Raw genomic sequence first — 72,089 nt, forward strand, 5'->3', positions numbered from 1 at the left:
AAAGAAATATGATGATCTTCTTCTGTGTACATTATTAGTAGGTGACAGAAGGTATAGCATACTTAATTTTGAAAAGGCCTATACATGGCCTATAGAGTGGAGATGTTTTTCGGCTACAATCTCATGACTGGGTTGTTCAGTAATATGTGCCTGCTGTTTAATAAGGCTTGGGTGTTTTATATAGTTTTTATGGATGTTTTGGACTGTCTGGAGCCCATGCATGGCTGCCACTTGCCAGATGTTCCTATCAATGGGTACCTGAGGCAGCCAGGAGATCTGGTGATTGGAGCAACTTTCCCAGTTCATGTGGACAGAAGCTACACTGAAAACACATTTACTAGTAAGCCAGAGGACATCAAATGCAAGCTGTAAGTCTATGTAAATTTTATAACTAAAACAATTATTGCTGTGTGAAAAAAAAATGCAATAAATATGAAGCCACTAGTGGGACATGTTTCTACTTTTAGTTGAATGTATCCGCTTATGATTGGCCAAGTACATTTACAGCATTCTGACGGGATAGCTCAGGTGGGCTTGGACTATGATCCAAACATGCCTGAGCTCATCTCTAGAAGCAACATAAGAAAACACAGCTCATGTTTGTTATATCCTGCCTATCTTTAGTGTTAAAGGGTTAGCTCAACATTAAAATTATATTTAAAGTAGCACCCAGAGCGATCCATGCCATCCTGCATATAAGCCAGAATCCAAACCTTATTCCTAATTCTGCACATGTGCAGATTTGTGGACGAGAGGAAGGGCTCATTTCATTCTCCTTTCTGTGATGATGGAGATGTGCTTAACATACCGTCCATCCTAGCTTATAGGAAGAACAGCTAAAATGACTCGGGATACAACTTTTTGTATCCAGGATTTGCAGATGGTACACTTGGCCTTGTTGTTATTCAGTCGTTTAGTCGTTTCCGACTCTTTGTGACCTCATGGACCATAGCACGTCAGGTTTTCTGTCCTCCACTGCCTCCTGGTGCTTGCTTAACTTCATGGTCCTTGTTTCGATGATGTAATCTATCCATCTTGTTTTCTGCCATCCTCTTTTCTTTTTTACTTCCATGTTGGCCAGCATCAGGGTCTTTTCCAATAAATCCTCTGTTTGCATTAGGTGGCCAAAGTATTTGAGTTTCAGCTTCAGGATCTGCCCTTCCAGTGAATAGTCAGGGTTGATTTCCTTCAAGATTGACTGGTTTGATGTTATTGTCATTCAAGGGATTTTCAGGAGTCTTCTTCAACACCATAGTTCAAAAGAATCCATTCTCCCGCTTTCACAGCCATAGGTTGCTACTGGGAATATCATTGCTTTGACAATAAGGGACTTTGTCGGTAGGGTGATGTCTCTGCTTTTTATTATGTTGTCTAGGTTTTCCATTGCTTCCTCCCTCCAAGTATCTCTTGATTTCATGGCTACAGTCACCGTCTGTCATAATCTTATAGGAAGATAAAAATCTGTCACTATTTCCATTTCTTCTCCATCTATATGCCAAGGAGGGATGTGACCTTTTGCCATGATCTTAATTTTCTTTATGTTCAATTTCAGGACAGCTTTTGCGCTCTCCTCTTCCACCTCTATTAAGAGACTCTTTAGTTCTTCTTCACTTTCTGCCATTAGTGTGGTATCATCTGAATATCTCAGATTGCTTACTATTTCTCCCGACGATCTTAATTCGGGTTTGTGATTCGTCGATCCTGGCATTTCACATGTACTCTGCATATAAGTTAAGTAGGGTGACAATATGCATCCTTGCTGCACTCCTTGCTCAATTTTAAACCAGTCAGTTGTTCCATGTCCTGTTCTAACTAATGCTTCTTGACTTGCTTACAGGTTTTCCAGAAGACAGTTGAGGTGGTCTGGTATTCACATTTCTTCCAGTATTTGTCACATTTTGTTGTGATCCACACAGTAGAAGGCTTTACTGTAGTCAATAATGCAGAATTAGACATTATTCTCTAAACTCCCTTGCTTTCTCCATGATCCAGTAAATGTTGGCAATTTGATCTATAGTTCCTCTGCCTCTACAAAATCCAGCTTGTACTTGTGGTAGCTCTCGGTTGATATGCCGCTAAAGCCTGGCTTGTAGAATTTTCAGCATAACCTTGCTAGCGTGTGAGATAAGTGCGATCATACGGTAGTTTGAACATTCTTTGGCGCTGCCCTTCTTTGGTATCAGAATGTAAACAGACCTCTTCCTGTCCTGTAGCCATTTTTGAGTTTTCCAAATGTGTTGGCATATTGAGTGCAGCACTTTAACAGCATCATCTTGGCCTATAGGTATGTAATCTAAACAAAGTTAATCTTTACTGCACCATGATTTTTAACCTACTGGGGATACTTGACTGTGCTGTAAATTTTATTTTAACGGTGAACTACCCTTTGAAAACAATTAGTCACTGTAAAACATTTATTATGTACAGTATCTACCCTCACATTTTTGTAAATACAGTGCCTTGCAAAAGTATTCACCCACTTGGCATTTTTGTGTTTTGTTGCCTCACAACCTGGAATTAACATGGCTTATTTGAGGATTTGCATCATTAAATTTACAGAACATGCTCACAACTTTGAAGTTTTTTTTTGTTTTTTTTTTTATTGTGAATCAAACAACAAATAGGACAAAATAACAGAAAAAGGCAATGTGCATAACTATTCACCCCCTAAAGTCAATACTTTGTAGAGCCACCTTGTGTGGCTATCACAGCTCCACATCACTTTGTATAAGTCTCTATGAGCTTGCCAAATCTTACCACTGGGCTTTTTGCCCATTCCTTCTTGCAAAACTGCTCCAGCTCCTTCAAGTTGGATGGTTTGCCCTTGTGAACAGCAATCTTTAAGTCTGACCACAGATTTTCTATTGGATTGAGGTCTGGGCTTTAACTAGGCCATTCCATCACATTTACATGTTTCCCCTTAAACCACTCAAGTGTTGCTTTTGCAGTGTGTTTAGGGTCGTTGTCCTGCTGGAAGGTGAACCTCCATCCTAGACACAAATCACACACAGAGTGGTACAGGTTTTGCTCTGTATCCCTGTATTTAGCACCATCCATCTTTCCCTCAACTCTGACCAGTTTCCCAGTCCTGACTGTTGAAAAACATCCCCACTGCATGATGGATGGTGTTCTTTGGGTGATGTTATGTGTTGGGTTTGTGCCAGACATAGTGTTTTCTTTGATGGCCAAAAAGTTCAATTTTAGTCTCATCAGACCAGAGAACCTTCCTCCATACATTATGGGAGTCTCCCACATGCCTTTTCGCAAACTCAAAATGTACCATTTTGTTTTTTGCTGAAAGTAATGGCTTTCTCCTGGCAACTCTGCCATAAAGCCCAACTCTATGGTGCGTACGGCTTATTGTCGTCCTATATACAGATACTCCAGTCTCTTCTGTGGAACTCTGCAGCTCCTCCTGGGTTACCTTAGGTTTCTGTGCTGCCTCTCTGATTAATGCCCTCCTTGCCCGGTCTTTTGGTGTGCAGCCGTCTCTTGGCAGGTTTGCTTTTGTGCCATGTTCTTTCCATTTGGTTATGATAGATTTGATGGTGCTCCTAGGGATCATCAAAGATTTGGATATTTTTTTATAACCTAACCCTGACTTGTACTCAACAACATTGTCCCTTACTTGTTTGGAGAGTTTCTTGGTCTTCATGGCAGTGTTTGGTTAGTGATGCCTCTTGCTTAGGTGTTGCAGCCTCTGGGGCCTTTCAAAAAGGTGTGTATATGTAATGACAGATCATGTGGCACCTATATTGCACACAAGTGGACATCATTTCAGTAATTATGTGACTTCTGAAAGGAATTGGTTGCACCAGATCTTTTTATGGGCTTCATTGGAAATGGGTTGAATACATATGCACATGCCAATTATTCGTTTTTTATTTCTGAAAAATAGTTGTATATATATTTTTTTCTAATTTTACTTCACCAACTTAGACTATTTTATTCTGATCCATTCAGATTAAAAAAAACATTGAACTAAAGGCTGTAATGTAACAAAATAGGTAAACAGCTAAGGGGGTGAATAATTTTGCAAGGCACTATATTTTATTATATCTTTTCATGTGACAATAATGAAGAAATTACACTTTGTTACAATGTAAAGTAGTTAGTGTACAGCTTGTATAACAGTGTAAATTTGCTTTCCCCTCAAAATAATTCAACACACAGCCATTAAAGTCTAAACCACTGGCAACAAAAGTGAGTACACCCCTAAAGGAAAATGTCTAAATTGGGCACAAAGTTTCAATATTTTGTGTGGCCACCAATTGTTTTCCAGCACTGCTTTAACCCTCTTGGGCATGGAGTTCACCAGAGCTTCACAGGTTGCCACTAGAGTCCTCTTCCACTCCTCCATGACGACATCACAGAGCTGGTAGATGTTAGAGAGCTTGCACTCCTCCACCTTCCATTTGAGGATGCCCTACAGATGCTCAGTAGGGTTTAGGTCTGGAGACATGCTTGGCGATTCCATCACCTTTACCCTCAGCTTATTTAGCAAGGCAGTGGTCATCTTGGAGGTGTGTTTGGGGTCGTTATCATGTTGGAATACTGCCCTGTGGCCCAGTATTTGCAGGGAGGGGATCATGCTCAGCTTCAGTATGTCACAGTACATGATGGCATTCATGGTTCCCTCAATGAACTGTAGCTCCCCAGTGCCGGTAGCACTCATGCAGCCCCAGACCATGACACTCCCACCAACATGCTTGACTGTAGGCAAGACACACTTGTCTTTGTACTCCTCACCTGGTTGCTGCAACACACGCCTGACACTAGCTGAACAAAATAAGTTTATCTTGGTCTCATCAGACCACAGGACATGATTCCAGCAATCCATGTCCTTAGTCTGCTTGTCTTCAGCAAACTGTTTGCAGGCTTTCTTATCCATCATCTTTTGAAGAGTCTTCTATCTGGGACGACAGCCATGCAGACCAATTTGATGCAGTGTGTCCATCGTATGGTCTGAGCACTGACAGACTGACCCTCCACCTCTTCAACATCTGCAACAATGCTGGCAGCACTTAAACGTCTATTTCCCAAAGACAACCTCTGGATATGACGCTGAGCATGTGCACTTAACTTTTTTGGTCGACCATGGCGAGGCCTGTTCTGAGTGGAACCTGTCCCATTAAACTGCAATATGGTCTTAGCCATGATGCAGCTCGGTTTCAGGGTCTTGGCAATCTTCTTATAGCCTAGGCCATCTTTATGTATAGCAACATTTCTTTTTTCAGATCCTCAGAGAGTTCTTTGCCATGAGGTGCCATGTTGAACTTCCAGTGACCAGTATGAGAGAGTGAGAGCGATAACACCAAATTTAACACACGCGCTCGCCATTCACACCTGAGACCTGGTAACATTTTCACTTAGGGGGGAATTCTCTTTTGTTGAGAGTGATTTAGACATTAATGGCTGTGTGTTGAGATATTTTGAGGGGACAGCAAATTTGCACTGATATATAAGCTGTACACTCACTACTTTACATTGTAGAAAAGTGTCATTTCTTCTGTGTTGCCACATGAAAAGATAGAATAAAATATTTACAAAAATGTGAGGGGTGTACTCACTTTTGTGAGATACTGTAAGTGCATCTCGTTCAAGGATTGGAAGAACCTATTTTCCTAAGCACATAAAATTCTATGCATCCTATAAAATAAGTAATCTATTAGCAAAAACTCCCAGTGTCCCATGTGTTATATATGATAGTCACATTTTTCAGAAATGGTACATTGAAATCATGAATGGGCATAGGTTAGAGCAGTTTTTCTCAATCCCAGTCCTCAAGGCGTACAAACAGGTCATGTTTTTAGGATTTCCCACAGATGAAATAGCTGTGGTAATTACTTATGCCCCGTACACACGGTCACACAAAAGTTCTCTGTACTTTCGACCGTCAAGAACGCAATGTCGTACAACACTACAATGAGCAGAGAAAATGAAGTTCAATGCTTCCAAGCATACGTCAAATTGTTTCCAAGCATGCGTAGGAATTTTGCGTGTCAAAACTTGTAAAGACAATTGGAATTTCCAATCTGAAATTTTTCCAACTGAAAAAATGAGAACATGCTCTCAATCTAATGCTAACCGAAATTTCGCCAACAAAAGTCCGATGGAGCATAGACACGATTGCATTTTCCAACCAAAAGCTCTCATCTGAATTTTGCTGCCGGAATTTCCGATCGTGTGTATGGGGCATAAGGCACTGAAACTGATCAAATCACCTGTGCAAAATAATGGAAAACCTGAAAACATGACCTGTTGGTGCGCATTGAGGACTGAAATTGAGAAACACTGGATTAGAGGAAGCTGAACATTGACTAACTAACCCTTTTTGTTGCATGCTTTATGAAATATATAAAGAGCATCATTTGTTTTTCAATTCACTAGCTTTGAACGTGATCAATACCAGTGCATGCAAGCCATGATTTACGCCATAGAGGAGATTAACAAGAATCCAGACCTTCTTCCCAATATCACTCTGGGCTACCAGATCTTCGACACTTGTACTGTACTCAGACGGACAATAGAAGGAACTTTGTGGATGTTATCTGGCGGAAAAGAAATTATTCCAAATTATCGTTGTGAACCAACAGTCACTTTTGCTGGTATAGTTGGTGACTCTGCGTCTATACGCTCCACTCAAATGGCACATATTTTGGGTCTTTATAGATATCCACAGGTAAAAAATAATACTTTTTTTTAAAACATTCAAATCCCAGGGACAATGGTTACCAGGACATATAGAAAGAGAAAATCTTTCAAACGGTAACATAGAGAGCAATAACAAGATAATACAAATTCGAATCTCTCGTCATTCTTTCCCAGACTAACAAACAGCTTTACCATTGGATACATTTTAATATGTGTTTTTGTTTAAAGGCTAATTCCCCCTTTGTACAGAATAGCCTATGCAGTCAAAAGGCCCTAGCAGATATTAAAAAGCTGTGCAGCTTTGTAAAATGTGCATTATTTTTGTAATAATACCTGTAGACCATTTGGACCCCCCAGAAGCCTAGCCAAAAAAAATTCACAATTACCAACCCTCACATTCCATCTTGTTACTAGTATAGGAAAACCATCGGATGCTCACCTGAATAGCAAGAGTGAAAAATAATTGTTTTGATGTCCTAAAAACAAAGCAGGATGTAGGGTTTGCTAACTGAGTTTTTTGGCCATTCACCTGGGGGGGGGGGGGGGGGCTGCACATGGCCTACAGGTATTATAAGAAAATGAATGAAATAGAACTAGACGAGGGTGCTCTTCCCTACGTGCCAAAAGGCAATTTATCTAAAAAGTAACCTTTAATAAAAATCATAAAAGGTATGTAAATGACCATAACAGGTATCCCTATAGAGTGAAATCATTGCCAACATATGGGAACCAAAGTTCTATCTCTATGTGATAATATTTGCACCTACCAAGTTAATTGGTGAAACTTCTCTTGATATAAACATATAGACAATATGGGGGTTATTAGAGTATATCCTCTTACATTCAATGTAAAGGCTCCAGGCTACTTAGAGGATAAGTAAGGTCTACTCACCAACACCATCCGGTATGAAGAGATGGGGGTACACGTGCCTCTCCTCCCATCTGTTAGCCACATATAAAAATGAGATAAACAAGAAAATGAAAAATTATAATAGTACATATTGTCTTATTGAAGATATGTGGGAAACATTCAATAGTGGTGGTTTGTGTCCAGTCTATTTGTAGGAAAAAAAGGACATCAATTTTGTTTGGGAGCCACATCGCACGGCCACGCAATTGTCAGTTAAAACGACGCAGTGCCAAATCGCAAAAAGTGGTCTGGTCTTAAGCCAGCAAAATGGTCCGGTCTGAAAGTGGTTAATACTTTTTACTGGGTATTCAAGAAACATGATCCTCTTTAACGTACATTACATCCTATACATACAGTATCTCACAAAAGTGAGTACACACCTCACATTTTTGTAAATATTTTATTATATCTTTTCATGTGACAACACTGAAGAAACGACACTTTGCTACAATGTAAAGTAGTGAGTGTACAGCTTATATAACAGTGTAAATTTGCTGCCCCCTCAAAATAACTCAACTCACAGCCAATAATGTTTAAACTACTGGCAACAAAAGTGAGTACACCCCTAAGTAAAAATGTCCAAATTGGGCCCAAAGTGTCAATATTTTGTGTGACCACCATTATTTTCCAGCACTGCCTTAACCCTCTTGGGCATGGAGTTCACCAGAGCTTTACAAGTTCCCACTGGAGTACTTTTCCACTCCTGCATGACAACATCAAGGATCTGGTGGATGTTAGAGACCTTGCGCTCCTCCATGTTCCGTTTGCCCCACAGATGCTCAATATGGTTTAGGTATAAAGACATGCTTGGACAGTCCATCAGTGGTCGTCTTGGAGGTGTGCTTGGGGACGTTATGTGCCATTTCTTCAGTGTTGTCACATGAAAAGATATAATAAAATATTTACAAAAATGTGAGGGGTGTACTCACTTTTGTGAGATACTGTACATATGAGCAGTAGGTAGAAACAAATTACCACAGATGAAAGTTTCCTTGTTTATCCAATATGTCTAATATGATTCCTGTCATTTTTTTAATCCACAGATAAGCTACTTCTCAACCAGCCCAACTCTCAGCAACAGAAAAATATTTCCTTCATTCTTTCGTACCATACCTAGTGATGTATTTCAGTCCCGAGGTCTTGCTAACTTAATCCTGTATTTTGGTTGGTCATGGGTTGGCTTTCTAGCTAACGATAATGACTATGGTCAACTAAGTCTCCAAGTGATCAAGCAGGAATTAATCAATGCCGGTGCATGTGTAGCTTTCATAGAAACAATTATGACCAGCCAGGCCAACAGGAATGCTCCGCACATTGTCAAAGTTATCAAGGGGTCAACAGCCAAAGTTGTGGTAGTGTTAGCCTCCAACCCAGACTTAATACCAGTTGTAGAAGAGTTAGCAAGACAGAATGTGACTGATAGAATCTGGATAGCCAGTGAAGCATGGTCAACCTCTAATATTCTTTTTAAAGAAAAGTATCAGCATGTCTTGGTGGGCACTCTTGGGTTTGCTGTCCGTGGAGGACAGTTGCCAGGATTTGCGCAGTATATTTACAGCTTATACCCATCAAAAGCTCCAAATAATTCTTTTATAATAGAGCTTTGGGAGGAAATGTTTTCTTGCAAATGGACAAACCACCTTAATTCGGATGACAGGACAAGTAACACAACAGCACATGACTGCACTGGAGAAGAAACTCTCGGGAAGTCAAAGCTGAAAGTTGATTTTGGAATAACCTTCAATGTCTACACTGCAGTTTATGCATTTGCATGGGCCTTAGAGAGTCTACTTCACTGCCAGCCAGGAAAAGGCCCGTTTCATAATGGATGTGCAAACATTTTGTCATTTGACCCTTGGCAAGTACGTTACTTGTATTTTTCACAAAGTTGATTAATTATATGTTTCGGGGTTTTTTTGCTTTAAATTCCTATCTTCCTAATGTTCTTTTCCAGCTTCTCCATTATATTAAAAGAACAAGCTTTCAGACTAAAGACAAGACGAACATATTTTTTGATGACAATGGTGATCCTCCTGCCTTTTATGATATTGTGAACTGGCAGATAAGTTCTACTGGGTCTTTGGAGCAAGTTATAGTAGGAAGATATGACTCCAGCTCCACAGATGGGAACACCATGAGTCTAAACCATGCTGGCATTGTATGGGTTAATAACAAAACAATGGTACGATTGCACCAGATTTAAAAAAAAAACTCATGCTATGTAGATGCATCTTCTTTAGGAGGATTATCATTTATTGTTTCTCTGTCTATATAGTTTAATAAATACAAATAACCCTTTGTATCCCTGCCCTCGACTGACTGTAATATGCTGGCACCACCACAGACAGGCAATTTTGATCAAATACCAGCTCATGTTCTTGTGTGATTTCTGCCTGTTCCTGTGCAATTTAGCAGACCATTCACAATGCAAAGAAAGTAGTGTATGCACTACTGCACCAAAGCGCATGGTACTGCAGTAGCATGTAATTTGGTGCCTGCAATCACACTGCATTTACTATCTGCATTTGGGGTACCATTAGCCTTACATTGGCACCCACAGCAGATTACAAAGGCAATGTGTTTTGAGTGTGGAGCGGGAAACTCTCACAGAATGTGACAGCCAGACTGTGCAAGATTGTGGACATTGTGTTTGTGTTACCTTGGTCACCATGTGTCACCTTTTTCCACATATACATGATAAAGAGTACACCAAAGAATTGAGACTAAAAAGCAGATAGGTCCTATTACAATGGAAAGACATCCGGGGGAGGTATGATTCAACACTGGAAACCTTGCCACATTGGTTAATGACAGTCTGGTGGGCCTTGCCAAGCTTGGCACAGACCACATGGGTGTGCTTTGTATACATGGCAATGCGAAAGACTACTCTACTGGAGTGCTGTCAGTGGAAACACCTTGTGGAGTTAAGAATGTGTTACATGGTATAATACCATATTGTGATTTTGCTTTCTTTTGGTAACTGTGGAAAGAAGGAAAAACAGGTAAGAAGTGCTGAAAATGTGTATGAAGAAATGTGAAAATGTGTATGAAGTAAATGGTATTACGAAGTGCCAAAAATAAAAGATATACGGCTGGCCAGGTAAGATTTTGGGACTACCGAGTTGCTAATAATCAGGGTTCTTTCCCTTTCTTTCTTTCTTTCTTTCTTTCTTTTTTCTTTCTTTCTTTTTCTTTCTTTCTTCTCTTCTCTCTCCCTGTCTCTCTTGCTTTCTCTTGCTTTCTCTTCTATGGAAGCCTGCTGTTGAGTGGCAGAACACACCACATAAAACTGTGGGGGGGGGGACTAAAAATTGGAACCACTAAATCATACCACTGAAGAAAACAAAATAAGTATATATAAATATGGACTAAAATACAAGTGTAATGCAGTGTGCAATGATACCTTTTTATTGTACTAACCTAACACACAAAGTTTTCTAGAGTTTTCCTTTCTTCAGACCCGAGAGACATCCCCATATAGCAAGGAGACAGCCCAATCCAGCAAAGAGACATATGTAAATATACAGCAAGGAGACTGAGGGATAATTGGGGGGATATTGTACTGTGGGCTAACTGGTCTGGAGACAGGTCTGACCTGGGGGGATGATTGCACTGGGGGTCCACCAGTACACCTCCTGAGATCAGTTAGCTTCCAATGTATACCCCCAGATCAGTTAGCTCCCAGTACAATATCCCCCAAATCAGTAAGCTCCCAGTACAATATACTCTAGGTCCATTTGCACAATATTCCCCTCCTGAGCCATGGGAGCTCATTTTTATTCCATGTAGGTGGCATACAGGAAACAGAGAACTGCACACCAATGGCATCTCCTTGGAAACCTTTGTGCCAAAAGTTGATGCGCTTTAAAACTTCCTTTTCATGTCCCTGTGTACAGTCCTTATGGACCTGTTAGTTTGGGGCAGAGAATTAGCCACTGTGTAATTAATATTATAGTATAATTGCCTTAATTATTGTAATGTCACAATAACCAGTGTGTCTATCTTCTGCCAGAAATGAACACTGTTGGCACAATTGGCGGCATGTGATGGCACTAGCTTCTCAATACATTCATAAAGGGATACATGCATGGAGTCTTGAATGTTCTAGTATAGGAAAATGTCACTGTAGACACACAACACAAGCAACTTTCCAGCAGCACTATTCCTTCAGATTACTACTCATACGGCAATCAAATGACCACCCAGTGCTTTTTAGAGTCTGAGCCTCCTGTGAGGTCTTTGGGACAGGTAGTAAAAGTAAACATAAACAATAATGAGGACAGAAACAGCAAACTTAACACCACATCCCTAAATAAGTAGACAGCAGAGAAAGGGGCAATGGGGTAAAAAATCCCCGGGACTTTTAGGTGTTCAACACATGGATAAGTAGGTATGAAACAAAATATCCATAAAACACAGATTTTTATTTAAATTACAATGAGATACAAAGATAGCAAAAAGTATTTTAAAATTATCATCAAGATAATTCATAGAAGCCGAGGATACCAATCAGAGTATACCACTCAACATGTTTTGCTCATCTGAGCTTCCTCAGGAGTTTTAGGTACACTGTGTTAAACCAATAATGCCGATTGTTAATTAGATAAAATTTGACGGAGATAAACGTAAAAGCCATCAGAAATGCATGGTCATCAGTAGAGTTTTAAGCCCCATATGCTCAGGTCAAAATGGCCACAGGAGGACAGAAGGTGTATATAATCTAATAAATGATTGGGTAATAGAATCAGTAACATTCTATTATCGGAGGGATAATCCTCATATATAAAATTAAGGACTCTGTATAGCTGTGAGAAAAGATGTCATAGCTCACAGGGAAGATTTCAAACTGATCCACAGAGACTTGTATCTGATGATATCCAAAAACAGCTGTGGCAGACGACAGACGGGAGGTAAAAAAAACTCCTAGGTAATGAACTGCCTGTCATCTGTATAGGACATCTCAACTGAAAGCTTATACATTTGCTGCTGTGGAGGCCTATTTTAGGTGAACCTGTTGCTATTCCCTGCATTGGCAAAATATAGGTTTACCTAAACAATAAATAAAATAAAGTCTGGCCGTTGACCTGAACAGAATACACTTTGGAAGTTGCCAACAAAGCTGGATCCCACCTAGATGGCTACACATAGCACACTAACCTTCATATTGGAACACCAATATCAACTCTATGTTGTTCTTTGGTCATTCTTTCCTACTAAAATTACCATCTAATCTTAGTGTTCCTAAGATGCATGAAAGTAAAAAAACATTCAGTCTTTAGAACTTGGTTAATTATGTTGCATAGGGCAAGGTGTACCCACATGTTAGCAGTCAAATTCTGCTGCATTTTGTAGGATCTGTTTTCTGATTTCTTTATGCATTATCTGTTTATTTTCATTAAGGTTCCACCATCAAAGTGCAGTTCTAGTTGTTCTCCAGGATTTATGAAGGTGGCTATTGCTGGAAAGCCCGTCTGCTGTTTCCAGTGCGTACCGTGCCCTCAGGGACAAATCTCGAATGAAACAGGTGCTTTATAAGATTATGTTTGATTGTGTTAGGTTTATACACACAAACTGTGCTTTTTACAATACTGACACTAGCTTTCTTCTCTAGATGCTGTCAATTGCCTCCCTTGCCCCTGGGATATGTGGCCCAATCTCCATCAAGGTGCATGTTTGCCAAGGCCCATTGACTTCCTCTCCTACAGTGAAACAATTGGTATTAGCTTGGCTATCATTGCCATATTTTCCTCTGTTGTCCCACTTGGAATTTTGGGATTGTTCATCCATTATAGGACCACACCAATAGTGCGAGCCAACAACTGGTCTTTAAGCTGTCTTCTACTCATATCTTTGTGCCTCTGCTTTCTTTGCTCATTGGCGTTTATTGGATACCCACATCTAGATAAGTGCCTTCTCCGCCAGGTTACATTTGGTTTGGCCTTTTCATTGTGTATCTCTTGTGTTCTAGCCAAAACTATTATAGTCGTCGTTGCCTTCAAAGCCACCAAGCCAGGAAGTCAGTTAAGAAAGTTTACTGGTGTACGAGTATCCTACACACTCATTGTCCTTTGTTTACTAATCCAAGTATCCATCTGTGTGACTTGGCTTACTTCTTCACCTCCTTTTCCAGAGTTTGACTCTAACACTCAGTCAAAGGTGATTATTTTGAGCTGCAATGAAGGTTCACCTATAGCATTCTGGTTCATGTTAGGATACCTTGGTCTACTAGCCACCATCAGTTTTATTGTTGCATTCTTGGCAAGAAGATTACCTGACAGCTTCAATGAGGCAAAGTTTATTACCTTTAGCATGTTGGCTTTCCTCAGTGTTTGGATATCCTACATCCCAGCCTCTCTCAGCTCGCAAGGGAAGTATACTGTGGCCACAGAGATCTTTGCCATCTTATCTTCTGCCTGGGCTCTTGTGATTTGTATTTTCCTGCCAAAATGTTTCATCATATTGTTTCGACCAGATATGAACGCTAAAGGACTATTGATGAAGAAAACCTGTGGCTGAAAACCAAAAATGTAGGCATGTGTCTTATGCAGGACTACAGTTATGTAATAATAGAACTGTTTATGTTTAGCAAAGTATTTTGTAGTTTCATAACGTTCTGAAGGAATTGTTATTTGTTTCACCATGTTCTTTCTCATACTGATTTTGGAATGGAAAGCTCTGCCTTCATTACAACAACCTAAGCAAGGGGTGTCAAACCTTCTGACCTTCCTGGGCCATATTGGAAGAAGAGGAATAGCTGATGAGCAGAAAAAGTCAGGCAGATCACAAGTTAACAATCACTAATAAAGATAATGGATCTGAGTAATAATTTTCCTTGAACAACCTTCCTTCATTCGCAACTTTTCCTTTTTTGGGGTTCTGTTTTCTTTTGTAATGTGAAGTCATGCTATAATAAAAAAATATATATATATAAGGGGATTGGATTTCAACTATATATGTTCTGTGTTGGGAGGTAGAGAAGAGGTCGTGGGCAGGGGGCTATGGATGGTGCAACTGAAATGTGGCAGCACACCCCTACGTACATTGATGTGCCAGTTACTTGTCTGGTGCTATTAGGCGTCCCTGCCTTCGCTGTTGCTCCTGCTGGTGATATTACAAGCGTGGAAGCCCTGGCATCCCTCCAGAGATGCCTGTGCCTTAACTCTCATTGTCGGAAGCCGTGGCTACTATGTTTACACGGCAACCCCGGCATCTCTCGATAGGTGCATAGACCTAGCTTGTCCCTTTTGACTGTGGTTATTTTTATGCTTGCATGGTGTACCTACAGACATGCCCGGGCCACATGCTGAACTCTCTTGGGCCACATGTGGCCTGCGGGCCACAGAAAGGACACCTAAGTAATCTCTATGTTGTAATGGAAAAACCCACAGTGTCTGCATCCCTTTAGAAGTGGAAGAGTCTTATAGAGTAACTCACCAAATAAGAATCTTATCACAGGGGATGTCTAAAAAATGTTATTTGCATCGAACTAGGGTTGACTTCTATGAAAAGCAGGGAGCCAATCACACAAGTAGTAGGATAAGATTTTAGCAGGAAGTTCAGCATATTCAGTTTATACAGAAGGAGTTCCTACATTGCATGGAAATTAATTTTTTTTGCAAAATTTAAAAAAATGTAAGTGCATGTGCAGCCTAAAAGGGAATTTGGATCATATGCAAATTGTAACACCCACCAACCATCAGGTTTCCCATTTTTATTTTTATTTGGTACTACTATGGGGATGATACAAAATGAAAGTATGATGTGACCATAGATTTCCTTTAACATTTTTGACAATGGCTTTCCATTCCTTATTTGACAGTAGTTTGCCTATAAGCCCTAACAGTGGCCAGAATCTAGTGAGTTTGGGTTTCACAAATTTCAAACTGGATTTGCTAAACTCCCCCGTGACTCCATCTCTAAGTGTAGCCTCCGAGAGAAGCAAAAAGCACTTTCTGGTGTATAACACGCACCCCAAGTTTAGGAGGGAAGTTTAAGGAAAAAAACTTTTAGGAGGGAAGTTTAAAGAAAAAAACTCATTTTAGATTCCCATCAATGCAGCCCTATCAGTGTCCATCTTTAGCCTTGCCCATTGTCCATCTTTAGCCTTGCCCAAGTGTCCATCTGCAGCCTTGCCCAAGTATCCATCTGCAGCCTTGCCCAAGTGTCCATCTGCAGCCTTGCCCAGTGTCCATCTGCAGCCTTGCCCAAAATTGCAGCATGAACTTTTAAATTATTGCGCCGCCAAGATAGACAGAGCCGGATGTCTTGTGTATTTGGCTCCTCTCGGCTCGTCTCGCAGTCCCGCCCAGTCCTGTCCCTTAGTCCGGCTCCTATGATGGACACAACACTGGTCCAATGGTGGGACATAAAGGCTAGGAGGAGGGGCTAGGCGTGACTGCGAGCGGAGCCAAGCTTAGCCGAGTACACAGTACACTCAGCTCTGTCTATTTCGGCGGTGCTCGTTCCCTCCTTACCCTTCGAGGTAGCGGTTCGGCGTATAACACACACCCCTGATTTTCCCCTGATTTTAAGGGGGAAAAGTGTGTGTTATACGCCAATAAATACAGTATATACAAAGACAATCTCTGTCGTTCATTGGTTTCTTTCGTAACGCAAGACTTGTGCGAGATCTCAGGAAATCTCGATCGTTCTATTTATATTATAATAATAGAGACCTCTCCATTCCAACTTTGAAGCATATAAATAAAGTTTGTTCATTGTTTAGCAATGGAGAAATGCTTAATCAAGTCTGAAACCCTGAAAGAGAAAATGTTAAATGAAAAGCATGGAAGCAAGCGAAAATACAAAGAAGATTACAATCGCTTCAATCTGATTTGCTCTCAAAAACAGGTACATCCTTCACATTAAATTTTAAATTAAATAGGCGCAGATTCTGGAGGGGGCTACGCTGGGATCCCATGGGGTAGAGAGACTCCTGATTTCTAAAAACATTGACCATATCCTCTCCTCCCTGTATCTCAGAATATCATGTGAGGGAACTGATGGCGGTACTAGACTGTATGCTAGATGAAAGGAGGACCTGCCTGCCCTCGCTGACGATTATTGGAAAGAGGGGGTCCAACAGTACATTCCCCTAATGGTTTCAGCGAAAGACAGATACATCCAACTTAAATTGCTCCACAGGGCCTACTATACGCCACAGAGCCTCTCTAGAATCTACCCGTCTCAATCGGATAGATGCCCCAAATGTAACACTGAGTTGGGCACCTTTCTACATGTGGTTTGGTCCTGCCCTGTTATACAACAATTCTAGTCGCAAGTAGTGGACACAATTAACTTAGTAGGCCGTCTATAGATGGGGATGAACCCAATTACTCTCCTCTTGGGAGTCTGCGATAACATCACACCCAGCACTCATAAGAGGTTATTCGTGTTCTACGCTTCATTATAGTGAACTCCACACTTCCACTCTACAAGCTTACCTACATAAACCGCAAATGACCAAAGAAATTTGGGAAGGTATGGGGGGCATGGATTAAGCAATAGCGTCCTGTGCAATGGGACGATGCTCCTGGTGGTTTCTCCTCCCTTCTGCTCTGTGTCTCTCCCCCCCCTCCCCCTATAGTTTGGGTAGATGAATGTTGGGAAGGATCCGTCCACAAACTTTATACACAGGAACATATCGTAGTGATTAATAACACTACGGAACACTGTAAGCAATGAAGACTTTATTTAAGTGATATCATCATTTTTGTTATACGATTCATGCACAATCTTGTACAAGATATTTTCAGTTTATAGCTATGGCATTACCCACTGTACCTTTGCTGTATAATATGCACAACCGCAGAATCTTTTACTGTATGTATAAACATTTCTCCATTTGGAGGCAAATAAAAGCTTTTCTGTTAAAATTTTTTAAATTAAATATATATCTAAAAATAGATATGTTCTTCACCACAAAAATTGTTAAATCTTTTCAGGTGTGCCGTGATATTTTTTAGCTCTTTTTGGTTCGCCGCAAGACAACAAAGTTTGAGATACACTGCTCTATGCAGTCTGATTAATAAAGATGTTTAAAGTATATGTGAGCCCTCACCTTGTAAAACAACCCATTTAGTTCAAAATAAAAATGAAAGGCAAAACATTTGTGTGTGTATGTTTACTGTATGCACTATATACAGTATACTGTATATCCTTATAAATCATTTTTTCCTTTTTTTAGTTATCACATAATCTCAGTTCTCAGCTGCATAAGGGCTTGGAGAGGAGGGGGTGGAGAAACAGCAGGACACTGATCCTTCCGGTCAATGACTGTGCAGGGGAGGGACGTGCCAGCACAAGTCTGATCATTGGAGGACAGGAAGGCTGTTCTCCCAGCTAAGCCATAATGGATGTGCTCTCATGCTGTCATGCATGGTCAGTTTGACATAGGAAAGAAGAGTGACAGGCAGGAACACCAGGGATTTCACACAAAGGAATAAATACAAAGAGAACAGGATACTTTTTAACACAAGTACATGGTATAACAGGCACATATCAGGAATATGAAATGTTGGGGTAACATATTGTTTAGGTGCATCTTTAAAAGTGACTTGTGCCCATTTTTATTCTTCCCGGAGGAAAGAACCAATCTTGAGATGAATGTTCTTGAGTTCTTATTGGCAGGTAAGTGTGGCCTGCTATTCTGCTGGATGTCAATTCATATGGAATCCAGGAATAATTACATTACAGTAACATTAGGTTTACATCTGTATGTAGTTTATTGGAGCAGTTCACGGTAGATCAGTGTTATCATTCACTAAGCAGTTGGCTTCATAGACCCAAAAAGTCCTATTTTAACTGATATTTTGACAAACATCGAGCTAGCTCGCTGACCCCCTCTTGACTTTTTTTCTTTTGGATAGAATGGGAAAATATTAGATTTGACTCCTTTAATTCAGACAGAATTCTCCGTAATGGTAACACATGGGTTCTTCACTCAAAAAATAAAAAAAAAAGTAACTTAACTTCTCGTTCACCCCCATATTTTTATTTTTTGCACACATGTTAAATGCACAGTTTAGGCCTGAAGATGACTGTCCATGCCTCAGGTAGATAAGGACTTCTCACCTTCGCCTGTTTTTCCTTATTTCCTTATCTGTATAATTGTTCTGCCTAAGTAGCTCAGAAAGCTTTGAAGTCAACATTGAGTATGGCCCAAACAAAGGTCTGAACGGAGGCAGATGTATTCTCCACAAGCTCTGATTCTGGTTGCAGAGATCCATTGGGTTCCAGCAAAATATGCTGTAAGTAGATTTAACTACATTATTCTCCTTGCCTAATCCCAAAAGAAAGTGCTAACTACTGCACCATGAGATTATGACCTCTTCTCTTGCATTTTCTCTCTTTCTTTTGGAAATGCACAGAACATCTCGGTGCCTTGTAGCATATACAAGAAAGTAGGTAATCTCAGTAGCTGAGAGATTTAGTTGCCAGCGTAGCCCTTGACTAACGTTTCTGTCTTCAAGAGCTTAGACAGCTGAAGAATCTTCAGCATCCAGCACACCTCCAAGAGTGTCGGAGGCCTGGTCTCAGCCAACTATGCAAGTTAAATAGGAGTCTTCATATGCAGTATATTTTGTAAAGCATGCAAAGGACCTGATTTTATTTTTATTTTTTTTTCACTATAATTCATTAGCAAAGAAAATATTTTGCCTATCATCTAGCATAAACTACACCACATCCCCATTGAGAATTATTGAAAAAATTATAGAAGGCAAATGGGATTTTTAAGGTGCCAAATTAGAACAAAATTATTTTATAAAAATTTAAATGTATTCAAAAAATAAAAACAGGCCATACAATGAGTAAATGTCGATAATACAGTACTAATACATGTGCTAACAAATTTTTGAACTAATATTGATGTTTTTATAAACACATATTATTTCCAGTACTTACGCTTTCTTCAGAGCCTCTAGACTTCTCCCAGACCAAGATTGGGCTTAACAAATGAAATCGCTCATTTCCTAAAGCCTACAGTCACTGAAATTGTCCTGGAGGACAATTAAGACCGCAATACATTGAGAAAGGGTGCTCTGATTTTTCATCATTCTTATATGTTTCTACATCGATCCGACTGCATGGGCCTAGGTCCATACTCCTATTGTTTGAAATGTGGACATTTGGATGCAGATATGTACCATGCTTGTCCTAAGATCAAACAATTTTGTACAGCTGTGGTGCGATATCCTACCTTCACGTCTAGTCAACTACTTGCCCTTAGCACCATTCTTTGTATAAGCAAGCAACCGTAATTGTGTGTTTTCTTAGTAAAATTTTGTGGCCTTTATTTCGTAATTTGCCCCATGAGTGTATACTTACATCATTTCTCTTGGCTAAATGTTGTGGCCTTAGAAAAATGTCATGTGCAATCTCACTTACTGAATTAAAAAATAATGTTGGCCTTCACATCACTACTGTATTTTGGGGAATAATTTAGTTTATGTCATAGTGAAATTTACCAGAATATGAGAGGTATACTATTTTAAATCCTTGCAATCCCTATATTCTTGTTCCTCAGCACAAGGCCCCATGCTGAAGATACATTCGTAAACCTCTTTTCTTGAGTGGCACCAGCCACAGACTGCGCCGCGGCGGGTTACTTACCTGGCTGTCACCCCCTGCTCTAGTCCCCAATAATGATCAGCAACTAATCAGAATGGTTGCCAATCATGGGATCACTATGTCAGATATGACAAAAACAATCACATATAGTCTGGTGGCTTAACTGACAGAATAAGCCTTTAGCCTTCCAATTGCAGTGATCTTCTTTTCAATATTGTAAGTGTCAGATACAATCACAGTATGCTGTTTAATACAGTATTTGTCAGATATAATTACAGTATAAAAAGTTTTTTTTGGTAGCGTAGGGTTTTTATTAAAAAGGCCTTATATAACCTTATATGCAAAATGTGGATTAACCACTTCTTGCTGGCCTATAGCAAAATGACGGCTGGGCGGTGGTTTAGTTATCCTGACTGGATGGCAAATGACATCTTTAAGGATAACAGCCAGAGAGCACCTGTGGGTGCGTGCAGCGCAGCAATCAGTGGTGTGGTGTGTCAGTCTTACACACCGCAGCACCAATCTCGTTAAAGAGTGTCTGACAGAGGCTGTTTACCACATGATCAGCCATGTCCAATCACGGCTGATCACGGTGTAAACAGGAAAAGCCGTTTATCGGCCTTTTCTCACTCATGTCTGACAAAAGTGAGTAGAGGACAGCCGATCGTCTGCTCTCCTGACAGAGGACAATGTTGCCTATCAATTCAATCAGTGCTGCATATCAGTGCTGCCTATCAGTGCCACCTGTCAGTGCCCATCATTTGTGCTTTCCCACTGGAGTGACAGGAGAAGCGCTTTACAGGCTCTATTTTTTTTTTTAATTCAGTAATCTTTATTAAGTATTTCTTTTTCTTACAGCATTACAACTTTCAACTAACCCCTTCACATTACCCAACTGAGACTAGCAATCACTTTACATTTAGTAACCCATATACAATAAAAACAAAACAAAACAGAAAAAAACAAAACAAAACAAAAAAACAACAGAAAAATTCTCTTTCAATACTGCCTCTTTTATTTGCCATTCTTCCACTGTAGGTGGATATATAGAGATCCATTTCTGCGCTATTAGTTTCCGTGCCTGGAACAAACTTCTCACTATTCTGATATATACGTATTTTCCAATATATTAGATTCTTCCATTATATTTAGCAGACACATTCCAGGATCCACTGATAGTTTAATTCGGAGCACATTATTAATAGTCTCAATTATGTTCTTCCAGTATCGATGGAGTTTTGGACATCTCCATAACATGTATATCAAATTTGCCAGGGTACCTCTACAGGGAGGGTATAGGGAGGATTCTCTACGTTTCCACTTTAACAATTTCTCTGGTGTATAATACGATCTAAGTAGGCTAAACAATTGCGTTAGCTTTTGGGAACTTGACAACAAGACCTTTGGGCCTGCGGACATGGCCATTGACCACTGATCATCCGACAACGGTCCCAGGTCTCGTTGCCATTGTACCCTAGAGGGAACATTTACAGATTCTTTAAACTTACAATGCAGTATCTCATAAAGTTTTGAAATAAGACCCTGCTTTTGATCTCTATCTTTCAACAATGATATTATTTTAGAATTGTTAAGGTTAAATTCAAAAGTGCGTGCCTGAGCCTGTAAGGCATGTCTGAGCTGCAAATACTGAAAAAAACTTTGTCTTGGAATCCCAAATTCATCAGATATTTGAGCAAAGTATTTTAGACAATCATTCCAGAACAGTTGTTTCACATATCTCAGCCCCCGGGTTTGCCAAAATTCAAATCCTTCTAACTTCTGCAATTCCTCACAATTTGCATTATTCCAGATTGGAGCATAGGAGGTATAACCCGTAATGTTGGTGATATTTTTCATTTGATGCCAGACCTTAACAAAAAGTTTGCCTGCTGCATTTGTGAGGCTAATGCCCTGTATACACGATCGGAAATTATAAGAGCGGACTTTGTTGTCAGAAAATTTGAGATCCAGATCTCAAATTTTGTTTGTCAGAAATTCCGACGGAAAATGTCCGATGGAGCCTACACATGGTCGGATTTTCCAACCGAAAATTTTTCGATGGCAGCTTTTTGTCGGAAATTCCGATCGTGTGTACACAATTCCGATGCACAAAGTTCCATGCATGCTCTGAATCAATTACAACATGGAAGCGCTCAGTCTGGTAAAACTAGCGTTCATAATGAAGAAATGTAAAGTTGTTAAAAGTCTGCCGAAGAATTTTGGGGTATGGTGATCCAAGGATCAACTGAGGAAACGCTGGTCGGACGTCAAATTTAGGGAGCAGGATCGGTACAAAAGAATCAAGAGAGTGCTGCAAAAAGGTAAGTATTTTGTTGTGTGTTCCTATTCTTCTTATTACGTTCGTGCTGCTCCATGGGCTTTTCTTTACTGATGTACAGTTTAAAATGGCAAGTTTCAGGTTCGTGGGCGCAGTAATCGTTCATAGTAAACTTTGTTTGTTCATCCACTAATAAAATGTTTTTGGCAGATGCAAGTTAACTACATTTGGTCATGCCTATTTGTCTTAAAATAGGTTTAGTACATAGTTGTCTAGATGGGTTTGTAACTAGAATGAAATACAAACTTGATTCAGTGCAAGGAGAGGACACTCAGCAGCCGTTTACACATCTGGACGCAGGAGCACTAGTATGGGACAACAGAACAAACTTTTTAGGGTGCCCCACACAGGTGCTCCAGTGGATACTAGGGGTCTCTATATGTGTGATACTTTAACAGAAAAGGTGAGTATTCCAGCTTTGGAAAGGGAAAAAAGCATGTCTTCAGCTTTGAACTCTGCCAAAACAGACAACTGTACAACACTTCCAACCAATGTTTAATATTCCTATTTCTTGCCTCAAATATATGTGTGCTAAGTATACCTTTATTATATTCACAGAAAAGACTCAGGACATCTGAGGTCACCAGGGACCCCCAACCTCCTAAAGAAGGGGAAATCCAAAAACAGGATGTGAAGGAAGGAGAGGTTTATGAAGGGGGCGAAATAGTGACCACAACAGGTGAGTGTCTGAGACCACAGCTTCAGGTAATAGATGGATTCCTGCATATTTATAATACATGGTGTTTTTATTTTTGGTGATGTGGATGTTGTTGAAGAAGAAACAAAGTACAACTGCACAAGTCCCCATCAGGGAGATCATGATATGCAATTGTGGTTTACAGAAGATCAAGGAAGACATGAATGATGTTGAAAAAAGACTCAAAAACATAATTTATGTTTTAGGCAGAATCGAAAACACACCAACATTTATAAAAAAAAATGATTTTTCTAACTTCTCTACAAAATTTTGAAAGTCAGTTTGGACATACTAATGTCTGATATAGCCTTTACTTTGTCAAAGTTGAACTTTGTGAGTTCCTGGGTTGCGTATTTTTTTATGGTTTTAAAAATGCTTGTTTTAACCTAAAAAAGGCTATTTGTACTGTCCAAAAAAAATGGTATTACTAAAAAATGTTGGTTTGTTCGAAAACCCTTTTCTATCGCACATGTGAATGTGCACAGAGTAAAAAGTTTTCTACTCAACAATGTGTGGTTTCTTCTTTCAAGGCTCAATATAATTTTTTGGACTAAGTTTACACTGAAATGGGGGTTATTTACTAAAGGCAACTCCAATTTGCACTACAAGTGCACTTTCAGTGCACTGAAAGTGCAGTTTTAATGTGCACTTTTGCAGGCACTTGGAGTGCAAAGTGGATTTTGCTTTAGTATATAACTCCCACAGTGCTTTACAATTTGCCACAATCATGCCATTTTTGTGACTCACCAAAATTCATTCATGGTGCTGAAAATGATGAATATTTGTATCATTAATTGTAAGAGATGTTTAGCTAACAGATGCACACCTGCACACAAGCACGGGCACACCAGTGTGTATTGGCACATGCGTGGCCGCGCACAGACGCATGCACACAGATGCGCACCAATGCGTGCACACAGATGCGTGCACACACGCACGTCTGGGCACCAAGTAAGTTTATTTAAATGGAACACTGACACATGAGCCTTGCTGAGTGGTCTTTCAGCTAGTACCTGAGCCAACTACTACATCGGCACCCATGCCACTCTGTGTCTTTCACTTCCTGTCATCTCTACCAGGGGTGCTAGACAGGAGGGGCAAGAGAAGCCCTCTCTACAGCTCAGTCTCCACCAGGTACGTTACATTAATGCATTATATACATTAACAACAAAAAGAAGACCCACAACATAATAATAGTTTGCTGAAGAAGAGATTGTCCCCTCATGTATCAAATAAATGACATTTGCACTATTGAAGAAAATGGGTAAAAAGAAAAGCCCAATGGAGAACCTAGGAGACAGCTAAAAGAAACACAAGCAGTAAATCTAAGTAAATCTTATTTCAGTTTAACTAAAAAAATTATTTTGAAAAGATTTCTTAAATATTGTCTGGCATATCAATGGACCCCCTACCAGCAAAGTACGCAACATACTTCTGTCTTACTTCGCGGGCGCTTTTGGGGGGGGCAAGCCAGGACGGCCAGCTTCAAGCGCCATCAGGGTTTCTTGTTGAAGTCTGGCCTCAGGCCCAACTGAGGTAACATAGTTCATTGAATTTCTCCTTAAATAGTTGTGTAGAATGCAGCATGCAGCATGGTTAAGTTTATATTCCGCCATGTTGATTGCCGTAAGGAATAGGCGGAACCGGCTGGCCATTATCCCAAAAGCGTTTTCCACCACTCTTCTGGCTATGGCCAGCCAGTAGTTAAGAACCCTCTGGTCCGGGGTGAGGGTCCTCATGGCTTCAAAATGGTCGGCTGGTCAGAATGAACTAACAGAAAGCAATGAAAAACAGAAAGGCCTCAGAAGAGCGAGCTGAAAATCAGAAACAAGCGGACAAGAACGCACTGAGAATCAAATACGTACTATAAAGTACGCACTGAGAAAAACAAATGCGAAATGACTACATGCACTGAAGACCAGATACAAACCCACAAACACAAACTTAAAAGCAGTAACGATCGGAAAATCTTGAGTTTTTAATTTTTTTTATTTTTAATAAAGGAATTTTTCAAAAGTGTGTTCGTCTTATTTAACCATTTTTACACTTTCTTTGTGAAATGGTAGCATTTCAAACAGGGTGAGGCTGGGATCTGGGGGTCCCCTTGTTAAGGGGGCTTCCAGATTCTGATAAGCCCCCCACCCGCAGACCCCCACAACCACCGGCCAGGGTTGTGGGGATGAGGCCCTTCTCCACATCAACATGGGGACATGGTGCTTTGAGGGGTCACAGACCCCCAAAGCATCCTCCCAATGTTGAGGGCATGTGGCCTGGTACAGTTCAGGAGGGGGGCGCTCTCTCGTCCCCCCCTCTTTTCCTGAGGCCTGACAGGTTGCGTGCTCTGATAAAGGGTCTGGTATGGATATTTAGGGGGACCCCCACGGCAATTTTTTTTTTTATTTGACACGGGGTTCCCCTTAATATCCATACCAGACCTGAAGGGCCTGGTAATTGAATTTAGGGGAACCACCACGCTTTTTTTTTATCAATTAATGAATTGTCGGCTAATACAGAGAACACTCATTGAGTCTTCTCTGTATTTTGGAGCCGACAATGGAAAGTGATTTTAAAAGACTTTTTTCCTTGCAAAATGACACTTTGTGCAGGGACAGTTCTAAGCAGGGGAAACATGCACCCCTTCACAGGCATACTATAGACACCCCCCAGGTACGAAATTTAAAGGAATATTACACTTTTATTGTTTCACTTTAATCATTATTAAAATCACTGCTCCTGAAAAAACTGCAGTTTTTAAAACTTTTTTTTGCATTAATCCATGTCCCCTGGGGCAGGACCCGGGTCCCCAAACTATTTTTAGGACAGTAACTTGCATATTAGCCTTTAAAATGAGCACTTTAGATTGTGAACATTCGAGTCCCATAGACTTTAATAGGGTTCTAAAGTTCATACGAAGTTTAGGTCTGTTCGCAAGTTCTGGTGCGAACCGAACAGGGGGGTGTTCGGCTCATCCTTAGTGAAAGGTGTAAAGAGGAGTTCCAGCCTGGGGAAAAAAATGAAAAGTCAACAGCTACAAATACTGTAGCTGCTGACTTTTAATATATGGACACTTACCTGTCCAGGGAGCCCATGATGTCAGCACCCTAGCCGATCTTCGGATCGGCTCCTAGGTGCTGCCACTGCCATTCCTGGTAAGAGAAACCATCCGTGAAACATCTCAGCTTCACGATTGGTTCACTACTGCGCATGCACAAAGCATGCTGCACATTCTAGCTGGTCCAGTGGTAATGAAGTGTATTCATTAAAGTATATGTGAACCCTCACCTTGTAAAACAACCCATTCAGTTTCAAATATTAATCAAAGGCCAAACATTTTTGTATACATATCAATAACATTATAAAAAAACATTTCCCCTTTTTATAAGTGATCACATACCCTCTGTTCTCAGATGCATAAGGAGCTTAGAGAGCTGAGGGAGAAGAAGCAGCAGCACACTGATCTTCTTAGTAAATGGCTGGGGGGGTGAGGCACGTCAGCTTAAGTCTGATCCGTCATTGGAGTGCGGGAGCAAGTGAGGAGGCAGGCATGGCTTGCTCCTGCTCTCGGCTGCATGCTAAAAGGGGGAGCCAGTTGTCAATCTGGCAGTGGGGTTGATCCCAATAATATTGCCAGGATCCTTTCAGAGCCTGGCATGACTCGCCAGTATCCTGTCAGTGGGGAACAGCCCACTATTGGCTGACTCAGGGTCACGGGTAGAGATGGACAAACTTCCGACGGGACATTTCGCGATCCGCGAACGCGGCCAAAAGTTCGCAAACCGCAAAGTTCGCAATGGGCCCCATAAAAACCTACAGGTCATATTTTCAGCCACAAAATACTTATTAGCTGTGCACACATAGTCCCACCACAAGGCCACTGACATAACAAAATGTATGAAGTGAATCTGGGATTGACAACTACAAGCATTCTTTTTTTATCTGTGAAATTTTGACAATTCAGGACTCAATGGAGGAGAGGAAAGGTCAGGGTAGGCTATGAAGAGAGTGCAGGAGATGATCACCAGCGCCGTGATAGAGAGCAATGACACCAGCACCGTGATAGAGAGCACTGACACCAGCAGCGAGATAGAGAGCACTGACACCAGCACCGTGATAGAGAGCACTGACACCAGCACCGTGATATAGAGCACTGACACCAGCACCGTGATAGAGTTCACTGACACCAGCACCGTGATAGAGTGCACTAACACCAGCACCGTGATATAGAGCACTGACACCAGCACCGTGATAGAGTGCACTGACACCAGCACAGTGGTAGAGTACACTGACACCAGCAACGTGATATAGAGCACTGACACCAGTACCGTGATAGAGAGCACTGACACCAGCACCAAGATAGAGAGTACTGACACCAACACTGTGATATAGAGCACTGACACCAGCACCGAGATAGAGAGCACTGAGACCACACCAGCACCGAGATCGAGAGCACTGACACCATACCAGCACCGAGATAGAGAGAGAGCACTGACACCAGCAACGAGATAGAGAGCACTGACAGCAGCACTGATACCAGCAACTCGCTGCTGGGCACCAATAATATGACACCGCTCAACCTCTTCAAACAGGAGGGTACGGGCATATAGTACGGTGTGCTTTTTTGTACAAGGAAGTGAGCCAAATGTAGAAAAAAGGTCTGTGTGCTCGATTAAATAAATCGTTTAGAGAGGTATACATGGTCTACTGGTCACATCTGTTGAATTCCTCCGAGATCCATGCCTCATTCATTTTTATTAATGTGAGGTAGTCAACAGTTCCATTGCAAATTGGGCAAGCTCTGGCCAGAGGTCAAGCCTGCCCACCCAATAGTCCAGGGGTTCATCACTTCTCAGAGCATCAACATCGGGCGTTAACCCGATGTAGTCGGACACCTGTCGGTCTAGGCGTTCCCTGATGCTGGATCAGGCTGACACCTGTCGATGGGTCGGCTGAAAGAATGACCTCATATCAGAAGTCACCAACACATCTTCAAACCGCCCTCTTCTTGCAGGCGCTGTTGGATTGGTACCCGCAACTCTTTCTCTGGGGGTGGGAATTGCTCCTCTGCCAGCGCACGCAAAAGCAAAATGCAGCATTTCTCGAAGCAAGGCCTGGAAGTGCTCCATTCTGACAGCCCTCTGTGACGGTGGTAACATTTCTGCCATTTTGTGTTTGTACCGGGGGTCTAAGTATGTTGCCACCCAGTACTGGTCCTTGACCCTTATGCTTTTTATACGGGGGTCCCTGTTAAAACACTGGAGCATGAAGGCCCCCATTTGCACTAAACTGGAAGTGGTGTCGTGGCTTGGCTCCTGCTCATCATCCAGGATAATGTCGTCTTCCTTGTTCTCCTCTCCCCATCTACGTACAACAACAGGGATCCCAGAAAGGTTTAAAGCATGCTCTTCTTGCTCCTCCTCATCCACCCTGGCATCATCCTCCTCTGACTCCTCTTCAGACTCCTGTTGTTGACTTGTCTCAGATAGAGTAGCCCCCCCGGGAATTCATCCAGCATTGCGACTTCCTCATCTTCCCACTCCTGCTCCTCCACGGCTTGATCAATGACACAACGCAATGCACGCTCCATAAAGAAGGCATAAGGTATGTCACTGATGGCGCCATGGCTGCGACTGACCAGTTTGGTGATCTTATCAAAAGGCCGCAGAAGTTTGCATGCGTTGCGCATGAGCAGCCACTGGTGCTGTGAAAAAAAAAACAGCTCCCCAGAACCTGTTCTGCCGCAGAGTTCATACAGGTAGACGTTAACTGCATGTTTCTGCTGGAGCAGCCTATCAAGCATATAGAAAGTTGAGTTCCATCACGTCAGGCAATCGCAAATAAGACGTCTGACCAGCAGATTGTGTCGCCGCTGAATGTCAGCAAGACAAGCCATGGCCGTGTAAGATCTTCTGAATTGGGCCGAGATTTTCCTTGCCTGCCGCAAGATGTCCTGGACCCCAGGGTATTTGACAACGAATCGCTGCACGACCAAGTTTAAGACGTGTACCATGCATTGCACGTGCGTAATTTTGCCCTGTTTCAATACGCTAAGCAGATTGGCACCGTTGTCACACACCACTTTACCAACTGTCAAATTGAGCGGTGTTAGCCACTGATCTGCCTGTGATCGCAAAGCGGAAAGGAGTGCCGGGCCAGTGTGGCTCTTGGCTTCGAGGCACAACAGACGCAGCACGGCATGGCAACGTCTCACCTGGTATGTCGAATAGGTTCTGGGGAGCTTGGGCGGCGTAGCGGAAGAGACGCTAGCAGCGGAAAAGGAGGAGTCAGCTGAGGAGGAGAGGGAGGAGGATGGAGTAGAAGGAGGAGGAGAAGAAGAGCCAGGCCTGCATGCAATCCGTGGTGGTAAAACCAAATCTACATGGGTGCCACGGGTTACATGCTTGACGGCCGTCAGAAGGTTCATCCAGTGGGCAGTAAAAGTGATATACCTTCCCTGCCCGTGTTTGCTAGACCACGTGTCTGTGGTCAGATGTATCTTGGCACCGACACTGTGTGCCAGAGATATATTCACTTGCCGCTGAACATGGCCATATAGCTCTGGGATGCCCTTCTGTGAGAAATACTTCCTTCCTGGGACCTTCCATTGTGGTGTTCCAATGGCCACAGATTTTCTAAAGGCCTCCGAATGCACCAGTTTATATGGCAGTAGTTGGCGGGCTATGAGTTCTGACAAGCCAGCCATCAACCGTTGGGCAAGAGGGCTATCCGGCGTCATCATTTTTTTACACTCGAACATTTGACCCACGGAAGCCTGCCTTTTTGCAGAAAAACATGAGCTTGCCGTGATGGAAGGTGGAGTGGAGGACAATTGTGAGGAGAGAGGAGAAGGAGAAGTAGAAGACGAGGCTGGGCGGGGAGAGCCTGGAGTGTGGCTTTGTGTGTTCCGTTGCTCCCACTGGGCTCGGTGATGGCAGCTCATGTGCCTTCTTAAGGCGGTCATCCCTAGGTGAGTGTTGGGCTTACCGCAACTTATGCGTTGACTGCAAAGATTGCAGATGGCAACACTATTGTCATTAGCGGACACGTTAAAAAAAAGCCCACACTGCAGAGCCATGTGCCGGCGTCCTGGGAGCGCCAGATGTGACCGTACATGGTTGATGCCTTGCTCCTGATACATTTGCATTCTGCTTTGTCCCTCCTGTGCAATCTAAGTTCTTCCTGCTTCTCCTCCCTATCTGCTGGTCCATATCTCCCTCTGAACTCCCCTCCTCTTCCTCTCTTGTGGGCACCCATGTGGCATCAGTGGACATGTCATCATCGACGTCACCTTCCCCACCGCTATAATTAGAGAACTCGGAGTAGGCAGCAACAGCGGGGACAAACCTCCTCCTTGGGCTGATCTGGGTACTGTTGTCAGACTGCTGAGCGACGGTTGTTGCTACCTCCTCTTCCTGATCCAATGCCAAGAGTGGCTGCGCATCGGAAATGTCACGTACCTAGTGGTGAGCCCGGAATGCAGAAGGAGACCTCTCTTGCGTCCCCGACTCACGGCCCCTGATGATGGTGACAGGAGGCACGGGAGTCAGAGGTAGCACGAGTGCCTGGCAGGATCAACAGCCGGTGGATGGATCAGGCTGACTTCAGGAACTGTAGCTGGACAAGCAGGCCCCAGTGACAGCAGACAGGAACCAGTAGACAGCAGGAGACCAACAGGAACAGGTGGATCACTCAGGGGCAGGCACACAGAAGAGTCAGGCAAGCCGGGTCAAACCAGACAGTCAGTACAGGAACAGATGCAGCAGGCAGAGGCAGGAACGTGGAAAAGGCCGGGTCGGTAATGGATGAGCACTGATTGACCAGAGGATAAGACAGGTGCAGAGTCGTAGACAAGCCGGAGGTCAGAGGCAGGCAGAAGGCAGGGAAGGTCGCAGGTCAGGCCGGGTCAATACACAAACAGATCAGATTCAGATAATAGTCTCAGGAACGCTGTAGATCAAGCAGCAAGATCAGAAGGGAGAACTGGGTTTAAATAGCCCGCCTGGCGCCGGTAACCGTGCGCGCACGTGCGACCGCGCGCACCCACGTGGCTGCGAACGCGCGCACCCACGCGACCGCGCGCACCCACGCGCACCCGCGCGACCACGGGCAACCGGGCGACCGCTAACATGCGCAACAGCCACCCGCCGGCGCGCACAGACAGGTGACGGACCACTGTCCCCAGCCAGCCTTTCCTGACAGGAAATGTCTTGATATTGATCAGAAAATAATTCCTGTGACTCAAGCGGAAGGTATATGGCGGTGGTGGTGTTGGTGGTAGTGTCTTTGGGGGTGCACATAGCAGAGAGTGAAGAAGAGGGTGCAGATCGAGAGGATGAGGAGGGTGCAGAAGAGTAAAGCTGAGTGAGCCACTCAACCAAGTCTGGTGCGTCCTTTGACGTAGTCGCACGCACCTTCTGCAATTTGTCACTTTGGCTCAAGTATGTTGCTCCTGCCCTACCCCTACCACCCCTGCGGAAGGGCCTGCCTCTTCCTCTGCCTGTCATTTTTTAAATGACCCTGTGACAAAAGTCTCTAGAGAAGTGCAGTATGTATGTGGAAGAAGGTATATAACACCACGCTTCAATCTGTTGTTTTTGGGGGCCACTGGTCTATCACATCAGTTATAATACTTTTATTTTATTGTGTTTGTCGCTCTTAGTAGTATCGATGAAGAACCGCTCAGCAGTCACAATGCTGCCCAGTGGAAATGCACTATACTATGCTTTCTATATGTGCAAGTATTTTATACGTGTATTACACACCTATATACTGCACACCAAATAGTACACCTATGCCAGTCCTTACAAGGACCTTTGTGGACCAAGTAGCTAGTGATTTGCAGATTGTATCTCAGTCCCTACAACGATAAAGGACTGCTGCAGAATAGGGCAGTAATCTGCAGCAGTGCACCACAACCCTTCAAATAGTACACCTATACCAGTCCTTACAAGGACCTTTGTGGACCAAGTAGCTAGTGATTTGCAGACTGTACCTCAGTCCCTACACAGATAAAGGACTGCTGCAGAATAGGGCAGCAATCTGCAGCAGTGCATCACAACCCTATATATTGTACACCTATACCAGTCCTTACAAGGACATTTGTGGACCAAGTAGCTAGTGATTTGCAGACTGTACCTCAGTCCCTACACTGATAAAGCACTGCTGCAGAATAGGGCAGTAATCTGCAGCAGTGCACCACAACCCTATATATTGTACACCTATACCAGTCCTTACAAGGACCTTTGTGGACCAAGTAGCTAGTGATGTGCAGACTGTACCTCAGTCCCTACACTGATAAAGGACTGCTGCAGAATAGGACAGCAATCTGCAGCAGTGCACCACAACCCTATATATTGTACACCTATACCAGTCCTTACAATGACCTTTGTGGACCAAGTAGCTAGTGATTTGCAGACTACCTCAGTCCCTACACTGATAAAGCACTGCTGCAGAATAGGGCAGTAATCTGCAGCAGTGCACCAAAACCCTATATATTGTACACCTATACCAGTCCTTACAAGGACCTTTGTGGACCAAGTAGCTAGTGATTTGCAGACTTTACCTCAGTTCCTACACTGATAAAGGACCGCTGCAGAATAGGGCAGCATAATGCAGCAGTGCACCACAACCCTCCAAATAGTACACCTATACCAGTCCTTACAAGGACCTTTTTGGACCAAGTAGCTAGTGATTTGCAGCCTGTACCTCAGTCCCTACACTGATAAAGGACCGCTGCAGAATAGGGCAGCAATATGCAGCAGTGCACCACAACCCTCCAAATAGTATACCTATACCAGTCCTTACAAGGACCTTTGTGGACCAAGTAGCTAGTGATGTGCAGACTGTACCTCAGTCTCTACACTGATAAAGGACTGCTGCAGAATAGGGCAGCAATCTGCAGCAGTGCATCACAACCCTATATATTGTACACCTATACCAGTCCTTACAAGGACCTTTGTGGAGCAAGTAGCTAGTGATTTGCAGACTACCTCAGTCCCTACACTGATAAAGTACTGCTGCAGAATAGGGCAGCAATCTGCAGCAGTGCACCACAACCCTGTATATTGTACATCTATACCAGTCCTTACAAGGACCTTTGTGGACCAAGTAGCTAGTGATTTGCAGACTGTACCTCAGTCCCTACACTGATAAAGGACTGCTGCAGAATAGGGCAGTAATCTGCAGCAGTGCACCACAACCCTCCAAATAGTACACCTATACCAGTCCTTACAAGGACCTTTGTGGACCAAGTAGCTAGTGATGTGCAGACTGTACCTCAGTCCCTACACTGATAAAGGACTGCTGAAGAATAGGACAGCAATCTGCAGCAGTGCACCACAACCCTATATATTGTACACCTATACCAGTCCTTACAAGGACCTTTGTGGAGCAAGTAGCTAGTGATTTGCAGACTACCTCAGTCCCTACACTGATAAAGTACTGCTGCAGAATAGGGCAGCAATCTGCAGCAGTGCACCACAACCCTGTATATTGTACACCTATACCAGTCCTTACAAGCACCTTTGTGGACCAAGTAGCTAGTGATTTGCAGACTTTACCTCAGTCCCTACACTGATAAAGGACTGCTGCAGAATGGGGGAGTAATCTGCAGCTGTGCACCACAACCCTCCAAATAGTACGCCTATACCAGTCCTTACAAAGACCTTTGTGGACCAAGTAGCTAGTGATTTGCACACTGTACCTCAGTCCCTACAATGATAAAGGACTGCTGCAGAATAGGGCAGCAGTCAAGTATAATATTCTTTCTATATTTAGAAGAAAGTATATTATACGTGTACAACCCTATATACTGTACACCTATACCAGTCCTTAAAAGGACCTTTGTGGACCTAATAGTAATAGCTAGTGATTAAACTGACTGTCTCTGCTGCACACAGTGTCCTGTCCCTCCCTGCACTGACAAACGACAGGCTGCTGCAATCACCAGCACAGCAGTGCACTCCACCCTATATACTGTACTACACCTATACCATACCAGTCCTTAAAAGGACTTTTGTGGACCTAATAGCTAGCGATTTGTGTCACTACAGTCTCTCCCTGCTCCACAAAGCATCCTGTCCCTACACTGAAATAAGACAGAATGTAAAATGGCCGCCAGATCAGGTCTATTTATAAGGTAGGGGGAATGTCCAATTGTCCATGTGCTGAAATGTCTCAATTGACTGTTCTGTACCCCATGATGGATGTGTCATCATGGGTCAAAGTTCTTTCACACTGTAAACACATATGTCCGCCAGGCGAACAGCGGCAATAGTCCGCCGATTGCGCGAATCGCGAACACGCAAAATTTGCCACGAAACGACCGCTGGGCGAACAGTTCGGCCATCCCTAAGTATAAGCTTTCTGCTCACCCCTAGACAAAACAAGCAGTTGACCCGTGCAGTGCGGACACAGCCCAACTGCATGAAATTGCCAGAATTGATCTCTAAAGCATTTTATCATACCAACTGTACATTACAGAAGAGTGAGATTATTATCAACACAACATCCGGAACTATTACTTCATAATAATTTAGATTTACATAAGTTACCCAAATGTCAACGTGTCCTTTGATACTGGAAGCTATGACAAGGGAAAAGAAAATTAATTATTGCTAGTAATATCATCCTGGGAGATGTTAAAACAATTTTCATCATATACCGTATATACTCGAGTATAAGCCGAGATTTTCAGCCTCTTTTTTGAGGCTGAAAGTGCCCCCCTCGGCTTATACTCGAGTCATCGCTGTCTGCCCGCTCGATCAGCGTGTCGAGCAGACAGACAGCGGCCATTCTATTCAAAAGCCGCGCCTCCGGCTCCGCCTTCGCCTGTGATAGGCGGAACACTGAATTTCCCAGCAGCCTGTGTTCCGCCTATCACGGACATCGTATCATCCTCGTACTACGGACGAGGATGATACGACGTCTGTGATAGGCGGAACACAGGCTGCTGGGAAATTCAGTGTTCCGCCTATCACAGGCGAAGGCGGCGGCGCAGCTTTTGAATTTTACAATGGCCGCCGACGAAGAGGGCACGGGACGGAGGCAAGGCAAGGCACGGCACGGCACGGGACGGGACGGGGGCAAGGCAAGGCACGACACGGGACGGATGCAAGGAGGCAAGGCACGGCACGGGACGGAGGCAAGGAGGCAAGGCACGGGACGGAGGCTCGGGACAAAGGTAGGCTGGACACACACACACACACACACACACACACACACACACACACACACATGGATGGAGACACACACAGGGATGGATGGATGGATGGATGGAGACACACACACACAGGGATGGATGGATGGATGGATGGAGACACACACACACAGGGATGGATGGATGGATGGATGGAGACACACACACACAGGGATGGATGGATGGATGGACACACACACACACAGGGATGGATGGACGGACACACAGGGATGGACGGACACACAGGGATGGACGGACACACAGGGATGGACGGACACACAGGGATGGACGGACACACAGGGATGGATGGACGGACACACAGGGATGGACGGACACACAGGGATGGACGGACACACAGGGATGGACGGACACACAGGGATGGACGGACACACACACAGGGATGGACAGGCATGTCTCACCCTCGGCTTATACACGAGTCAATAAGTTTGCCAGTTTTTTTGGGGGTAAATTGGGGGCCTCGGCTTATATTCGGGTCGGCCTATACTCGAGTATATACGGTAATCAGATTCAGTCTTATAATCCCTTCAGTTAATTACCTGAGGTGTATAAAACACCTGTCAGCTACGCTTTGCTGTGGCGCTGACATGCAAGTGATATCTGCTTGTAATGAAGTCTTGCCCGATAGCTGTTGGCACCTGAAAAATGTAAGAGACAAAAGTGCCTCATTTTTGGTGTCACTGGTGCTTTCCACCCATCTGATGCCAATTTCTCCATCAATCAAATGAACTATCAGTGTCTTCACACAAGTGACTACCATAGACCACCATTTAAACTTTAAAGCTTCTCTAAGGGCAGGCAACTCACATGGAAGTCTGCTATCCATGAAAAGTCTGGTTGTCCATTCCTTGTCTATCTTCTCCCTAGCTTTCTTATTTGTGCTCACAGTGAATAACTTAAGATGATCTTCAGCTTTGATACCAACAAAGATAAAACATTGCAACACTCAATTCCTTCTTTTGTTATATAGTCAATTTAGTATTCTTTATACAGAAGGTCTCTTGTATATAATGCCAAAAACCATATAACTCCTCTTTCCCAAGACACAGAATGAAGAAGGTGTTTCCTTGTGTGTAACACTAATAGAATGAAGAAGGTCTTGTGTTGTGTGCAACACTGATATCTTATGGCCTCCTTACATGTGCAATTTTAACTACAGAAGGTCTTCTCCAACGTGCAGAGGTCTTTGATTTGCACTAAAGGACTACACCTATAAATAGTGGGTCTCTAGAAACATATCGTATCTGGAGCTTCACAGTAGAAAAGAAATATGATGATCTTCTTCTGTGTACATTATTAGTAGGTGACAGAAGGTATAGCATACTTAATTTTGAAAAGGCGCCTACATGGCCTATAGAGTGGAGATGTTTTTCGGCTACAATCTCATGACTGGGTTGTTCAGTCATATGTGCCTGCTGTTTAGTAAGTCTTGGGTGGTTTATATAGTTTTTGTGGATGTTTTGGACTGTCTGGAGCCCATGCATGGCTGCCACTTGCCAGATGTTCCTATCAATGGGTACCTGAGGCAGCCAGGAGATCTGGTGATTGGAGGAACTTTCCCAGTTCATGTGGACAGAAGCTACACTGAAAACACATGTACTAGTAAGCCAGAGGACCTCAAATGCAAGCTGTAAGTCTATGTAACTTTTATAACTAAAACAATTATTGATGTGTGAAAAAAAATGCAATAAATATGAAGCCACTAGTGGGACATGTTTCTACCTTTAGTTGAATGTATCCGCTTATGATTGGCCAAGTACATTTACAGCATTCTGACGGGATAGCTCAGGTGGGCTTGGACTATGATCCAAACATGCCTGAGCTCATCTCTAGAAGCAATATAAGAAAACACACCTAATTTTTGTTATATCCTGCCTATCTTTAGTGTTAAAGGGTTAGCTCAACATTAAAATAAAATTTAAAGTAGCACCCAGAGCGATCCATGCCATCCTGCATATAAGCCAGAATCCAAACCTTATTCCCAATTCTGTGCAGATTTGTGGACGAGAGGAAGTGCTCATTTCATTCTCCTTTCTGTGATGATGGAGATGTGCTTAACATACCGTCCACCCTAGCTTATAGGAAGAACAGCTAAAATCACTCGCGATACAACTTTTTGTATCCAGGATTTGCAGATGGTACACTTGGCCTTGTTGTTATTCAGTCGTTTAGTCGTTTCCGACTCTTTGTGACCTCATGGACCATAGTACGTCAGGTTTTCTGTCCTCCACTGGTGCTTGCTTAACTTCATAGTCCTTGTTTCGATGATGTAATCTATCCATCTTGTTTTCTGCCATCCTCTTTTCTTTTTTACTTCCATGTTGGCCAGCATCAGGGTCTTTATAAATAAATCCTCTGTTTGCATTAGGTGGCCAAAGTATTTAAGTTTCAGCTTCAGGATCTGCCCTTCCAGTGAATAGTCAGGGTTGATTTCCTTCAAGATTGACTGGTTTGATCTTATTGTCATTCAAGGGATTTTCAGCAGTCTTCTTCAACACCATAGTTCAAAAGAATCCATTCTCCTGCTTTCACAGCCATAGGTTGCTACTGGGAATACCATTGCTTTGACAATAAGGGACTTTGTCGGTAGGGTGATGTCTCTGCTTTTTATTATGTTGTCTAGGTTTTCCATTGCTTTCCTCCCTCCAAGTATCTCTTGATTTCATGGCTACAGTCACCATCTGTCATAATCTTATAGGAAGATAAAAATCTGTCACTATTTCCATTTCTTCTCCATCTATATGCCAAGGAGGGATGTGACCTTTTGCCATGATCTTAATTTTCTTTATGTTCAATTTCAGGAAAGCTTTTGTGCTCTCCTCTTCCACCTCTGTTAAGAGACTCTTTAGTTCTTCTTCACTTTCTGCCATTAGTGTGGTATCATCTGATTATCTCAGATTGCTTACTATTTCTCCCGACGATCTTAATTCGGATTTGTGATTCGTCGATCCTGGCATTTCACATGCACTCTGCATATAAATTAAGTAGGGTGACAATATACATCCTTGCTGCACTCCTATCTCAATTTTATACCAGTCAGTTGTTCCATGTCCTGTTCTAACTATTGCTTCTTGACTTGCTTACAGGTTTTCCAGAAGACAGTTGAGGTAGTATGGTATTCATATTTCTTCCAGTATTTGTCACATTTTGTTGCGATCCACACAATAGAAGGCTTTACTGTAGTCAATAATGCAGAAGTAGACATTATTCTGAAACTCCTTTGCTTTCTCCATGATCCAGTAAATGTTGGCAATTTGATCTATAGTTCCTCTGGGAAATCCAGCTTGTACTTGTGGTAGCTCTCGGTTGATATGCCGCTAAAGCCTGGCTTGTAGAATTTTCAGCATAACCTTGCTAGCGTGTGAGATAAGTGCGATCCTACGGTAGTTTGAACATTCTTTGGCGCTGCCCTTCTTTGGTATCGGAATGTAAACAGACCTCTTCCTGTCCTGTGGCCATTGTTGAGTTTTCCAAATGTGTTGGCATATTGAGTGCAGCACTTTAACAGCATCATCTTGGCCTATAGGTATGTAATCTAAACAAAGTTAATCTTTACTGCACCATGATTTTTAACCTACTGGGGATACTTGACTGTGCTGTAAATTTTATTTTAACGGTGAACTACCCTTTGAAAACAATTAGTCACTGTAAAACATTTATTATGTACAGTATCTACCCTCACATTTTTGTAAATACAGTGCCTTGCAAAAGTATTCACCCTCTTGGCATTTTTGTGTTTTGTTGCCTCACAACCTGGAATTAACATGGCTTATTTGAGGATTTGCATCATTAAATTTACAGAACATGCTCACAACTTTGAAGGTTTTTTTGGTTTTTTTTTTTATTGTGAATCAAACAACAAATAGGACAAAATAACAGAAAAAGGCAATGTGCATAACTATTCACCCCCTAAAGTCAATACTTTGTAGAGCCACCTTTTGTGGCTATCACAGCTTCACGTCTCTATGAGCTTGCCACATCTTACCACTGGACTTTTTGCCCATTCCTTCTTGCAAAACTGCTCCAGCTCCTTCAAGTTGGATGGTTTGCCCTTGTGAACAGCAATCTTTAAGTCTGACCACAGATTTTCTATTGGATTGAGGTCTGGGCTTTGACTAGGCCATTCCATCACATTTACATGTTTCCCCTTAAACCACTCAAGTGTTGCTTTTGCAGTGTGTTTAGAGTCATTGTCCTGCTGGAAGGTGAACCTCCATCCTAGACACAAATCACACACAGAGTGGTACAGGTTTTGCTCTGTATCCCTGTATCCCTGTATTTAGCATCATCCATCTTTCCCTCAACTCTGACCAGTTTCCCAGTCCCGACTGCTGAAAAACATCCCCACAGCATGATGGATGGTGTTCTTTGGGTGATGTTATGTGTTGGGTTTGTGCCAGACATAGTGTTTTCTTTGATGGCCAAAAAGTTCAAATTTAGTCTCATCGGAGTCTTCAGACCAGAGAACCTTCCTCCATACATTATGGGAGTCTCCTACATGCCTTTTCGCAAACTCAAAATGTGCCATTTTGTTTTTTACTGAAAGTAATGGCTTTCTTCTGGCAACTCTGCCATGAAGCCCAACTCTATGGCACGTACAGCTTATTGCCGTCCTATATACAGATACTCTAGTCTCTTCTGTGGAACTCTGCAGCTCCTCCAGGGTTACCTTAGGTTTCTGTGCTGCCTCTCTGATTAATGCCCTCCTTGCCCGTCTTTTGGTGTGCAGCCGTCTCTTGGCAGGTTTGCTTTTGTGCCATGTTCTTTCCATTTGGTTATGATAGATTTGATGGTGCTCCTAGGGATCATCAAAGATTTGGATATTTTTTTATAACCTAACCCTGACTTGTACTTCTCAACAACGTTGTCACTTACTTGTTTGGAGAGTTTCTTGGTCTTCATAGCAGTGTTTGGTTAGTGATGCCTCTTGCTTAGGTGTTGTAGCCTCTGGGCCCTTTCAAAAAGGTGTGTATATGTAATGACAGATCATGTGGCACCTATATTGCACACAAGTGGACATCATTTCACTAATTATGTGACTTCTGAAAGGAATTGGTTGCACCAGATCTTTTTATGGGCTTCATTGGAAATGGGTTGAATACATATGCACATGTCCATTATTAGTTTTTTATTTCTGAAAAATAGTTTTATATATATTTTTTTCTAATTTTACTTCACCAACTTAGACTATTGTATTCTGATCCATTCAGATTAAAAAAACATTGAACTAAAGGCTGTAATGTAACAAAATAGGTAAACAGCTAAGGGGGTGAATACTTTTGCAAGGCACTGTATTTTATTATATCTTTTCATGTGACAATAATGAAGAAATTACACGTTGCTACAATGTAAAGTAGTTAGTGTATAGCTTGTATAACCGTGTAAATTTGCTTTCCCCTCAAAATAACTCAACACACAGCCAAAGTGAGTACACCCCTAAAGGAAAATGTCTAAATTGGGCACAAAGTTTCAATATTTTGTGTGGCCACCAATTGTTTTCCAGCACTGCTTTAACCCTCTTGGGCATGGAGTTCACCAGAGCTTCACAGGTTGCCACTGGAGTCCTCTTCCACTCCTCCATGACGACATCGCAGAGCTGATGGATGTTAGAGAGCTTGCACTCCTCCACCTTCCATTTGCTCAGTAGGGTTTAGGTCTGCAGACATGCTTGGCGGTTCCATCACCTTTACCCTCAGCTTATTTAGCAAGGCAGTGGTCATCTTGGAGGTGTGTTTGGGGTTGTTATCATGTTGGAATACTGCCCTGTGGTCCAGTATTTGCAGGGAGTGGATCATGCTCTGCTTCAGTATGTCACAGTACATGATGGCATTCATGGTTCCCTCAATGAACTGTAGCTCGCCAGTGCCGGCAGCACTCATGCAGCCCCAGACCATGACACTCCCACCAACATGCTTGACTGTAGGCAAGACACACTTGTCTTTGTACTCCTCGCCTGGATGCCGCCACACACGCTTGACACCATCTGAACCAAATAAGTCTATCTTGGTCTTATCAGACCACAGGACATGGTTCCAGCAATCCATGTCCTTAGTCTGCTTGTCTTCAGCAAACTGTTTGTAGGCTTTCTTGTGCATCATCTTTTGAAGAGTCTTCTATCTGGGACGACAGCCATGCAGACCAGTTTGATGCAGTGTGTCCATCGTATGGTCTGAGCACTGACAGGCTGACCCTCCACCTCTTCAACATCTGCAACAATGCTGGCAGCACTTAAACGTCTATTTCCCAAAGACAACCTCTGGATATGACGCTGAGCATGTGCACTTAACTTTTTTGGTCGACCATGGCGAGGCCTGAGTGGAACCTGTCTCGTTAAACTGCAATATGGTCTTAGCCATGATGCAGCTCGGTTTCAGGGTCTTGGAAATCTTCTTATAGCGTAGGCCATCTTTATGTATAGCAACATTTCTTTTTTTCAGATCCTCAGAGAGTTCTTTGCCATGAGGTGCCATGTTGAACTTCCGGTGACCAGTATGAGAGAGTGAGAGCGATAACACCAAATTTAACACACGTGCTCGCCATTCACACCTGAGACCTGGTAACATTTTCACTTAGGGGGGAATTCTCTTTTGTTGAGAGCGATTTAGACATTAATGGCTGGGTGTTGAGATATTTTGAGGGGACAGCAAATTTACACTGATATATAAGCTGTACACTCACTACTTTACATTGTAGAAAAGTGTAATTTCTTCTGTCTTGTCACTTGAAAAGATAGAATAAAATATTTACAAAAATGTGAGGGGTGTACTCACTTTTGTGAGATACTGTAAGTGCATCTCGTTCAAGGATTGGAAGAACCTATTTTCCTAAGCACATAAAATTCTATGCATCCTATAAAATAAGTAATCTATTAGCAAAAACTCCCAGTGTCCCATGTGTTATATATGATAGTCACATGTTCAGAAATGGTACATTGAAATCATGGATGTGCATAGGTTAGAGCAGTGTTTCTCAACCCCAGACCTCAAGGCGTACCAACAGGTCATGTTTTTAGGATTTTCCACAGGTGAAATAGCTGTGGTAATTACTTATGCCCCGTACACACGAGTGGATTTTCTGTCGGGAAAAACTTTGTATGGTTTGGATGTTTTTTCCAATGGAATTCCGCTCAAGCTTGGCTTGAATACACATTGTCACACAAAAGTTCTCTGTACTTTCGACTGTCAAGAACGCAATGTCATACAACACTACGATGAGCAGAGAAAATGAAGTTCAATGCTTCCGAGCATACGTCAAATTGTTTCCAAGCATGCGTAGGAATTTTGCACGTCAAAACTTGTACAGACAATTGGAATTTCCGATCTGAACTTTTTCCAACCAAAAAATTGAGAACATGCTCGCAATCTAATGCTGGCCGAAATTCCGCCAGCAAAAGTCCGATGGAGCATACATACGATTGCATTTTCCAACCAAAAGCTCTCATCTGAATTTTGCTGCCGGAATTTCCGATCGTGTGTATGGGGCATAAGGCACTGAAACTGATCAAATCACCTGTGCAAAATAATGGAAAGCCTGAAAACATGACCTGTTGGTGCGCATTGAGGACTGGAATTGAGAAACACTGGATTAGAGGAAGCTGAACATTGACTAACTAACCCTTTTTGTTGCATGCTTTATGAAATATATAAAGAGCATCATTTGTTTTTCAATTACTAGCCTTGAACGTGATCAATACCAGAGAATGCAAGCCATGATTTATGCCATAGAGGAGATCAACAAGAATCCAGACCTTCTTCCCAATATCACTCTGGGCTACCAGATCTTCGATACTTGTACTGTACTCAGACGGGCAATGGAAGGAACTTTGTGGATGTTATCTGGCAGAAAAGAAATTATTCCAAATTATCGTTGTGAACCAACAGTCACTTTTGCTGGTATCGTTGGTGACTCTGGTTCTACACGTTCCATTCAAATGGCACATATTTTGGGTCTTTATAGATATCCACAGGTAAAAAATAATACTTTTTTTTAAAACTTTCAAATCCCAGGCACAATGGCTACCAGGACATATAGAAAGAGAAAATCTTTCAAACGGTAACATAGAGAGCAATAACAAGATAATACAAATTCGAATCTCTCGTCATTCTTTCCCTGACTAAAAAAAGCTTTACCATTGGATACACTTTAATGTGTGTTTTTGTTTAACCACTTCAGCCCCGGACCAATTTTCAGCCTAAGGACCACAGGTCTTTTTACAATTTCGCACTGCACTGCTTTAACTGGTAATTGCGCGGTCATGCAATGTTGTACCCAAACAAAATTTGCGTCCTTTTCTTCCCACAAATAGAGCTTTCTTTTGATGGTATTTGATTGCCTCTGCGATTTTTATTTTTTGCGATATAAATGGAAAAAGACCGAAAATTTTGAGAAAAAAATATATTTTCTACTTTTTGTTATAAGAAAAATCGAATAAACTCAATTTTAGTCATACATTTAGGGCAAAATGTATTCAGCCACATGTCTTTAGTAAAAAAAATGTCAATAAGCGTATATTTATTGGTTTGCGCAAAAGTTATAGCGTCTACAAACTAGAGTACATTTTCTGGCATTTACACAGCTTTTAATTTACGACTGTCTATCTCATTCCTTGAGGTGCTAAAATGGCAGGGCAGTACAAACCCCCCCCCCCCCCCAAATGACCCCATTTTGGAAAGTAGACACCCCAAGGAAATTGCTGAGGGGCATGTTGAGCCCATTGAATATTTTTTTTTTGTCCCAAGTGATTGAATAATGACACAAAAAAAAAAAAGTTTACAAAAAGTTGTCACTAAATGATATATTGCTCACACATACCATAGTTATATGTGGAATTGCACCCCAAAATATATTCTGCTGCTTCTCCTGAGTACGGGGATACCACATATGTGGGACTTTTTGGGAGTCTAGCTGCGTACGGCACCCCGAAATCCAATCACTGCCTTCAGGATTTCTAAGGGTGCAAATTTTTTATTTCACTCCTCACTACCTATCACAGTTTCGAAGGCCATAAAATGCCAAAATAACACAAAACCCCCCAAATGACCCCATTTTGAAAAGTAGACACCCCAAGGAAATTGCTGAGGGGCATGTTTAGTCCATGGAATATTTTTTTTTTGTACCAAGTGATTGAATAATGACACAAAAAAAAAAGTTTACAAAAAGTTGTCACTAAATGATATATTGCTCACACATGCCATGGTTATATGTGAAATTGCACCCCAAAATATATTCTGCTGCTTCTCCTGAGTACGGGGATACCACATATGTGGGACTTTTTGGGAGCCTAGCCGCGTACGGCACCCCGGATACCAATCACTGCCTTCAGGGTTTCTAAGGGTGCAAATTTTTGATTTCACTCCTCACTACCTATCACAGTTTCGAAGGCCATAAAATGCCAAAATAGCACAAAACCCCCCCAAATGACCCCATTTTGGAAAGTAGACACCCCAAGCTATTTACTGAGAGGCATGTTTAGTCCATGAAATATTTTATATTTTGCCACAAGTTGCAGGAATATTACAATTTTTTTTTTTGCACAAAGTTGTCACTAAATGATACATTGCTCACACATGCTATGGGCATAAGTCAAATTACACCCCAAAATAAATTCTGCTGCTTCTCCCGAGTACGGGGATACCACATGTGTGGGACTTTTTGGAAGCCTAGCCATGTACGGGACCCCGAAAACCAAGCACTGCCTTCCGGATTTAAATATAAAACGCTACCAAAAAAAACTGTTAGCGATCGCAGGGATCAGGCCTGACTCTGCGAACGCTGCAGTTATGTGTTTAGTGTTTTGTAAGTGACAGCGATCGATCGATACTGCACTTGGGTGGGCTGGGCGGAGGGGCAAAACGCAGGTGCTAGCAGGTATCTGGGCTGATCCCGCTAACAATGCGTTTTTTTGGAACCCTAAACTGCTGGGGACGCTAGTATAGATCTGATCAGATCAGATATTGATCTGTTCAGATTCTATACCACTATGGGAGGTTTATGCTTTGCACGTGGGTGTTAGCGGTACTGGCACTAACCTAGCGCTGCCTGGGGCGATGCAGACCCTGACCCTAGAACCTAATTGATATCACCCGCCGGGTGATCAGGGGGTTAAACCTTTATTGGGTAATAAATGGTGGGTGCCCTGATGCTATAAAAAGCAAACTAACCAGAGTCACCCGTAACACTTATACGGTGATCACTGGTGAAAGGGTTAACTAGGAGCAATCAGGGGGTTCAAATTTTTATTAGGTAGTATATGGGGGTCCCTGGCGCTATATAAAAACCTGACGGGAAACCTAAATAACTAACTGGCTAACCAGTGTCACCAGTGTCACCAGTGACACTTATACTGTGATCGCTGGTGAAAGGGTTAACTAGGGGCAATCAGGGGGTTAAAACCATTATTGGGTAGTATATGGGGGTACCTAGCGCTATAAAAACCTGGCGGTGAACCTAAATAAATAACTAGCTACCTAGCGACACTAGTGACACTAATGCAGCGATCAGAAAAATGATCGCTTAGTGACACTGGCAAAAGGGGGTGAAAGAGTTAACTAGGGGCAATCAGGGGGTTAAAACCATTATTAGGTAGTATATCGGGGTACCTAGCGCTATAAAAACCTGGTGGTGAACCTAAAAAAATAACTAGCTACCTAGCGACACTAATGCAACGATCAGAAAAACGATCGCTTAGTGACACTGGCAAAAGGGGGTGAAAGGGTTAACTAGGAGCAATCAGGGGGTTAAAACCATTATTGGGTAGTATATCGGGGTACCTAGCGCTATAAAAACCTGGTGGTGAATCTAAAAAAATAACTAGCTACCTAGCGACACTAGCGACACTAATGCAGCGATCAGAAAAATTATCGCTTAGTGACACTGGCAAAAGGGGGTGAAAGGGTTAACTAGGGGCAATCAGGGGGTTAAAACCATTATTGGGTAGTATATCGGGGTACCTAGCGCTATAAAAACCTGGTGGTGAACCTAAAAAAATAACTAGCTACCTAGCAACACTAGCGACACTAATGCAGCGATCAGAAAAATTATCGCTTAGTGACACTGGCAAAAGGGGGTGAAAAACTCTAGGGGCAATCAGGGGGTTAAACCTTTATTGGGGGTGGTAGGGGGCTACCCGGGACCTAACACTAACTGCCCTGACAGTTTTTACTGTCACAACTGACACTGAATGCAGTGATCAGTAAATAAATGATCACTGCAATCAGTGACACTGTGACTGGGGGGGGGGGGGCGGGGGGGATCGGGGGGGTTGTGTGCCTGTGTGTGCCTATGTGTTAGTGTAGTGTTGGTGCACACTTACTCTGTCTTCTCCTCGTAGTCCGGTCAATAAGACCGCCCCGAGGAGAATGACATCACTTCCTCCCTGCCTGTGTTTACTATACACAGTGGGAGGAAGCTTCTCATTCGCCAGGAGCGATCGAGAGGGGATGGCCAGAAACCAACGGCCATCCCCTCATCCCGGATCGCTCCTGCAGCGAAACGGACCACCGCATCCAGCGGGAGGGGGTCCGATCGGACCCCCCACCCGCTGGAAGGCAAGCACGTACATGTACGTGCTTGTGCCTGTACATGCCATTGTGATGACGTACATTGGCATGCGGCGGTCCTTAAGTGGTTAAAGGCTAATTCCCTCTTTGTATAAAATAGCCTATGCTGTCAAAGGGCCCTAGCAGATATTAAAAAGCTGTGCAGCTTTGTAAAATGTGAATTCTTTTTGTAATAATACCTGTAGACAATTTGGACCCCTCAGAAGCCTAGCCAAAGAAAATTCACAATTACCAACCCTCACATCCCATCTTGTTACTAGTATAGGAAAACCATCGGATGCTCACCTTAAATAGCAAGAGTGAAAAATAATTGTTTTGACGTCCTAACAACAAAGCAGGATGTAGGGTTTGCTAACTGAGTCTTTTGGCCATTCACCTGGGGGGGGGGGGGGGGGGGGGCTGCACATGTCCTACAGGTATTATAAGAAAATGGATGAAATAGAACTAGACGAGGGTGCGCTTCCCTACGTGCCAAAAGGTAATTTATCTAAAAAGTAACCTTTAATATAAATCATAAAAGGTATGTAAATGACCATAACAGGTATCCCTATAGAGTGAAATCATTGCCAACATATGGGAACCAAAGTCCTATCTCTATGTGATAATATTTGCACCTACCAAGTTAATTGGTGAAACTTCTCTTGATATAAACATATAGACAATATGGGGGTTATTAGAGTATATCCTCTTACATTCAATGTAAAGGCTCCAGGCTACTTAGAGGATAAGTAAGGTCTACTCACCAACACCATCCGGTATGAAGAGATGGGGGTACACGTGCCTCTCCTCCCATCTGTTAGCCACATATAAAAATGAGATGAACAAGAAAATTAAAAATTATAATAGTAAATATTGTCTTATTGAAGATATGTGGGAAACATTCAATAGTGGTGGTTTGTGCCCACATGGATGAGTGTACTACATACCTGAGAGATAAATATTTTCATAGGTCAGAAAACAGATAGCTCATATCTTTAGTAAGACAGAATTTACTAGTATACTTTCTCTTTTTCATCGCATTTTATTATGTGGCTTGCCTAGGTGAGCTCACTGGGGGCCAAATATAAGATGACTAAGATGATGTTTAACCAGTTCCTGACTGGCGCATGCCGATGTATGTCAGCAGAATGGCACGGGCAAGCATATTGGCATACACGTCCATTTTTATATGCTGCCCTGCCATCACGTGCGCGCCGGCGGCAGTGTACTCGCGTGCAGGTCGGGACCCCCATGAGTCCGGTAGTCCCGTGGACTCAATCGCCACGATTGTCTCATGGACGATTAGCATCTCCCGTTCTGCCTAGCAACAATTGACGCTGATCTCTGCTCCATGTGATTGGAGCAGAGATCAGTGTTCACTAACACAAAACCCAGCCCCCTACAGATAGTAAAGCGCCCCAGGAACACTTAACTCCTACACTGCCACCCCCTGGTTAACCCCTTCACTGCCAGTGACATTTACACAGGAATCAATGCATTTGTATAGCACTGATTGCTGTATAAATAACAATGGTCCCAAAAATCTGACAAAAATGTCCGATGTGTATGCCATAATGTCACAGTCACAATAAAAATCGCTGATCGCCGCCATTACTGGTAAAAAAAAAAATTATTAATAAAAATGCCATAAAACTATCCCCTATTTTGTAAATGCTATAACTTTTGTGCAAACGAATCAATAATCGCTTATTGCGATTTTTTTACCAAAAATATGTAGAAGAATATGTATCGACCTAAACTGAGGGAAAAAAATGTTTTTTTATATTTTTTGGGGGGATATTTATTATAACAAAAAGTAAAAAATAATGCGTTTTTTTTTTTAAATTGTCGCTCTATTTTTGTTTATAGCACAAAAAAAAAATGCAGGAATGATCAAATACCACCAAAAGAAATCTCTATTTGTGGGAAAAAAAGGACGTCAATTTTGTTTGGGAGCCACATCGCACGACCACGCAATTGTCAGTTAAAGCGACGCAGTGCCGAATCGCCGGTCTGAAAATGGTTAATACTTTTTACTGGGTATTCAAGAAACATGATCCTCTTTAACGTACATTACATCCTATACATACAGTATCTTACAAAAGTGAGTACACACCTCACATTTTTGTAAATATTTTATTATACCTTTTCATGTGACAACACTGAAGAAACGACACTTTGCTACAATGTAAAGTAGTGAGTGTACAGCTTATATAACAGTGTAAATTTGCTGCCCCCTCAAAATAACTCAACACACAGCCAATAATGTTTAAACTACTGGCAACAAAAGTGAGTACACCCCTAAGTGAAAATGTCCAAATTGGGCCCAAAGTGTCAATATTTTGTGTGACCACCTTTATTTTCCAGCACTGCCTTAACCCTCTTGGGCATGGAGTTCACCAGAGCTTTACAAGTTTTCCACTCCTCCATGACAACATCAAGGATCTGGTGGATGTTAGAGACCTTGCGCTCCTTCATGTTCCGTTTGCCCCACAGATTCTCAATATGGTTTAGGTATAAAGACATGCTTGGCCAGTCCATCAGTGGTCGTCTTGGAGGTGTGCTTGGGGTCGTTATGTGCCAGTTCTTCAGTGTTGTCACATTAAAAGATATAATAAAAATATTTACAAAAATGTGAGGGGCGTACTCACTTTTGTGAGATACTGTACATATGAGCAGTAAGTAGAAACAAATCACCACAGATGAAAGTTTCCTTGTTTATCCAATATGTCTAATATGATTCCTGTCATTTTTTTAATCCACAGATAAGCTACTTCTTAACCAGCCCAACTCTCAGCAACAGAAAAATATTTCCTTCTTTCTTTCGTACCATACCTAGTGATGTATTTCAGTCCCGAGGTCTTGCTAACTTAATTCTATATTTTGGTTGGTCATGGGTTGGCTTTCTAGCAAATGATAATGACTATGGTCAACTAAGTCTCCAAGTGATCAAGCAGGAATTAATCAATGCCGGTGCATGTGTAGCTTTCATAGAAACAATTATGACCGGCCAGGCCAACAGGAATGCTCCGCACATTGTCAAAGTTATCAAGGAGTCAACAGCCAAAGTTGTGGTAGTGTTGTCCTCCAACCCAGACTTATTACCAGTTGTAGAAGAGTTAGCAAGACAGAATGTGACTGATAGAATCTGGATAGCCAGTGAAGCATGGTCAACCTCTAATATTCTTTCTAAAGAAAAGTATCAGCATGTCTTGGTGGGCACTCTTGGGTTTGCTGTCCGTGGAGGACAGTTGCCAGGATTTGCGCAGTATATTTACAGCTTACACCCATCAAAAGCTCCAAATAATTCTTTTATAATAGAGCTTTGGGAGGAAATTTTTTCTTGCAAATGGACTAACAACCTTAGTTCGGATGACAGGACAAGTAACACAACAGCACATGACTGCACTGGAGAAGAAACTCTCGGGAAGTCAAAGCTGAAAGTTGATTTTGGAATAACCTTCAATGTCTACACTGCAGTTTATGCATTTGCATGGGCCTTAGAGAGTCTACTTCACTGCCAGCCAGGAAAAGGCCCGTTTCATAATGGATGTGCAAACATTTTGTCATTTGACCCTTGGCAAGTATGTTACTTGCATTTTTCACAAAGTTGATTAATTATATGTTTTTTTTTTTTTTTGCTTTAAATTCCTATCTTCCTAATGTTCTTTTGCAGCTTCTCCATTATATTAAAAGAACAAGGTTTCAGACTAAAGACAAGACGAACATATTTTTTGATGACAATGGGGATCCTCCTGCCTTTTATGATATTGTGAACTGGCAGATAAGTTCTACTTGGTCTTTGGAGCAAGTTATAGTAGGAAGATATGACTCCAGCTCCACAGATGGGAACACCATGAGTCTAAACCATGCTGGCATTGTATGGGTTAATAACAAAACAATGGTACGATTGCACCAGATTAAAAAAAAAACCTCATGCTATGTAGATGCATCTTCTTTAGGAGGATTATCATTTATTGTTTCTCTGTCTATATAGTTTAATAAATACAAATAACCCTTTGTATCCCTGCCCTTGACTGACTGTAATATGCTGGCACCACCACAGACAGGCAATTTTGATCAAATACCAGCTCATATTCTTGTGTGATTTCTGCCTGTTCCTGTGCAATTTAGCAGACCATTCACAATGCAAAGAAAGTAGTGTATGCACTACTGCACCAAAGCGCATGGTACTACAGTAGCATGTAATTTGGTGCCTGCAATCACACTGCATTTACTATCTGCATTTGGGGTACCATTAGCCTTACATTGGCACCCACAGCAGAATACAAAGGCAATGTGTTTTGGGTGTGGAGCGGGAAACTCTCACAGAATGTGACAGCCAGACTGTGCAAGATTGTGGACATTGTGTTTGTGTCACCTTGGTCACCTTGTGTCACCTTTTTCCACATATACATGATAAAGAGTACACCAAGGAATTGAGACTAAAAAGCAGATAGGTCCTATTACAATGGAAAGACATCCGGGGGAGGTATGATTCAACACTGGAAACCTTGCCACATTGGTTAATGACTAGTGATGGACGAACGTTTCGCCCGGCGGTCGTTTCGCGGCGAATTTCCGACTTTCGCCGTCCGCGGGTTCGAACGCCTTTTTCCGTCGTTCGCCCCGGCGGACTTACGTGTTTAATGTATACAAGAACTTTAACCTTTCGTGACACGTTTATCATGTGTTACAGGACAACCAATTGAGACATGACAGCTCATGGACACTTGGACATTCCCCCTAACCTATAAATACACCCGATCCGGTGGCCATTTTACATTCTTTCTTCTGTCACTGTAGGGAAAGGATCCTGTGTGGAGTAGGGACAGAGAAAACGCTAGCTATTTGGTACACAAAAGTTCTTTTCAGGACTGGTATAGGTGTTAGGTCAGCAGCCTGAGTTTCTTTTGTCAGTTTAGATAAAGGGACAGAGCGCTGTATGCTGCTATTTTAGGGACAGCTCAGCCAGATTAGTCTTTCTTCATCATCATCATCATCATCATCATTAGCTGTTACTATCAGGTCCACAAAAGAGCTGTTCCAGCTAATCGTTCCAGCCTACTCTTTTTTGCCAATTTGTATAGGGACAGGCAGGAAGCAGTGTGTCAGGCAGTGAGGATAATTTTAAAGACTTGCTGTTACTATTAGTTCCACAAAGGTTCTTTTCAGGACTGGTATCAGTGGTACGGTAATAGGCTTGTACACGTATAATATTCTTTCTTCCAAATATAGAAAGAATATTATACTTGACTGCTGCCCTTCTGCTGCAGTCTGCTAATCATTCACAACTCACTTGTTCCACAAAGCTCTTTATCAGGACTGGTAACTTGGTCTGTCTAGGGTGCTACGGTACATAGGCTTGGGTGCGGTACAGTCTGCTGTTCTGTAAGGACCGCTATCGGTCCACAATACATAGGGTTGCCGTGCACTACTGCTGACCGCTGCCCTATACTGCAGCAGTCCTTCAGCGGTATAGGGACTGACGCACAGTCTGCTAAACACTAATACACAACCTGCTTGGTCCACAAAAGTTCTTATAAGGACTGGTAACTTGGTATAGGGTGCTACGGTACATAGGCCTGAGTGCGTTACAGTCTGCTGTTCTGTAAGGACCGCTATCGGTCCACAATACATAGGGTTGCCGTGCACTACTGCTGACCGCTGCCCTATACTGCAGCAGTCCTTCAGCGGTATAGGGACTGACGCACAGTCTGCTAAACACTAACACACAACCTGCTTGGTCCACAAAAGTTTTTATAAGGACTGGTAACTTGGTATAGGGTGCTACGGTACATAGGCCTGAGTGCAGTACAGTCTGCTGTTCTGTAAGGACCGCTATCGGTCCACAATACATAGGGTTGCCGTGCACTACTGCTGACCGCTGCCCTATACTGCAGCAGTCCTTCATTGGTATAGGGACTGACGTACAGTCTGCTAATCACTAACACACAACCTGCTTGGTCCACAAAAGTTCTTATAAGGACTGGTAACTTGGTATAGGGTGCTACGGTACATAGGCCTGAGTGCGTTACAGTCTGCTGTTCTGTAAGGACCGCTATCGGTCCACAATACATAGGGTTGCCGTGCACTACTGCTGACCGCTGCCCTATACTGCAGCAGTCCTTCAGCGGTATAGGGACTGACGCACAGTCTGCTAAACACTAACACACAACCTGCTTGGTCCACAAAAGTTTTTATAAGGACTGGTAACTTGGTATAGGGTGCTACGGTACATAGGCCTGAGTGCAGTACAGTCTGCTGTTCTGTAAGGACCGCTATCGGTCCACAATACATAGGGTTGCCGTGCACTACTGCTGACCGCTGCCCTATACTGCAGCAGTCCTTCATTGGTATAGGGACTGACGTACAGTCTGCTAATCACTAACACACAACCTGCTTGGTCCACAAAAGTTCTTATAAGGACTGGTAACTTGGTATAGGGTGCTACGGTACATAGGCCTGAGTGCGTTACAGTCTGCTGTTCTGTAAGGACCGCTATCGGTCCACAATACATAGGGTTGCCGTGCACTACTGCTGACCGCTGCCCTATACTGCAGCAGTCCTTCATTGGTATAGGGACTGACGTACAGTCTGCTAATCACTAACACACAACCTGCTTGGTCCACAAAAGTTCTTATAAGGACTGGTAACTTGGTATAGGGTGCTACGGTACATAGGCCTGAGTGCGTTACAGTCTGCTGTTCTGTAAGGACCGCTATCGGTCCACAATACATAGGGTTGCCGTGCACTACTGCTGACCGCTGCCCTATACTGCAGCAGTCCTTCAGCGGTATAGGGACTGACGCACAGTCTGCTAAACACTAACACACAACCTGCTTGGTCCACAAAAGTTTTTATAAGGACTGGTAACTTGGTATAGGGTGCTACGGTACATAGGCCTGAGTGCAGTACAGTCTGCTGTTCTGTAAGGACCGCTATCGGTCCACAATACATAGGGTTGACGTGCACTACTGCTGACCGCTGCCCTATACTGCAGCAGTCCTTCAGCGGTATAGGGACTAAGAGTTTTGTCACAGGGTGATTTAAAAAATGACAGGCAGAGGAAGAGGCAGGCCCTTCCGCAGGGGTGGTAGGGGTAGGGCAGGAGCAACAGCCTTGAGCCAAAGTGGGAAGTTGCAGAAGGTGCGTTCAATTACTTTAAAGGACGCACCAGACTTGGTTGAGTGGCTCACTCAGCCTTATTCTTCTGCACCCTCCTCATCCTCTCGATCTGCACCCTCTTCTTCACTCTCTGCTATGTGCACCCCCAAAGACACTACCACCAACAACACCACCACCACCACATACCTTCCGCTTGAGTGCAAATGGGGGCCTTCATGCTCCAGTGTTTTAATAGGGACCCCCGTATAAAAAGCATGAGGGTCAAGGACCAGTACTGGGTGGCAACGTACTTAGATCCCCGGTACAAACACAAAATGGCGGAAATGTTACCGCCGTCGCAGAGGGCTGTCAGAATGCAGCACTTCCAGGCCTTGCTTCGAGAAATGCTGCATTCTGCTTTTGCGTGCGCTGGCAGAGGAGCAATTCCCACTCCCAGAGAAGGATTTGCGGGTACCAATCCAACAGCGCCTGCAAGAAGAGGCCGGTTTGAAGATGTGTTGGTGACTTCGGATATGAGGTCATTCTTTCAGCCGACCCATCGACAGGTGTCATCCGGATCCAGCATCAGGGAACGCCTAGACCGTCAGGTGTCCGACTACATTGGGTTAACGGCCGATGTGGACGCTCTGAGGAGTGATGAACCCCTAGACTACTGGGTGGGCAGGCTTGACCTCTGGCCAGAGCTTGCCCAATTTGCAATCGAACTGTTGGCTTGCCCCTCATCCAGTGTCCTGTCCGAAAGGACGTTCAGCGCAGCAGGGGGGATTGTGACCGATAAGCGTACTCGCCTAGCTCACGACAGTGTTAACTACCTCACATTTCTAAAAATGAATGAGGCATGGATCTCGGAGGAATTCAACACATGTGATCAGTAGACCATGTATATGTCTATAAACAATTTTTGGAATCAAGCACACAGACCTTCTTAATTCATTTGGCTCACTTCCCTGACCCAAAAAAGCACACCGTACTATATGCCCCTACCCTCCTCTTTGAAGAGGTTGAGCGGTGTCATATTTCTACTGGGGCTGCTTATTATGAGGGGTTCCCACCATCCCTGTGCTGTGCTGACTTCCTCCTGGGTGTTCTTATTATGAGGGGCTCCCACCATCCCTGTGCTGTGCTGACTTCCTCCTGGGGGTTCTTATTATGAGGGGATCACACCATCCCTGTGCTGTGCTGACTTCCTCCTGGGGCTGCTTACGGTGCTGCTGTCAGCGCTGTATGTCACGGAGCTGCTGTCAGCGCTGTATGTCACGGTGCTGCTGTCAGCGCTGTATGTCACGGAGCTGCTGTCAGCGCTGTATGTCACGGAGCTGCTGTCAGCGCTGTATGTCACGGAGCTGCTGTCAGCGCTGTATGTCACGGAGCTGCTGTCAGCGCTGTATGTCACGGAGCTGCTGTCAGCGCTGTATGTCACGGAGCTGCTGTCAGCGCTGTATGTCACGGAGCTGCTGTCAGCGCTGTATGTCACGGTGCTGCTGTCAGCGCTGTATGTCACGGAGCTGCTGTCAGCGCTGTATGTCACGGAGCTGCTGTCAGCGCTGTATGTCACGGAGCTGCTGTCAGCGCTGTATGTCACGGAGCTGCTGTCAGCGCTGTATGTCACGGAGCTGCTGTCAGCGCTGTATGTCACGGTGCTGATGTCAGTGCTCTGTATTACGGTGCTGCTGTCAGTGCTCTGTATCTCCTGCACCCTCTTGTTTGCCTACCCTGGTCCCTGACCTTCCCTCTCCTCCATTGTCTTCATTAGCTCCATAGTCCTGAATTGTCAGAACAATTTCCCAAATAAAAAAAAAATGCTTGTAGTTATCGATCCCAAATTCACCTCATACATGTATTATGCTATTGTCCAGGTGGTGGGACTATGTGCTACCCCCTAATAATTACCCCGTGGCCGCAAATTCGACCTAAAGGTTTGCGAAATTCGCCTCCCATTGAAGTCAATGGAGCCCGCGGCGAACGGTCGTTTTCGCGAACGTTTGTGTCCGTTCGCGTTTCGCGTTCGCGAAACGTCCCGTCGGAAGTTCGTCCATCACTATTAATGACAGTCTGGTGGGTCTTGCCAAGCTTGGCACAGACCACATGGGTGTGCTTTGTATACATGGCAATGCGAAAGACTACCCTACTGGAGTGCTGTCAGTGGAAACACCTTGTGGAGTTAAGAATGTGTTACATGGTATAATACCATATTGTGATTTTCCTTTCTTTTGGTAACTGTGAAAAAAAGGAAAAACAGGTAAGAAGTGCTGAAAATGTGTATGAAGAAATGTGAAAATGTGTATGAAGTAAATGGTATTACGAAGTGCCAAAAATAAAAGATATACGGCTGGCCAGGTAAGATTTTGGGACTACCGAGTTGCTAATAATCAGGGTTCTTTCCCTTTCTTTCTTTCTTTCTTTCTTTTTTCTTTCTTTCTTTTTCTTTCTTTCTTCTCTTCTCTCTCCCTGTCTCTCTTGCTTTCTCTTGCTTTCTCTTCTATGGAAGCCTGCTGTTGAGTGGCAGAACACACCACATAAAACTGTGGGGGGGGGGGGGGGGACTAAAAATTGGAACCACTAAATCATACCACTGAAGAAAACAAAATAAGTATATATAAATATGGACTAAAATACAAGTGTAATGCAGTGTGCAATGATACCTTTTTATTGTACTAACCTAACACACAAAGTTTTCTAGAGTTTTCCTTTCTTCAGACCCGAGAGACATCCCCATATAGCAAGGAGACAGCCCAATCCAGCAAAGAGACATATGTAAATATACAGCAAGGAGACTGAGGGATAATTGGGGGGATATTGTACTGTGGGCTAACTGGTCTGGAGACAGGTCTGACCTGGGGGGATGATTGCACTGGGGGTCCACCAGTACACCTCCTGAGATCAGTTAGCTTCCAGTGTATACCCCCAGATCAGTTAGCTCCCAGTACAATATCCCCCAAATCAGTAAGCTCCCAGTACAATATCCTCTAGGTCCATTTGCACAATATTCCCCTCCTGAGCCATGGGAGCTCATTTTTATTCCATGTAGGTGGCATACAGGAAACAGAGAACTGCACACCAATGGCACCTCCTTGGAAACCTTTGTGCCAAAAGTTGATGCGCTTTAAAACTTCCTTTTCATGTCCTTGTGTACAGTCCTTATGGACCTGTTAGTTTGGGGCAGAGAATTAGCCACTGTGTAATTAATATTATAGTATAATTGCCTTAATTATTGTAATGTCACAATAACCAGTGTGTCTATCTTCTGCCAGAAATGAACACTGTTGGCACAATTGGCGGCATGTGATGGCACTAGCTGTGACCTTGTCTTCTCAATAAATTCATAAAGGGATACATGCATGGAGTCTTGAATGTTCTAGTATAGGAAAATGTCACTGTAGACACACAACACAAGCAACTTTCCAGCAGCACTATTCCTTCAGATTACTACTCATACGGCAATCAAATGACCACCCAGTGCTTTTTAGAGTCTGAGCCTCCTGTGAGGTCTTTGGGACAGGTAGTAAAAGTAAACATAAACAATAATGAGGACAGAAACAGCAAACTTAACACCACATCCCTAAATAAGTAGACAGCAGAGAAAGGGGCAATGGGGTAAACAATCCCCGGGACTTTTAGGTGTTCAACACATGGATAAGTAGGTATGAAACAAAATATCCATAAAACACAGATTTTTATTTAAATTACAATGAGATACAAAGATAGCAAAAAGTATTTTAAAATTATCATCAAGATAATTCATAGAAGCCGAGGATACCAATCAGAGTATACCACTCAACATGTTTTGCTCATCTGAGCTTCCTCAGGAGTTTTAGGTACACTGTGTTAAACCAATAATGCCGATTGTTAATTAGATAAAATTTGAGGGAGATAAACGTAAAAGCCATCAGAAATGCATGGTCATCAGTAGAGTTTTAAGCCCCATATGCTCAGGTCAAAATGGCCACAGGAGGACAGAAGGTGTATATAATCTAATAAATGATTGGGTAATAGAATCAGTAACATTCTATTATCGGAGGGATAATCCTCATATATAAAATTAAGGACTCTGTATAGCCGTGAGAAAAGATGTCATAGCTCACAGGGAAGATTTCAAACTGATCCACAGAGACTTGTATCTGATGATATCCAAAAACAGCTGTGGCAGAGGACAGACGGGAGGTAAAAAAACTCCTAGGTAATGAACTGCCTGTCATCTGTGTAGGACATCTCAACTGAAAGCTTATACATTTGCTGCTGTGGAGGCCTATTTTAGGTGAACCTGTTGCTATTCCCTGCATTGGCAAAATATAGGTTTACCTAAACAATAAATAAAATAAAGTCTGGCCGTTGACCTGAACAGAATACACTTTGAAAGCTGCCAACAAAGCTGGATCCCACCTAGATGGCTACACATAGCACACTAACCTTCATATTGGAACACCAATATCAACTCTATGTTGTTCTTTGGTCATTCTTTCCTACTAAAATTACCATCTAATCTTAGTGTTCCTAAGATGCATGAAAGTAAAAAAACATTCAGTCTTTAGAACCTGGTTAATTATGTTGCATAGGGTAAGGTGTACCCACATGTTAGCAGTCAAATTCTGCTGCATTTTGTAGGATCTGTTTTCTGATTTCTTTATGCATTATCTGTTTATTTTCATTAAGGTTCCACCATCAAAGTGCAGTTCTAGTTGTTCTCCAGGATTTATGAAGGTGGCTATTGCTGGAAAGCCCGTCTGCTGTTTCCAGTGCGTACCGTGCCCTCAGGGACAAATCTCGAATGAAACAGGTGCTTTATAAGATTATGTTTGATTGTGTTAGGTTTATACACACAAACTGTGCTTTTTACAATACTGACACTAGCTTTCTTCTCTAGATGCTGTCAATTGCCTCCCTTGCCCCTGGGATATGTGGCCCAATGTCCATCAAGGTGCATGTTTGCCAAGGCCCATTGACTTCCTCTCCTACAGTGAAACAATTGGTATTAGCTTGGCTATCATTGCCATATTTTCCTCTGTTGTCCCACTTGGAATTTTGGGATTGTTCATCCATTATAGGACCACACCAATAGTGCGAGCCAACAACTGGTCTTTAAGCTGTCTTCTACTCATATCTTTGTGCCTCTGCTTTCTTTCATCATTGGCGTATATTGGATACCCACATCTAGATAAGTGCCTTCTCCGCCAGGTTACATTTGGTTTGGCCTTTTCATTGTGTATCTCTTGTGTTCTAGCCAAAACTATTACAGTCGTCGTTGCCTTCAAAGCCACCAAGCCAGGAAGTCAGTTAAGAAAGTTTACTGGTGTACGACTATCCTACACACTCATTGTCCTTTGTTTACTAATCCAAGTATCCATCTGTGTGACTTGGCTTACTTCTTCACCTCCTTTTCCAGAGTTTGACTCTAACACTCAGTCAAAGGTGATTATTTTGAGCTGCAATGAAGGTTCACCTATAGCATTCTGGTTCATGTTAGGATACCTTGGTCTACTAGCCACCATCAGTTTTATTGTTGCATTCTTGGCAAGAAGATTACCTGACAGCTTCAATGAGGCAAAGTTTATTACCTTTAGCATGTTGGCTTTCCTCAGTGTTTGGATATCCTACATCCCAGCCTCTCTCAGCTCGCAAGGGAAGTATACTGTGGCCACAGAGATCTTTGCCATCTTATCTTCTGCCTGGGCTCTTGTGGTTTGTATTTTCCTGCCAAAATGTTTCATCATATTGTTTCGACCAGATATGAACACTAAAGGACTATTGATGAAGAAAACCTGTGGCTAAAAACCAAAAATGTAGGCATGTGTCTTATGCAGGACTACAGTTATGTAATAATAGAACTGTTTATGTTTAGCAAAGTATTTTGTAGTTTCATAACGTTCTGAAGGAATTGTTATTTGTTTCACCATGTTCTTTCTCATACTGATTTTGGAATGGGAAGCTCTGCCTTCATTACAACAACCTAAGCAAGGGGTGTCAAACCTTCTGACCTTCCTGGGCCATATTGGAAGAAGAGGAATAGCTGATGAGCAGAAAAAGTCAGGCAGATCACAAGTTAACAATCACTAATAAAGATAATGGATCTGAGTAATAATTTTCCTTGAACAACCTTCCTTCATTCGCAACTTTTCCTTTTTTGGGGTTCTGTTTTCTTTTGTAATGTGAAGTCATGCTATAATAAAAAAAAAAATATATATAAGGGGATTGGATTTCAACTATATATGTTCTGTGTTGGGAGGTAGAGAAGAGGTCGTGGGCAGGGGGCTATGGATGGTGCAACTGAAATGTGGCAGCACACCCCTACGTACATTGATGTGCCAGTTACTTGTCTGGTGCTATTAGGCGTCCCTGCCTTCGCTGTTGCTGCTGCTGGTGATATTACAAGCGTGGAAGCCCTGGCATCCCTCCAGAGATGCCTGTGCCTTAACTCTCATTGTCGGAAGCCGTGGCTACTATGTTTACACGGCAACCCCGGCATCTCTCCATAGGTGCATAGACCTAGCTTGTCCCTTTTGACTGTGGTTATTTTTATGCTTGCATGGTGTACCTACAGACATGCCCGGGCCACATGCTGAACTCTCTTGGGCCACATGTGGCCTGGGGGCCACAGAAAGGACACCTAAGTAATCTCTATGTTGTAATGGAAAAACCCACAGTGTCTGCATCCCTTTAGAAGTGGAAGAGTCTTATAGAGTAACTCACCAAATAAGAATCTTATCACAGGGGATGTCTAAAAAATGTTATTTGCATCGAACTAGGGTTGACTTCTATGAAAAGCAGGGAGCCAATCACACAAGTAGTAGGATAAGATTTTAGCAGGAAGTTCAGCATATTCAGTTTATACAGAAGGAGTTCCTACATTGCATGGAAATTAATTTTTTTTGCAAAATTTAAAAAAATGTAAGTGCATGTGCAGCCTAAAAGGGAATTTGGATCATATGCAAATTGTAACACCCACCAACCATCAGGTTTCCCATTTTTATTTTTATTTGGTACTACTATGGGGATGATACAAAATGAAAGTATGATGTGACCATAGATTTCCTTTAACATTTTTGACAATGGCTTTCCATTCCTTATTTGACAGTAGTTTGCCTATAAGCCCTAACAGTGGCCAGAATCTAGTGAGTTTGGGTTTCACAAATTTCAAACTGGATTTGCTAAACTCCCCCCTGACTCCATCTCTAAGTGTAGCCTCCGAGAGAAGCAAAAAGCACTTTCTGGTGTATAACACGCACCCCAAGTTTAGGAGGGAAGTTTAAGGAAAAAAACTTTTAGGAGGGAAGTTTAAAGAAAAAAACTCATTTTAGATTCCCATCAATGCAGCCCTATCAGTGTCCATCTTTAGCCTTGCCCATTGTCCATCTTTAGCCTTGCCCAAGTGTCCATCTGCAGCCTTGCCCAAGTATCCATCTGCAGCCTTGCCCAAGTGTCCATCTGCAGCCTTGCCCAGTGTCCATCTGCAGCCTTGCCCAAAATTGCAGCATGAACTTTTAAATTATTGCGCCGCCAAGATAGACAGAGCCGGATGTCTTGTGTATTCGGCTCCTCTCGGCTTGTCTCGCAGTCCCGCCCAGTCCTGTCCCTTAGTCCGGCTCCTATGATGGACACAACACCGGTCCAATGGCGGGACATAAAGGCTAGGAGGAGGGGCTAGGCGTGACTGCGAGCGGAGCCAAGCTTAGCCGAGTACACAGTACACTCAGCTCTGTCTATTTCGGCGGTGCTTGTTCCCTCCTTACCCTTCGAGACAGCGGTTCGGCGTATAACACACTCCCCTGATTTTCCCCTGATTTTAAGGGGGAAAAGTGTGTGTTATATGCCAATAAATACAGTATATACAAAGACAATCTCTGTCGTTCATTGGTTTCTTTCGTAACGCAAGACTTGTGCGAGATCTCAGGAAATCTCGATCGTTCTATTTATATTATAATAATAGAGACCTCTCCATTCCAACTTTGAAGCATATAAATAAAGTTTGTTCATTGTTTAGCAATGGAGAAATGCTTAATCAAGTCTGAAACCCTGAAAGAGAAAATGTTAAATGAAAAGCATGGAAGCAAGCGAAAATACAAAGAAGATTACAATCGCTTCAATCTGATTTGCTCTCAAAAACAGGTACATCCTTCACATTAAATTTTAAATTAAATAGGCGCAGATTCTGGAGGGGGCTACGCTGGGATCCCATGGGGTAGAGAGACTCCTGATTTCTAAAAACATTGACCGTATCCTCTCCTCCCTGTATCTCAGAATATCATGTGAGGGAACTGATGGCAGTACTAGACTGTATGCTAGATGAAAGGAGGACCTGCCTGCCCTCACTGACGATTATTGGAAAGAGGGGGTCCAACAGTACATTCCCCTAATGGTTTCAGCGAAAGACAGATACATCCAACTTAAATTGCTCCACAGGGCCTACTATACGCCACAGAGCCTCTCTAGAATCTACCCGTCTCAATCGGATAGATGCCCCAAATGTAACACTGAGTTGGGCACCTTTCTACATGTGGTTTGGTCCTGCCCTGTTATACAACAATTCTAGTCGCAAGTAGTGGACACAATTAACTTAGTAGGCCGTCTATAGATGGGGATGAACCCAATTACTCTCCTCTTGGGAGTCTGCGATAACATCACACCCAGCACTCATAAGAGGTTATTCGTGTTCTACGCTTCATTATAGTGAACTCCACACTTCCACTCTACAAGCTTACCTACATAAACCGCAAATGACCAAAGAAATTTGGGAAGGTATGGGGGGCATGGATTAAGCAATAGCGTCCTGTGCAATGGGACGATGCTCCTGGTGGTTTCTCCTCCCTTCTGCTCTGTGTCTCCCCTCCCCCTATAGTTTGGGTAGATGAATGTTGGGAAGGATCCGTCCACAAACTTTATACACAGGAACATATCGTAGTGATTAATAACACTACGGAACACTGTAAGCAATGAAGACTTCATTTAAGTGATCTCTGCCCGAGCGGGACCTGGCGGCCCTGCAAAGGAACTACCCGTTCCGGTGGCAACCACGCTCTATTAAATATCTAGGGACTGCAATCCCGAGAGATCTGCAGGACATTTACTCCTTGAACTATAGCCCCTTGTTGACCAACATTAAACGCTCCCTTGACTCCTGGTATAATTTGAAACTTACTTGGTGGGGGAGGATGAACGTCATTAAAATGGACATACTGCCCAAGATTCTGTATCTGTTCCAAACCCTCCCTATACTCCTCCCTCGGGCGTTCTTCCTCTCCCTCCGCTCTGAGATCATCAAATTTGTATGGCTACGCCACCCTCCTCGACTGAAACATAAGGTCCTCTGTGCCCCTAAGCTCCGCGGGGGGACTGGCCTTCCTGACTTTCAACTGTATCACACAGCATCTCTATTATCCAGACTGTTGGAATGGTTCCCGAGACCCCTAACTAAACTCTCAGTGACTATCGAACAAGATATGACCCCTAGGGACCTTAGGGCCCTTCTATGAGGACATCACGCTACGTTCCGCTCGCTTCGTGGGGTCTCCCCTCTGACGGTCGCAGTTCTGACCAAATGGTATACCATATCCAGTACAACAGGCCTGTCCACGGATCCTAGCCCTCTCTCCTCCCTTTTTGACAACCCACTCCTTCCCACTCTCCTCTCGGCTAACCATGTTGGGGCATACCGCAGGGAAGACTGGCCCACGGCTACTCAATTTGTCCACCCTTCCACTGGTCGCTTAAGAGACCTGGCAACATTGTCACTTTTGCCAGGTTTGGATTGGCTCTCTGAGCGATCCATCAACCAATTTTGCAATTCGCTCTTCCTATCCGGTAATACTCATAGACCGCTCACCCTATTTGAGGAACTTTGCACTCTTCCCCGCACCCCGAAACACAGGCTATCTCTTCTCTACAAAGAACTCCAATCTCTCACTTACACCTCACTTCCTACATATACGGACAAGTGGTCCGCTGACGTTGAGACCGAAATTACCCCATCGCATTGGCATACCTCCTTTATCCTTACCCACCAATCCTCTAGGTCAGGATTTACTCAAGAAAAGAATTACAAATTACTGTCACGATGGTACAGAGTTCCAGTCTCGGTACGCAGGATGTTCCCCGGCTCAACGGATGTGTGCTGGCGGTGCCACGGAGCGACAGGTACATTCCTTCATGTCTGGTGGGATTGTTCTAAGGTTCACCCTTTCTGGGATAAGGTCTTTGAAACGTATAATGCTATGTATCAGGATACCATGTCCCCCTCGCCCTTGGTTGCTTTATTGTCCATTATACCGGGCTCCATTAAAAGGCACAAGGCTTGCCTCCTTAGATTCCTCCTCTCTGCTGCCCGCCATAACATCACCCTTTATTGGAAGACAGACCGGGTCCCGTCGGTGGTTGGATGGGTTGAAATTCTTAATGAGATGATGGTCATGGAGGAGTTGCAGGCGAAGGTGGACGACAGATACGACAAGTTCACTGCCCTGTGGTCTATCTGGCGCCATCACTCTGCCTCACCGGGCTTCCTTAGTGGACTCCGATAGGACATTGACCTGTCCTGTATTTTAAATGTTTACCTAGGGCACCTCCCTGGGGGTCGCACGGCTCGCAAGCCTGTGTTCTCGTTTCCCTATGTGCGCCCTCTCCCTGCTGGTCCCCGTTTGTCTTCCCTCTCCACCCATGTGACGACCCATGTTGGGCATTAGGTCCTCATCCCTGGTCTGCCCTGGAGGCTGTAGAATTACTCATAGTGATTTCGGTTTCGGGGTTCCTGTCTCCCTCTCTCCCTCTCCCTTGTCGTCCCCTGTCCCCTCCCCCCCTTTCTTACACCCCCCCTCCCCTCTCCCCCACCTATTGATTCCTTTCTTTGTTTCAACTGGTATTAATCAGCTCTGTTATTCTCGCAGTTCTTTATGCTTTTACACCTGTACCTTACTGTTTGTGTATTTTCGGAAATGTACTACCATTTTGTACTCCTTATTTGCACTGATTTTGTGATAATAAAATATATGTTCAACCTTATTTAAGTGATATCATCATTTTTGTTATACGATTCATGCACAATCTTGTACAAGATATTTTCAGTTTATAGCTATGGCATTACCCACTGTACCTTTGCTGTATAATATGCACAACCGCAGAATCTTTTACTGTATGTATAAACATTTCTCCATTTGGAGGCAAATAAAAACTTTTCTGTTAAAATTTTTTAAATTAAATATATATCTAAAAATAGATATGTTCTTCACCACAAAAATTGTTAAATCTTTTCAGGTGTGCCGTGAAATTTTTTAGCTCTTTTTGGTTCGCCGCAAGACAACAAAGTTTGAGAAACACTGCTCTATGCAGTCTGATTAATAAAGATGTTTAAAGTATATGTGAGCCCTCACCTTGTAAAACAACCCATTTAGTTCAAAATAAAAATGAAAGGCAAAACATTTGTGTGTGTATGTTTACTGTATGCACTATATACAGTATACTGTATATCCTTATAAATAATTTTTTCCTTTTTTTTAGTTATTACATAATCTCAGTTCTCAGCTGCATAAGGGCTTGGAGAGGAGGGGGTGGAGAAACAGCAGGACACTGATCCTTACGGTCAATGACTGTGCAGGGGAGGGACGTGCCAGCACAAGTCTGATCATTGGAGGACAGGAAGGCTATTCTCCCAGCTAAGCCATAATGGATGTGCTCTCATGCTGTCATGCGTGGTCAGTTTGACATAGGAAAGAAGAGTGACAGGCAGGAACACCAGGGATTTCACACAAAGGAAGAAATACAAAGAGAACAGGATACTTTTTAACACAAGTACATGGTATAACAGGCACATATCAGGAATATGAAATGTTGGGGTAACATATTGTTTAGGTGCATCTTTAAAAGTGACTTGTGCCCATTTTTATTCTTCCCGGAGGAAAGAACCAATCTTGAGATGAATGTTCTTGAGTTCTTATTGGCAGGTAAGTGTGGCCTGTTATTCTGCTGGATGTCAATTCATATGGAATCCAGGAATAATTACATTACAGTAACATTAGGTTTACATCTGTATGTAGTTTATTGGAGCAGTTCACGGTAGATCAGTGTTATCATTCACTAAGCAGTTGGCTTCATAGACCCAAAAAGTCCTATTTTAACTGATATTTTGACAAACATCGAGCTAGCTCGCTGACCCCCTCTTGACTTTTTTTCTTTTGGATAGAATGGGAAAATATTAGATTTGACTCCTTTAATTCAGACAGAATTCTCCGTAATGGTAACACATGGGTTCTTCACTCAAAAAAAAAAAAAAAAAAAAAGTAACTTAACTTCTCGTTCACCCCCATATTTGTATTTTTTGCACACATGTTAAATGCACAGTTTAGGCCTGAAGATGACTGTCCATGCCTCAGGTAGATAAGGACTTCTCTTCTCACCTTCGCCTGTTTTTCCTTATTTCCTTATCTGTATAATTGTTCTGCCTAAGTAGCTCAGAAAGCTTTGAAGTCAACATTGAGTATGGCCCAAACAAAGGTCTGAACGGAGGCAGATGTATTCTCCACAAGCTCTGATTCTGGTTGCAGAGATCCATTGGGTTCCAGCAAAATATGCTGTAAGTAGATTTAACTACATTATTCTCCTTGCCTAATCCCAAAAGAAAGTGCTAACTACTGCACCATGAGATTATGACCTCTTCTCTTTTTTTTTAAATCAAATAAGTTTTTATTGTAAAACACTTATGGTACAAACCAAACATAGGAGTAAAGTACAGTCTTACAGTAGCATTGGTTTTTACATCCAAAAGTATACAGAGAATATAGAAATACAAATAGGTTCGGTTTGAAAACTGTTGAGACATGGAAAATATCAATAAAACCAAAAAATAAAGAAGAAAGGAGGTAGAGAAAAAGAAAAAAGGAACCAAAAGTAAAAACAAAAGTATCGTTCTCTCATAGACCACTCCGCATCAGGAAACAGCCGCATAGGTATCTTACATATATACTACGGCCCACCGCCCAGCACACAGTCCCGTTGGTGTCTCCCTACACCCCGTACAATTACCGGATAAGGGAGAGACATAGAGTTAGACCCATCCTGGAAACATGACCATTTATGTACCTCCATATACCGGTCCTAGGACCTTCAGTTAACCCTGTAAAAGTCTGTCCTGTATAAGTTGGTGGGGAGCTAGTCCCGGGACCTCAAGCCACCCCCCCCCACATGGCATTAAATTTGTGCGGTGCGTTTCTGTGTTGGTATGTTATCTTTTCTCTGATCAGCATCTGGTTCACCTGTTCTATCCATTGCTGCCTGGTGGGAACCCTGTGGGTCATCCATAGTCTCGCTATCAATTTTCTAGCTACATATAGTAACCTGATAATGGCTGTATGGGCCGAGGGTGTCAATGATTCCTCATCTAGGGCCCCCAGCAGGCAGACCAACGGACACCGCGGGATAGCAACAGAGAACACTGAGGATATAGTGTCAAAAATTCCCGCCCAATATCGTTTTAGTTTCGGGCACCTCCAGAACATGTGCATAAGATCCCCATGGTCCCGCATACATTTAGGGCAAAGGGGAGACCCTCTAACACCCCAACTGTGCAGTTTAACTGGAGTTCTATAGGTCCTATGTAGTAAATATAGGTGGGAGAGCCTATGGGAGGCCGATACCGACACCAACGGAGCGGAGGACAAGCAGAGGTTCCAGGTCTCCGCGTCCATGGGCCCCAGGTCCGCCTCCCACCTCTGCCGACATGGAAGACGTGCCGGGTCCTGCACCGCGTCAAGAAGCATAGCGTACCCCCTAGAGATCATGCCTTTACGGTCAATCTGCATAAATATCTCCTTCACCACAGGATGGTCTGTTAGGGAGAGCTGCACACTCCGTGCCTGTGTCTGCAACGCATGACGTAACTGTAAATATTTAAAGAAATCCCTACGAGGGATGTCAAACTCCGCTTGTATTTCCATAAAGGACTTCAGTACCCGTCCACTATACAGTTGCGAGAGATACTGAAGACCACTCCCACTCCAGTTACCAAATCCCTTGAGCTTAAAAAGTTCACCATAATTAGCGTTCCGCCAAATAGGGGTGAGGGCAAGGAAGCCACGTATTCGTAGCAGTTTTTTAACATGAGACCACAGTGTATTCAGCAGTATAACAGTCGGGGAACCCCTGTCCATATGAGGGAAGCCTGCCTCTAATCTAGACAATGCTGTGTCCGAGGTGACCGTGTCAGCCAGTATCCTTCGGATCGGGTCCAATGGGTCATCCAACCCCCACCCACCCAGGTGTTGGAGCTGCGAAGCAAAAAAATACATCCTAGCGTGTGGAAGTGCCAACCCCCCTTCGTCCTTATTATATTGCAAGGTAAGTAAACTAAGTCTGGCCGTCTTTCTACACCATATTAATTCCCTAAACTGAGAGTCAATTTTATCGAACCAGCGTTTCGGGATCCAGGTCGGGGAGTTATGACAAATATAGAGCAACTGCGGGGCCCACACCATTTTAATGAGGTTTACCCTGCCCACCACCGATAACGGTAGTTTACACCAGATCTTACATTTATCTCTGAACTTAAGTAACAATGGCATAAGATTCAGTTTGGCATATTCCGTCACCTCGGGGGATATCTGCACCCCCAAATACTTAAAGGATGTAACCGTCTGGATCATGTTTGCACAAGGGGGTAAGGGAGCCGTTAGAGGGGACAAGGGCATCAGTACAGATTTGTCCCAGTTAATCTTAAAACCTGACAATGTACCAAATAGGGTAATCAGGTTCATGGTGGCCGTAAGGGAGCCCTGGGTGTCCCCCAGGTATATAAGCGTGTCATCAGCGTAGAGCGATACCACATCCATTCCAGTGGGCCTGCAGAAACCCACAATATCCTGAGCCGATCTCATTCTGGCTGCAAGTGGTTCAAGCGCCATGGCAAAGAGCAGGGGCGACAGAGGGCACCCCTGTCTCGTGCCTCTGTGCAGCACGAATGGGTCGGAGAGCTCCGCATTAGCTCTGATTCTAGCCGTAGGCTTGGCATATAACAGTCGGACCCAACTAATAAATGTGCTGCCCAGCCCCATCCGCTCCATCACTTTCCACAGATAAGGCCACTCAACACTATCAAAGGCCTTAGCCGCGTCCAGCGAGAGGATGGCCTGATTACCGGGGTTATCCACAGGAACCTGTAGGTTCAAGAATAAACGGCGAATATTTAGGGCAGTGGAACGTGAGGGAATGAATCCTGATTGATCCCTATGGATCAGTTTGTGTATTACCAGAGATAATCTCGTTGCCAAGACCCGAGCTAATAGTTTAACGTCTGTCGTGAGCAAGGAGATTGGCCTATATGCGTCCGGTGATGTTGCTACCTTACCCGGTTTCAGAAGTACAATTATGATTGCTTCATTCATAGAGGCAGGTAGGACCCCCGTCTCTAGGGCGTTGTTAAACACTGTTAAAAGGGTTGGCAAAAGAACCCCGGCATAATGCTTGTATACCTCGGATGGGAGACCATCCGCCCCCGGAGCTTTGTTATTATGAGAGTGTTCCAGTGCAGAAGCCAATTCCTCCTCCGTTAAGGGGGCGTTCAACAGCTCTCCGTCCGACGCAGACAGGCATGGAATATCACACCCATTTAAAAAGTCCCCAATCTCCCCATCACTGGGCTGCACCTTAGAGGAGTACAGGTCTGCATAGAAGGATCGAAATACCCGCAAGATCCCAGGGGTGTCCGAATGGGTCACTCCCTGCGAATCGCACAGTGAGTGAGTCATAGGCGCGGAACCCTGGGTCCTCGCCAGCAGAGCCAGCATATGGCCCGTCGATTCCCCCTCCTCAAAGTGTGTTTGTTGGAGGAAAAACCTTTTATTTTCTGCCAGTTGTAAAGTTACTTGTCTAGACATAGATTGCGCTCCCAACCAAGCCCTCTTAGTGTCCTCCGAGGGGTTGTCAACATAGGCCTGCTCCGACTCTCTAAGTGCTCTACCGACCTCCATTTCCCAAGCTTTAGTGTTCCGTTTTATATCAGTTATAGTAGTGATAAATTGTCCCCTAAGGAAGGCCTTAGTTGCATCCCAGACTACATCTATAGCTGCCGAGCCTAAATTGTCCTGCAGGAAAAGTTTAAGAGCACTTGTAATGGGGTCAGGCTGCGGGAATAATGCAAGCCAAAAGGGGTTAAGCTTCCAACTCCTAGGTGCGTGGTCAGTAGATAGGGACATCTCAATCCACAAAGAAGAGTGGTCGGATATATGTCTAACCCCATAACCAGAATCTCTAATTAGGGGGAGGAGGGCGGAGTTTCCCAGTCCCAGGTCTATTCTGGACAAGCTCCCAAACGCTGGAGAGCAACAGGAATATAAACGGGAGTAGGGGTGGGCTTTCCGCCAGACATCCACCAGCCCGAGTTCAGCTAACAGAGCTGCAAAAGGAGTATCGCCATTAGGGCGTGAGGGGACTACCGGAGGAGTTGGAATCTTATCCCACAGACCGTTGACATAGTTGTTAAAATCACCCATCGCCAACAGGGGTATGCCAGGGAACTGTGCCATAAACCCAGCTAGGCGCCTAAGAATCTCTGCCGAATACGGCGGCGGGATATAAACATTGGCAATAATGCATTGTATAGTAGCAAGCTTACACAGCAAAAAAATGTACCTCCCCCCCGGATTAATAACCTGTTGGGAGCAGGAGAAGCGTGCATGCTGTTTAATTAGGATACTCACTCCTCTTGCATAGGCAGAGTATGTGGAATGGTATTGGTGGATATACTGTCTAGATCCCAGGCTAGGAGTACCAGCAGGAGCAAAATGTGTCTCCTGCAGACACACAATGTCAGCCTTCATATCTTTAAGGTGCCTAAGCACCGCCAGCCTCTTCACCGGACTGCCTAGTCCCCTAACATTCCAAGAAAGAAATCTAATCTTAGCCATCAGAAATACAAAACATAAGTGCAAGTAGGAGTAACCATAATAACAGTCGTAAACCACCAGGGAGGAAGAAGGCAATTAACACACATTTATCAGCGACTAGCGACTAGCGACTGGGAAGTCGCATCACCTGAGATGTCCCAAGACTGGAGAGAAAAAAGTCCGACAGGAGCTGTCGCAGCTAGGAAGAGGCGCCCAGATGGGTGCAGACAGGCCGGAAAATAGTCCTTGTCCGTTGCGATCCTGAGAGAGAAAAAATGAATCAAAAATAAAAAGAAAGGAAAAACAGTTAAACAGCAAAAAACCGTAGCGTCTTCTGTATTAAAGCCCATGGGGCTCACACACGGGGAAGATAGCAGAATAATAGGCCCCATCCGAAACTTGGGGGCTGGGGGAAGGCCATGGAAACACCCAGAGAGGACTCTCCCAGATGACAAGCGGGGTTTCACATATGCAGACATGTTGTAGTTCTAGTAGGGTTACAGTGGAACCACAAACCTCAGCCTTCTGCCGGTCTTGTAAAAGTGGAAGTCCAGTCAGCCTGTTTAGATGTGCCGTTAGCGTGGAGGAGATCTTTGAAGTTTGGCGGCTTTGAGTGCGTTGTACTCCTGGTCAAGCCACTGTGCTGCCGCCGCGGGGCGATCAAAAAAGTGCGTTGAACCCAGTGCCGTAACTCTGAGTCTGGCTGGATATAGCATTCCATATTGAACGTTAAGGTCCCGAAGGCGTCTCTTAACTTCAAGAAATGTTGCACGCTTTTTCTGGAGCTCTGCTGAAAAATCCGGAAATAGTGAAATCCTGGAATTCTCAATCTCCATCTTGTCCGACAACCCCCGCGCTTTAGAAAGAATGGTGTCTCTGTCTTTATAGTTGAGGAGTTTAAACAAGAAGGGCCTGGGACGATTGCCCGGAGGTAGGGGGCGAGACGGCACCCGGTGGGCACGTTCCACTGCAAAAAGCGGTGACAAGGCTTCTTTACCAAAGGTGGCAAGCAACCAATTTTCAATAAAGTTTACCGGGTTTTTACCCTCAACACGTTCCGGAATCCCCACAGCGCGAATATTATTGCGTCTCATGCGATTTTCCATCTCATCAAGTCGCATAGCGTGCTGTTCAGTAAGATGGCAATTATATTTTAGATCCCTTTGCATGGGGGCCAGGTCATCCTCT

The 72,089-nt window shown here is 43.3% G+C and overlaps 3 protein-coding genes across 3 annotated transcripts; all 3 read left to right on the plus strand.

The window, feature by feature from the left end:
- The first annotated feature begins 6,396 nt into the window (after window positions 1–6,396).
- LOC143962350 (extracellular calcium-sensing receptor-like) lies at window positions 6,397–14,493 on the plus strand. Its single transcript, XM_077471646.1, has 5 exons — window positions 6,397–6,682; window positions 8,608–9,426; window positions 9,519–9,746; window positions 12,965–13,088; window positions 13,176–14,493. Exons 1-5 carry the CDS (start codon window positions 6,416–6,418, stop codon window positions 14,078–14,080), a joined length of 2,343 nt encoding a protein of 780 aa, XP_077327772.1. The 5' UTR covers window positions 6,397–6,415; the 3' UTR covers window positions 14,081–14,493.
- Window positions 14,494–16,291: 1,798 nt separating this feature from the next.
- LOC143962351 (vomeronasal type-2 receptor 1-like) lies at window positions 16,292–50,531 on the plus strand. The gene is made up of 4 exons (XM_077471647.1): window positions 16,292–16,414; window positions 38,467–38,675; window positions 43,055–43,346; window positions 49,683–50,531. The coding sequence occupies exons 1-4, from the start codon at window positions 16,292–16,294 to the stop codon at window positions 50,529–50,531; spliced, it is 1,473 nt and encodes a 490-aa protein (XP_077327773.1).
- Window positions 50,532–58,938: 8,407 nt separating this feature from the next.
- LOC143962352 (vomeronasal type-2 receptor 26-like) lies at window positions 58,939–60,581 on the plus strand. The gene has a single exon (XM_077471648.1). It carries the CDS (start codon window positions 58,939–58,941, stop codon window positions 59,809–59,811), a length of 873 nt encoding a protein of 290 aa, XP_077327774.1. The 3' UTR covers window positions 59,812–60,581.
- Window positions 60,582–72,089: the final 11,508 nt, after the last annotated feature.

The sequence above is a fragment of the Lithobates pipiens genome, unplaced genomic scaffold (genome assembly GCF_037356315.1).
Source record: "Lithobates pipiens isolate NorthernLeopardFrog02 unplaced genomic scaffold, aLitPip1_a1.2 Scaffold_8, whole genome shotgun sequence".
NCBI lineage: Eukaryota > Metazoa > Chordata > Amphibia > Anura > Ranidae > Lithobates > Lithobates pipiens.

What these genes read in the sequence shown, in the direction of transcription:
- LOC143962350 (XM_077471646.1), top strand. Translation starts at nt 6,416, where the DNA reads ATGCAAGCCATGATTTACGCCATAGAGGAGATTAACAAGAATCCAGAC. An exon ending in GTCTTTATAGATATCCACAG is followed by an intron (nt 6,683 to 8,607) that starts GTAAAAAATAAT and finishes TTTAATCCACAG; the next exon opens with ATAAGCTACTTCTCAACCAG. An exon ending in ACAAATCTCGAATGAAACAG is followed by an intron (nt 13,089 to 13,175) that starts GTGCTTTATAAG and finishes TTTCTTCTCTAG; the next exon opens with ATGCTGTCAATTGCCTCCCT.
- LOC143962351 (XM_077471647.1), top strand. Translation starts at nt 16,292, where the DNA reads ATGGAGAAATGCTTAATCAAGTCTGAAACCCTGAAAGAGAAAATGTTA. An exon ending in AAATCCAGCTTGTACTTGTG is followed by an intron (nt 38,676 to 43,054) that starts GTAGCTCTCGGT and finishes TTCAATTACTAG; the next exon opens with CCTTGAACGTGATCAATACC. An exon ending in GTCTTTATAGATATCCACAG is followed by an intron (nt 43,347 to 49,682) that starts GTAAAAAATAAT and finishes TTTAATCCACAG; the next exon opens with ATAAGCTACTTCTTAACCAG.
- LOC143962352 (XM_077471648.1), top strand. Translation starts at nt 58,939, where the DNA reads ATGTGGCCCAATGTCCATCAAGGTGCATGTTTGCCAAGGCCCATTGAC.